Source organism: Lathyrus oleraceus, chromosome 7 (genome assembly GCF_024323335.1).
Source record: "Lathyrus oleraceus cultivar Zhongwan6 chromosome 7, CAAS_Psat_ZW6_1.0, whole genome shotgun sequence".
Classification (NCBI taxonomy): Eukaryota; Viridiplantae; Streptophyta; class Magnoliopsida; order Fabales; family Fabaceae; genus Lathyrus; species Lathyrus oleraceus.
In genome coordinates, this window is record NC_066585.1 from 498,332,813 (window position 1) to 498,394,472 (window position 61,660).

At 38.1% G+C, this 61,660-nt stretch overlaps 4 protein-coding genes across 4 annotated transcripts; 3 read left to right on the plus strand and 1 right to left on the minus strand.

Annotated features, from left to right (window-relative positions):
• The first annotated feature begins 17,256 nt into the window (after nucleotides 1-17,256).
• LOC127104571 (uncharacterized mitochondrial protein AtMg00810-like) lies at nucleotides 17,257-17,673 on the plus strand. Its single transcript, XM_051041752.1, has one exon. It carries the CDS (start codon nucleotides 17,257-17,259, stop codon nucleotides 17,671-17,673), a length of 417 nt encoding a protein of 138 aa, XP_050897709.1.
• Nucleotides 17,674-18,753: 1,080 nt separating this feature from the next.
• Nucleotides 18,754-20,165, plus strand: LOC127104572 (uncharacterized). The gene is made up of 4 exons (XM_051041753.1): nucleotides 18,754-19,080; nucleotides 19,131-19,360; nucleotides 19,502-19,620; nucleotides 19,735-20,165. The coding sequence occupies exons 1-4, from the start codon at nucleotides 18,754-18,756 to the stop codon at nucleotides 20,163-20,165; spliced, it is 1,107 nt and encodes a 368-aa protein (XP_050897710.1).
• A 22,999-nt stretch (nucleotides 20,166-43,164) lies between these two features.
• Nucleotides 43,165-47,040, plus strand: LOC127107468 (isovaleryl-CoA dehydrogenase, mitochondrial). Its single transcript, XM_051044754.1, has 14 exons — nucleotides 43,165-43,584; nucleotides 44,060-44,143; nucleotides 44,254-44,311; nucleotides 44,418-44,542; nucleotides 44,632-44,676; nucleotides 45,226-45,274; nucleotides 45,358-45,467; nucleotides 45,602-45,678; nucleotides 45,794-45,844; nucleotides 45,940-46,004; nucleotides 46,091-46,245; nucleotides 46,346-46,386; nucleotides 46,458-46,512; nucleotides 46,606-47,040. The coding sequence occupies exons 1-14, from the start codon at nucleotides 43,477-43,479 to the stop codon at nucleotides 46,807-46,809; spliced, it is 1,227 nt and encodes a 408-aa protein (XP_050900711.1). The 5' UTR covers nucleotides 43,165-43,476; the 3' UTR covers nucleotides 46,810-47,040.
• A 52-nt stretch (nucleotides 47,041-47,092) lies between these two features.
• Nucleotides 47,093-52,225, minus strand: LOC127107467 (auxin response factor 4). Its single transcript, XM_051044753.1, has 12 exons — nucleotides 51,417-52,225; nucleotides 51,253-51,309; nucleotides 50,781-50,966; nucleotides 50,323-50,407; nucleotides 50,147-50,237; nucleotides 49,837-50,001; nucleotides 49,606-49,725; nucleotides 49,437-49,515; nucleotides 49,158-49,320; nucleotides 48,301-49,022; nucleotides 48,012-48,202; nucleotides 47,093-47,424 (listed from the first exon to the last, which is right to left on the minus strand). The coding sequence occupies exons 1-12, from the start codon at nucleotides 51,759-51,761 to the stop codon at nucleotides 47,241-47,243; spliced, it is 2,388 nt and encodes a 795-aa protein (XP_050900710.1). The 5' UTR covers nucleotides 51,762-52,225; the 3' UTR covers nucleotides 47,093-47,240.
• Between the last annotated feature and the right edge of the window lie 9,435 nt (nucleotides 52,226-61,660).

Genomic DNA, 61,660 nt, shown 5'->3' on the forward strand with positions numbered 1-61,660 from the left:
AATATCTTAAGTTTTGCGTGTGAATTTAAGTATCATGAATATCTTGAATGTTTAACCATGTAATCTCTGTAATGGATGCCATAGGGTGTGAAGCTTGCTGAAATTATACTGTTATCAAAACCAGAACCCGCAGCCGCTCGCTAGCCCATCGCTAAGCGAGCATGTAGCGAGTATTCGCTAAGCCTTCGCTAGGCGAGGCAGGAGCGAACGTGACAGTCGCTGACTTTTCTGTTCTGATTTTTGCTCATCTGACCCGTTTTATCATAGCCATGCATCGTTTACCTGACCCTATTACTGTTGTGATTTCTTTTGTGGTGTAATTCTCGATTGCATCCTGATTTGGTATTCTGACCTGTTTGCTGAATTTTTTAAGGGTTCATATACTCCCGGAAAAGGGTAGCTTGCTAGGTATTCCACTTTATTTGTGGGATACCCTTGTGGAGATTCATCCTAATTACTTAATCGATTTTAATGTGGAGATTCATCCTAATTATTTAATTGATTATAATATGGACCTAATTACCTAATTGATTACAACTACCTAATTGATTGCAAAATATTGTCTTTGAATATGTGATCTTGGACCTCTCTTTGTTGCCTTACGATATTACGGTATTACGGTCATGTCCCGCGAATGTGGGGATACACTTAGCAAAGACCCTTCGATTAAATCATCATGTCCCTATAAAATAAATCATAGTCCCTCGGATGTTGCCTTCGAATATATGATTTTGTCCCTCGATGACCCTTCGTTGTAGCCTACGGTTAAATGATGATCGTCCCTTCGAATGCTAAGGTATCCTTACAAATGTTGCCTTTAATGACCAATCGATGACCCTACGATGACCCTTTTACATCCAAGGGATAAAACTACTTACTTCTCAATAGTAAGGACAGTTTTACCCTCATAAGGATAGGAAACGCCCATAAAGACCTCGGGTAGGCATAACTCTCAATTGCTGGCTCACAACCTAAAATATTTTTCATACTTCACACTTTGCAATCACTAGAAAATCACCACTTGGTATACATCCGTACTAGAACCATTGCCAAGTTATATTTTTCTAAACCGCTTTCAAAATTAAACGAGATAAATACTTTGTATACATTCGTACAAGAATCATTACAAAGTTAAACTCTCTTTTCAAAACATTTTTTAAGCAATTCACAACCACTTTTTCAGACAAACATAAGTGATCAAGCAATTAAGAGCCCATGGATAACCATGGATACAAAGGGTGCTAACACCTTCCCTTTGTATAATGTACCTCCCGAACCCAAAATCTAATTAAGGTTTTTCCTGTTCTTTTCCACCTTTCCTTATTGGATAAAATAAAAGTCGGTGGCGACTCTTGCTATCCGCGACATTTGCTTTCCAAAGCAAAACACATAAAGTCAGTTCACCGTATGACAGAACTGGCGACTCTGCTGGGGAATTAAAAAGAGAGGTTATCTTAAAAAACAAGATCACTTATTCAAATTGTCTGATTTACTTTTAAGGGATTGCTTGGGTATTTTATGCTTGAGTGAAAGATCCTACACCCGGATCTAGTGTACCTTAGGTAAGTAGCAATAGATCATCGCGACTATCCGGCGTATACTGGAATGGTCAAAATGATGGCTACGGTTAATGTGACACTTTGGATATCCTGATGTTCCTCATGTTTACTTGAGGAAAAATTTGGCTTCCGCGTGGTGTCATCAAAGCATTAACCAGACCTTTAGAACCCTAATTGACTCATCCTAGCCATTAGAAAGTAGTGAGATAACTCACTTCGGTTCCGACTGGGGTTGGTTGAGACTCGATACTACACTCTTTGAGATTGGACTTTAGGGAAGCTTCGGTCAACCACTTGGTGTTGCACTGAGGTGGACTTAAAGGAAGGTCAATGATTTGAGATCCTTCTAGAACCCGGTTACTATTCTAGGACAGGTTGAACCAACCAAACTTCAGTGGGGAGGGTACTTACCTATGGAACGCATGCAAGCCTTAAAACCTAAGAATGATTGTTGTGTGACTTGTTTGTGCTTGTTACTTATTTAACATCATAACATCATAACATCATAACATCATGGCATTGTACTAACCATTTCAAGGACTTAGGGATTTAACGTTGCTCTATTTTGTAAGGCTATGACTCCCAAAAAGACCATCCGGATCAATTTGGTAGCCGTCTCTCCTCAACTCAAGGATTTAGTGTCAGAACTTCCCGATCAGGCTCAGTTCCTCAAGAAACATGGTTCTCTCCTCAATTTGGTTACCACTGGTTTCAAAGAAGATATGATGAGAGTCCTATTCCAGCTCTTCGATCCTAAACATCATTGCTTCACATTCCCAGATTATCAGTTGGTACCCACATTAGAAGAATTTTCCAGGCTGCTTGGGATACCTATTCTTGATCAAACACCTTTCAGTGGTTTAGAAAAGATTCCGAAGTCTGAAGAAGTTGCCGCAGCTTTACACATGACAAAATCAGACATTGAAACCAATTGGGTAACAAGAAGTGGAATTAAGGGTTTACTTGCCAAATTGCTGATAAATAAGGCCGGAGAATTCCTAAAAGTTATGAATATCCATGCTTTCGAAGATGTTTTAGCATTACTAATCTATGGTTTGGTGTTATTTCCTAACCCAGACCAATTCATAGATATGAATGCTATTAAGATATTTCTCACTCATAACCCTGTGCCTACCTTGCTTGGAGACATTTTGCATTCCCTTCACACTCGCACTATGAAGAGGCAAGGGACTCTCATGTGTTGCATACCTTTATTATCTAGGTGGTTTATTTCGCACCTTCCTCAATCAGTCTTGAAGAATGAGCAGAATTTGAAATGGTCTCAAAGGATAATGTCGCTCTCCCATTCAGACATCCGTTGGTGTCCTCATCTCGAAGAAAATGTTATCCTCATCGACCGTTGTGGAGAATTCTCTAATGTACCACTCATGGGGATAAGAGGAGGTATTACTTATAATCCTGCTTTAGCCCTACGTCAGTTTGGTTGTGCTCGAAGAGATGGTCCACATGAAATGATTATCCAAGGCACGGTGTTTGACTATGACAACGATTCCCAAGGTCTCCGTCAAAGGTTTGTACGAGCTTGGGGCATGGTGAAAAGAAGCACTTTAGGACAGAAAAACTCTATTCCTATGGAACCTTATCTCAGATGGGTACGCGCAAGAGCTCGTGAACATGGCATGCCATATCTTGCAGTCGGACCGCTGATTGTTGAACCAGAAGTTGAAGGAGGTACTTCTCAGATCATTCCTTATCCAGATATGCCTACCGAGGTTGAAGAGTTGAAGAGATCCTGGATCCAGTTGAGGGAGGAAAGGGATACTTTTGAAGCTCAGTTCTGTGCTGAAAGGAAGAAAGTATTAGAGCTCACCGGCCAGCTTAATGAGGAACGAAGACTCAACGCATATCTTCGCCCGAAAAGAAGCCGCCCCTGGGAGACTTGAGTTTTTATTGTATTTTATTATTTATTGTAATGAACATTGATTAAAAACTATTAATAAAAGTCCTTTCTGGGTGGTTCACGCAAAGTTAAATTCCAAAAGTCCTTGAAAACATTTCATACATTGCATAGCATGACATAACATTGCATAACAGGTATTCTAAAGGATCTATGTTCTCACGGTCTTCCTATTGCAAACAGAAAAATGGCCCTCGAACAAACTGTCAAAGATCTCCAAGCTCAGAATGCTCAATTCCAGGAGATGATGCTGAGCTTATCCAAGGGGCAGGAAGAACTGAAGGCTCTCTTGCTCGAGAAGAAGAAAGACAAGAAACCTGTGAGTTACATTAACCCGGGAAGAAGGCTTAAAGGACAGGCTGCAGGAGTCAAGATTAGACTTCCGAAGGATCAAGAAGAGGAGACAGAAAATGATTCGGAAGATGAGAATGCTGATCCTCTCAACCAGGAGGACGACGATGAAGATTATGAAGATGAACAGTACTCTCCAAAAGAGGATAAGTATAAGTTGTTGGAAGAACGCATGCTAGCTATGGAGGGCCAGAAGGCGCCCGGTCTGGATTTCGAAAGCTTGGGACTGGTCTCTGATATGGTCATTCCTCGCAAATTCAAGATCCCCACTTTCACTAAGTATGATGGTGCGTCTTGTCCTCAGATGCATCTGAGAGCTTATGTGAGAAAGATTCAGCCGTATACCACTGATAGGAAACTATGGATCCATTTCTTCCAGGAGAGCCTGTCTGGCACACAGTTGGAGTGGTATTATCAGCTCGAGAGCTCTAACATCCGCACCTGGACTGATTTAGCGACAGCTTTCTACAAGCACTACCAGTACAATTCTGAATTGGCGCCTACTCGGCTACAGTTGCAGAATATGACTATGGGCTCTAAAGAAAGCTTCAAAGAATATGCTCAAAAATGGAGAGATTTGGCTGGCAGAGTCAAACCCCCTATGACTGATCGAGAATTAGTGGACATGTTCATGAGTACACTGACTGGTCCATTCTACAGCCATCTACTGGGAAGTTCTTCATCAGGTTTCACTGACCTTATATTGACGGGTGAACGTGTTGAAAGCGGTATTCGAAGTGGAAAGATACAGGCAGCTACCTCCGCAAGCACCAGAAAGCCCCATCAGGGAAAGAATGAGTCAAATGCTGTGTATGGTGAAAGGGGTCATAACAAGAAAAGTCGTGACCATACCGTCGGAGCAGTTACAATTGCAGCCCCGCCAGCTCAAAACTTCCAGCACAGACAAGACAGGCCAAGAAGGCAGTTTACCAAGATCAATATGACTTTAGCACAAGCACTGCAGGGTATGCTAAAGGCAAATTTAATTACCCTCAGAGGCCCTCCCGCAAATCTCAACACTACTTCGCCTCGTTATAATCCCAATGCCAGGTGTGCATATCACTCCGATAGCCCCGGGCATGATACAAACGATTGCTGGTTGTTGAAGAATAAGATTCAGGATATGATCGATGCTGGGGAAATTGAATTTGATCCTCCGGAGACTCCTAATGTCATCACTGCTCCTATGCCTAACCATGACAAGACTGTTAATTCTGTGGATGACAATTCTCACATTGCTAATGTAGCCGACTTAGTGTCTCCTCTCCTGACCATCAAGAAGAATTTATTGCAAGCTGGTTTATTTCCAGGTTGTGCTGAAAGTTGCGATCTTTGTGTACTCCGACCCAATGGTTGCCTGAAATTGAGGAATGGTATTCAACGGCTGATGGATGATCGTACAATTCTCTTTGAAAGGATTCCTAAGGTGGAAAACGCTGTTGAAGAAATATCTGTGATTGCTAGGTCCAAAGTTCCAGTGAAGATTACCGCCACTAGAGCACCTGTGAAGATTACTGCTGAGCCCAAGGTAGCTCCCCTAATCATTACTGCACCTGGCCCAGTACCGTATTCCTCAAGCAAAGCCATTCCGTGGAATTATGGAGGTGATGTTTACATCCATGGCGTGAAGCAAGTTGGTAATTCTGCTAATCCTAATGACATTGTTGGGACTAGTAAAGTTACTCGAAGTGAAAGGATCTTCTCTCCAGAAATCTCACCTCCCGCCCCTGAAATTCGAGGAAAGAAACCAGCGATCAACCCTGCTCAGTCGAAGACACCGGTCGAAGTTACTACCGAAGATGTTGCCAAGCAGGAAGTGGAGGAAATGTTGAAAATCATCCGTAAGAGTGATTTTGATGTGGTAGAACAGCTGGGGCATACTCCGTCTAAGATCTCGATGTTATCCTTGTTATTATCTTCTGAATCTCATGCCAAAGCGTTGATAAAATTCTTGAAGACTGCTCATGTACCTCAGGAGACCTCCGTCGATCAGTTCGAAAATTATGTTGCCAATCTGACTGTTGACAATGGCCTAGGCTTTTCCGATGCCGACCTGACACCAGCAGGAAAGAATCACAATAGAGCGCTGCATATCTCCATCGAGTGTGAGGGGATCACCTTATCTCACATATTGATCGACAATGGCTCTTCTTTGAATGTGCTGCCGACAGCTGTGCTCGATAAACTTGATTGTAAGAGCATCGAATTGAAACCTAGTGATACTGTGGTACGTGCGTATGACGGTGCGAAAAGTGTTGTCCATGGTGAAGTGGTTCTCCCTATCAAGATAGGACCTCAAGTCTTCAACACTACCTTTCACGTGATGAACATCCGTCCTGCCTATTCCTGCTTGCTGGGACGCCCTTGGATTCATGGGGCAAGTGTCGTAGCTTCATCTCTCCATCAAAAGCTGAAGTATCCAATAGAGGGTAAGATTGTCACTGTGTGCGGAGAAGAAGAGTATATTGTTAGTAGTGTGCAGGCCTTCAGATACGTCGAGATGGATGGCGAATTCTTTGAGACTCCCTCTCAGTCATTTGAAATGGTTCATCCGACCAGTCCTGTCCTTAAGCCAACTTCCCTTGTGCCCGAGGTTATTCATGCCCCTCCTGCTATAATTTCTCTGAAAGATGCTCAAGCCGTGGTTGAAAACGTTGGTCGTACTGGTTGGGGTCAACTGATCAACGTATCGTACAAATCTGACAAGTCTGGTCTGGGGTTTAACCCTGAAAAGATGGCCAAAGATCAAATTAATGTTGTAGAAGATGCTGATAGTGATTGTGACTTGGATAGCTGGATTTTCCCAACGATTACTGACGGACTCAATAATTGGAAGGCTGAAGACACTATCCCGATCTCCTTTAGTCAGGAGTAATTGTTATTGCCTATTTTAATGTTGCAATTTTTTTTTTATAAATTGAACTCCTTAAAAGCATTGTGTCTATGCCCGGGACACAATAGCTAATTTGTTAAGGGCTTTGTCATTTTCATATGCATATTCATATTCAATAAATCAATGGACCTTTTTGCATTCAAATATTGCACTCTTTATCTTTCCTGTCATCTTTCGAACAAGCTATGTTTTCTTACACACACTCACGTAACGAATTGCAGATCCACACCCGCTCTGGATCCTGTTGGTAATAGTTCTGCTACTGTTAATTATGACTTCGAAAATCCGATCTACCAAACCGAAGATGGAAGTGAGGAAGATTGTGAAGTTCCTGAAGAGCTTGCCAGACTGGTACTGCAAGAAGAGAAGACTATACAGCCGCATGAAGAGTCAATCGAAATTGTGAATCTGGGTACTGAAGTGGACAAGAAAGAAGTCAAAATAGGAGCAGGCTTGGGAAACAGTGTCAAGGAAAGATTGATTCAGATGTTACATGACTATATTGAGATTTTTGCTTGGTCGTACGAAGACATGCCAGGACTGGATACTGATATAGTAGTGCATCGTTTGCCAATGAAGGAAGATTGTCGTCCTGTTAAGCAAAAGGTTCGCCGCATGCGTCCTGAAATGTCTGAGAAAATCAAAGCCGAGGTTATGAAACAATTTGATGCAGGTTTTCTGGCTGTTACTTCTTATCCTCAATGGGTTGCTAATGTGGTACCAGTGCCAAAGAAGGATGGTAAGGTGCGAATGTGTGTAGATTACAGAGATTTGAATAAAGCGAGTCCCAAAGATGACTTTCCACTTCCGCACATCGATGTTCTGGTAGATAACACCGCTCAACATAAGGTGTTCTCATTCATGGATGGATTCTCGGGTTATAATCAGATTAAGATGGTACCTGAAGACATGGAGAAAACCACATTCGTGACGCAATAGGGCACTTTCTGTTACAAAGTAATGCCATTCGGTTTAAAGAACGCCGGGGCAACGTACCAGCGTGCTATGGTGGTTTTGTTCCATGATATGATTCATCATGAAATAGAAGTATATGTGGATGACATGATAGCCAGATCTCATACTGAAGAAGAACATCTTGACCATTTGTACAAATTGTTTGAGAGGTTGAAGAAATACAAGCTGAGATTGAACCCGAACAAATGCACCTTTGGAGTAAGATCCGGTAAACTCTTGGGATTTATTGTCAGCGGTAAAGGAATTGAGGTTGACCCGGCTAAGGTGAGAGCTATTCAAGAAATGCCAGTTCCCCGTACAGATAAAGAAGTCAGAGGTTTCTTGGGACGTCTGAATTACATTGCCCGGTTTATCTCCCATTTGACCGCTACCTGCAAACCCATCTTCAAGTTACTGAGGAAAAATCAAGAGATGATATGGAATGATGAATGTCAAGAAGCTTTTGACAAAATCAAGAAGTACCTCCAAGAACCTCCAATTCTGATGCCACCACTTGAAGGAAGACCTCTAATTATGTATTTGACCGTGTTAGAAAATTCAATGGGGTGTGTGTTGGGGAAACATGACGAGTCTGGTCAAAAAGAGCATGCCATATACTACCTTAGCAAAAAGTTTACCGACTGTGAAACAAGATACTCACTGCTCGAGAGAACTTGTTGTGCTCTGGCCTGGGCTGCTCGCCGACTAAGACAGTATATGTTGAATCATACCACTTTGTTGATTTCTAAGATGGATCCCATCAAATACATATTTGAGAAACCTGCCCTCTCCGGAAGAATAGCAAGATGGCAGGTGATTTTAACAGAGTATGATATCGAGTACACTACTTAGAAAGCAATCAAAGGGAGCGTGCTAGCTGATCATCTGGCTCATCAAGCAGTGGATGATTACCAATCTATGAATTTTGAGTTCCCAGATGAGGATGTCATGCTTGTTGCTGATTATGAAGAACCTGGGCCGAATGAAGGACCCGAAAGGGAATCCCGATGGACTATGGTTTTTGACGGATCTTCTAATGCGTTGGGCAACGGTGTGGGCGTTGTAATTATTTCCCCCAAGGGTTGCCATACGCCCTTCACCGCTAGACTATGTTTTGATTGTACCAATAATATGGCCGAGTACGAAGCATGTATTTTGGGACTCAGAGCTGCTATAGACCTGAGAATCAAGTTTTTGAGTGTGTATGGAGACTCAGCTTTGGTAATCAGTCAGATCAAAGGAGCATGGGACACTAAACATCCGAATCTCATCCCTTATCGAGAACGGGTGTTGACATTAATCCCATATTTTAAAGAGATTACATTCGAACATATTCCACGAGAGGAGAATCAGTTGGCAGACGCATTGGCTACCATGTCATCTATGTTCAGAGTCAGATGGGACAATGAAGCTCCCACGATCACCATTGAGCGATTAGATGAACCAGCATATTGTTATGAACTTAATGCTGATGAAGTAGAAGAGAAACCTTGGTTCCATGAAGTGAAAAGATATTTAGAAACTCAGGAATACCCTGAAGGGGCATCCATCAATGACAGAAAATTTCTGAGGAAGTTTTCCGCTAAATTCTTTTTGAGTAATGGAATATTATACAAACGTAATCATGATTCGACTTTGCTTCGCTGTGTGGATAAAAAAGAAGCAGAAAAGATTATGGAAGACATGCATGACGGTATTTTTGGGACTCACTCTAGTGGACATACAATGGCCAAGAAGATTATGAGATCAGGGTATTATTGGTCTACCATGGAAGCTGATTGCCACCATCACTCCAGAACTTGTCACAAGTGCCAGATCTATGCGGATAAAGTACATGTGCCTCCTGCTCCATTGAACGTGTTGACAGCCCCTTGGCCCTTTGCAATGTGGGGCATTGATATGATCGGAGAGATTAAACCTACTGCCTCTAATGGACATCGTTTCATCCTTGTTGCTATTGATTACTTTACAAAGTGGGTAGAGGCAGCCTCATTTGCTTCTGTCACCAAGAATGTGGTGGCACGGTTCATCAAGAATAGTCTTATTTGTCGATATGGCGTCCCTGAAAGAGTTATCACTGATAATGGTACCAATTTGAACAACAAGCTGATTACTGAACTCTGCACACAGTTCAAAATAAAACACCATAACTCTTCTCTGTATCGGCCAAAGATGAACGGCGCCGTGGTGGCTGCTAATAAGAATATTAAGAAGATTATACAAAAGATGACAGTGACGTACAAAGACTGGCATGAAATGTTACCATTTGCTCTTCATGGTTATCGCACTTCAGTACGAACTTCGACAGGGGCAACTCCCTTCTCTTTAGTCTACGGAATGGAAGCCGTCTTACCTGTGGAAGTTCAGATTCCCTCGCTAAGAATCATGAAGAGGCAGGTTTAGACGAGGATGAATGGATTCAGACTCGACTTGATCAGATAAATTTGATTGATGAAAAGAGACTTGCGGCTGTTTGTCATGGGCAGATATATCAGAAGCGCATGACCCAGGCATTTAACAAAAAGGTCAAGAGACAGGTGTATCAAATTGGCGACTTGGTAATAAAGCGTATCATTCTACCACAAGGTGATCCTAGAGGCAAATGGACTCCCACATACGAAGGGCCATTTGTAGTTAAGAAGGTATTCTCTGGTGGAGCCATGATACTTGCTACGATGGATGGCAAAGACTTCCCACATCCCGTGAATGCAGACATAGTTAAAAAATACTACGCATAAAAGAGACCCGCTAGGTCGACGTATCTAGGCAAAAGTAAGGGCATCCCGGCGAACCAAAAGAGTTCGAGCAAAAATTAGAGATAAACATATAAAAATGTACACCCGGCAAGTCGAAAACCTGAAAAGGCGGCTTGGGCAAAAAAGGGTATCCTGGTGGACTGAAAACCTGAAAAGGCGGTCCAGGCAAAAATTAGGGATTAAAAGCGTATGACTATGTCCCGTTCTCAGACAGCTTCATCCAAGTCAAAGGGACTGAACAAGCCAATCACTTCTATCCGACAGTAGGAGATGAGACGCTTGAAGACATAATGACAGTGGCAGGATTAAAACCAATAGGACTTTTTCTTCATAGCTTTTCTTTGTTGTCTCGACGATTTCCTCTTGCTAGGATTTCTGTCTCCTTGTACACAAATTGCCTGTTTATAGGCCCTCTTTCAAAATCAATATAATTTTATTTCCAAAAAGATGATTTTGTTTTACTTTTTCTGTTTTGTTTGCGTAAACGTCCATTGATTTAATTTGAATTAATATATGCATTTGAATATGATCGATGTTTATCAAAATACATGCATAAAACGGAAATAGCAATTACTAAGAGACTTCAGGATCGAGGAGAAGGTCTAACCATGCTTTCCAACGAATCCGGTTGCTAATTCTATTCCCCAGCATAAACCAGTTACTCCCCAGAAGGAATTGGCATCGCTGGACAGACGAATCATCTCTTCCATCCCCCAGCCAGGCTTCTGGTGGATATTTCTACCATTAGACATAAATCAAATACCCCCAGCTGAGAAAGGGTCATCAACACAAACATCTCCGACCGGAATCTCGGGATTTATTTTCCCCTGGCAGAACTTCCCGGACGCATAATTCATTCATTACATCATTTCACAGCATACGCATGCATACAATGTTCGCATTTACTTTCGAAAGCATAAAACATCTCATGCATCATGACATAGCATGAAGCTAACTTTATTTTTCAGGTTAATTATCCTCCTGATACAGTCAAAACAAAGGTCCATTCAGACGGACATCTTTATCGATTACATTCAAGATTCAACTACATCTCTCAGATATAGTCTATATGAACATTCATTCTGACAAGCACTCTGATATCCTCCCGATGGTGGCACCTTTCAGCCCACCCCAGATATTCATTGCAAATACAACATATACTATCAGATATAGCCTAACGTACGGCTCATTCTGCAACTCCAATACGGTCTAGCGTACGACCCATTTGGACCTTCAAATCCTCATATACTTCCTAGCGCACGGTACATTCCGGGGTGTAGTCTAGCGTATGACTACTTTCTTCTTCAGATACAGCCTAACGTACGGCTCATTCTGCAACTCCAATACGGTCTAACGTACGACCCATTTGGACCTTCAAATCCTCAGATACTGCCTAGCGTACGGTACATTCCGGGGTGTAGTCTAGCGTACGACTACTTTCTTCTTCAGATACAGCCTAACGTATGGCTCATTCTGCAACTCCAATACGGTCTAGCGTACGACCCATTTGGACCTTCAAATCCTCAGATACTGCCTAGCGTACGGTACATTCCGGGGTGTAGTCTAGCGTACGACTACTTTCTTCTTCAGATACAGCCTAACGTACGGCTCATTCTGCAACTCCAATACGGTCTAGCGTACGACCCATTTGGACCTTCAAATCCTCAGATACTGCCTAGCGCACGGTACATTCCGGGGTGTAGTCTAGCGTACAACTACTTTCTTCTTCAGATACAGCCTAACGTACGGCTCATTCTGCAACTCCAATACGGTCTAGCGTACGACCCATTTGGACCTTCAAATCCTCAGATACTGCCTAGCGCACGGTACATTCCGGGGTGTAGTCTAGCGTACGACTACTTTCTTCTTCAGATACAGCCTAACGTACGGCTCATTCTGCAACTCCAATACGGTCTAACGTACGACCCATTTGGATCTTCAAACCCTCAGATACGATCTAGCGTACGATCCATTCTGATTCTACCTTCGTCAGATACAACCTAACGTACGGCTCATTCTGCAACTCAGATACGATCTAGCGTACGATCCATTCTGATCTTTCATCCCCAGCGAAGTCACCCGCCTAATGGATAACTCATTCTGCTACTCAGATACGATCTAGCATATGGTCCATTCTGACCCTTTATCCCCAGCAGCGTATGATCCATTCTGATCTTTCATCATCAAACTTCCTGGATGGCATCTTTAAGCCCATCTCCATCAAGACTAACCTTTGATTAACAAGTGCAAATTTTTGGGGCATTCTAGTGTTCAATAATCTTCCACCTCCAGACCACGAATGGCATACACACCATTCTAACTCTCTCGGTTCAAGAATATTGAACAGGGGCAGCTGTCATACCCCAAAATTTGCCCGTTAATATTACAAGGCATTTCTAAGGCACTCCAACTTATTTTTCAAGGCGTTGATCTTAAAAGAACAAAGACCCAACACACAGATGGCCAAATCCAGAAAATGGCCTAAACTGGCTTGCTCGCTAGACGAGCTACTCCTTCGCCTAGCGAACCCTTTGCTACGCCATTCGCCTAGCGAAGCTTGCGAATACCAGAAAATTCTGGGCTTCATTCTGAGCCCATTAGGTCATAAAAAGAGCATTATAAATACCACAACTTCAGTCAGAAAAAGGAGAACGAAAAGGGAACGAAAACAGGAGATAGAAAGAAGGCACAGCAAACCCTGGAGGCTAACCCAAAGAATTCAGAGCAACCCTAAAGGAAACCCTGAGGGAAACTCATCTGCACCAAGGTTACCTCCGCCCAACTCAATCCGACTTGCCAATTCAAGGTTGCAATTCAATTGCAAACAGGTTTGCATTACTATTACCGCTTTATGTTCTTAATATGCATGTGGCATCATGATTGAATTTATAAAAATATCTTAAGTTTTGCGTGTGAATTTAAGTATCATGAATATCTTGAATGTTTAACCATGTAATCTCTGTAATGGATGTCATAGGGTGTGAAGCTTGCTGAAATTATACTGTTATCAAAACCAGAACCCGCAGCCGCTCGCTAGCCCATCTCTAAGCGAGCATGTAGCAAGTATTCGCTAAGCCTTCGCTAGGCGAGGCAGGAGCGAAAGTGACAGTCGCTGACTTTTCTGTTCTGATTTTTGCTCATCTGACCTGTTTTATCATAGCCATGCATCGTTTACCTGACCCTATTACTGTTGTGATTTCTTTTGTGGTGTAATTCTCGATTGCACCCTGATTTGGTATTCTGACCTGTTTGCTGAATTTTTTAAGGGTTCATATACTCCCGGAAAAGGGTAGCTTGCTAGGTATTCCACTTTATTTGTGGGATACCCTTGTGGAGATTCATCCTAATTACTTAATCGATTTTAATGTGGAGATTCATCCTAATTATTTAATTGATTATAATATGGACCTAATTACCTAATTGATTACAACTACCTAATTGATTGCAAAATATTGTCTTTGAATATGTGATCTTGGACCTCTCTTTGTTGCCTTACGATATTACGGTATTACGGTCATGTCCCGCGAATGTGGGGATACACTTAGCAAAGACCCTTCGATTAAATCATCATGTCCCTATAAAATAAATCATAGTCCCTCGGATGTTGCCTTCGAATATATGATTTTGTCCCTCGATGACCCTTCGTTGTAGCCTACGGTTAAATGATGATCGTCCCTTCGAATGCTAAGGTATCCTTACAAATGTTGCCTTTAATGACCAATCGATGACCCTACGATGACCCTTTTACATCCAAGGGATAAAACTACTTACTTCTCAATAGTAAGGACAATTTTACCCTCATAAGGATAGGAAACGCCCATAAAGACCTCGGGTAGGCATAACTCTCAATTGCTGGCTCACAACCTAAAATATTTTTCATACTTCACACTTTGCAATCACTAGAAAATCACCACTTGGTATACATCCGTACTAGAATCATTGCCAAGTTATATTTTTCTAAACCGCTTTCAAAATTAAACGAGATAAATACTTTGTATACATTCGTACAAGAATCATTACAAAGTTAAACTCTCTTTTTAAAACAATTTTTAAGCAATTCACAACCACTTTTTCAGACAAACATAAGTGATCAAGCAATTAAGAGCCCATGGATAACCATGGATACAAAGGGTGCTAACACCTTCCCTTTGTATAATGTACCTCCCGAACCCAAAATCTAATTAAGGTTTTTCCTGTTCTTTTCCACCTTTCCTTATTGGATAAAAGAAAAGTCGGTGGCGACTCTTGCTATCCGCGACATTTGCTTTCCAAAGCAAAACACATAAAGTCAGTTCACTGTATGACAGGGGGGGATTGACTTTAATTATCAATCTTTGGACAAACAAGGAGAAAACTCGATGACTAACCTTGTTCTTCCTAAAAGGGAGCCTAAGCATGTAATGTCTAAACATCTGATTCAACATCGTGCCAGACATCAGAGCTCTTAAACTGAAGGCAAGTTATTACGCTGGAGATGTCATTACTGTGGAAAATATGGTCATATAAAACCTTTCTTCTTTAAACTGTATGGTTATCCCAAGTATCCAACATAGCCCAACGTTAATCAAATGGTAACTAACACTAGGAAAGAGTGGATACCTAAGCCTGTCAACTCTAGTCTCATAGCTCACACCTCTCTTAGAGCTTCAGCTCGAGAAGACTGGTATTTTGACAGTGGATGTTCTAGACACATGACAGGTGTCAAGAAGTTCTTGGAGAACATCAAGTCCTACTCAACCGGTTATGTCACGTTTGGAGATAGGGCTAAAGGTGAAATTAAAGGAGTTGGAAGACTAGCCTGTATAGGACTCTTGAGTCTTGATAATGTCCTATTGGTAAAAGGCTTGACTGCTAATTTGATTAGTATCAGTTAGCAATGTGATGAGGGTCTTAAATTCAACTTCACAAAATCCGAGCGTTTGGTCATTGATGAGAAAAATGAAGTACCGATGAAGGGAGTCAGGTCTAAGGACAACTGTTACTCATGGACATCTCAAGAAATTAACTACTCTTCCACATGCTTGATATCCAAAGAAGACGAAGTCAACCAGTGGCACCAAAAACTTGGACATCTACATCTGAAAGGCATGAAAAAGATATGCATATGTATTATTGATGATTTTTCAAGATTCACTTGGGTGAACTTCATCAAAGAAAAATAAGATGTCTTTGAGGTGTTCAAAGATTTATGTCAAAGGCTTCAAAGAGAGAAGGAATATGGAATTATCAGGATTCAAAGTGACCATGGAAAGGAACTTGAAAATAAAAAATTTGCTGAATTTTTCTCCTCTGAAGGTATTGGTCATGTGTTCTCTTCACCCATCACCCCTCAGTAAAACGGTGTTGTTGAACGCAAGACCATGACTCTACAAGAACCATCTAGAGTCATGATTCATGCCAAGCAACTACCCTACCATTTTTAAGCTGAAGCAATGAATACTGCTTGCTATATTCATAATAGAGTCACTCTAAGAACTGATACTTCAGCTACTCTTTATGAACTATGGAAATGAAGGAAGCCTACTGTCAAATACTTTTATTTATTTGGAAGAAAATGCTACATTTTGGCTGATCATGAACAAAGAAGAAAGATGGATCCCTAGAGTGATGAAGGAATATTTCTGGGGTACTCTATAAACAGCAGAGCCTATAGAGTTTTTAATTCCAGAACCAAAGTCATGATGGAATCCATCAAGGTTGTAATGGATGATAATATCGCAGAAAATGGGACTGATGTTGATGAAGATGTTGGCACATCATCTTAGCAGATTGACACTTCTGAAAATGAGGAAGTTATTGAGTCAGACAGTGAACCAGGAGGCACTGAATCAGACAATCATCAAGTCAACAAAGGTCCCTCTATCAGAATTCAGAAACATCATCCAACAAAAATCATTATTGGAAATCTCAATGAAAGAGTCACCACAAGATCTAGAGATGTGATTTCTAATGCTTGTTTTGTATCTAAGTTTGAACCTAAAAATGTGAAGGAAACCTTGACTGATAAATTTTGGATCAATGATATACAAGAAGAATTAGGACAGTTTATAAGAAATGAAGTATGGGACTAAGTTCCTAGGCCTAAAGGAATCAATGTTATTTGGGACAAAACGGATCTACAAGAACAAATCTGACAAAAAAGGAATTGTGACTAGAAACAAAGGTAGACTTGTTTCTCAAGGATACACTCAAATTGAAGGGGTTGATTTTGATGAGAATTTTGCCCCTGTTGCTCGTCTTGAGTCAATAAGACTATTGTTAGGAGTGGCTTATTTGCTTAAATTTAAGCTATTTCAAATGAATGTGAACAATGCCTTCTTAAATGGGTACTTGAATGAAGAAGTCTATGTTGAACAACCCAAGGGGTTTGTAGATCCTAACTTTCCAGATCATGTTTACAACCTAAGGAAAACTCTCCATGGACTAAAGCAAGCACCTAGGGCCTAGTATGAAAGGCTCACTGAGTTCCTTGTCAATAATGGATATAGGAAAAGAGGAACAAACAAGACATTATTTGTTAAAGAAGAGCATGGTAAACTCATGATAGCTCAAATATATGTTGATGACACCATGTTTGGAGGGATGTCAGACCAGATGGACCAATATTTTGTCAGGCATATGCAATATGAATTTGAAATGAGTCTTGTTGGTGAATTGACTTACTTTCTTGGGCTCCAAGTCAAACAAATGGATGGCACTATCTTTATCTCTCAAAGCAAGTATGATAAAAGTATAATAAAGAAGTTTGGCATGGAAAATGCTAGTCATAAGAGGACATATGCACCAACCGACTTGAAACTGACTTAAGATGAAAAAGGTGTAAATATGGATCAAAGTCTGTACAAGAGTATGATTGGTAGTTTGATGTATCTTACAACTAGAAGACCTGACATTGAATTTGTTGTAGGAGTATGTGTAAGGTATCAGTCTGAACCCAAAATGAGTCATATTACTCAAGTGAAAAGGATCTTGAAGTATATCAATGGAACTAGTGACTATGGAATGTTGTCTTCTCATAATGCAAATCCCTTGCTTATAGGATACTGTGATGCAGATTGGGCAGGCAATGTTAATGATAAAAAGAGCATTTCTGGAGGATGTTTCTTCTTGGGAAATAATCTTATATCTTGGTTCAACAATAAGCAAAATAATGTGTCTTTATCTACGGTTAAGGCTGAATATTGCAATAGGAAGCAATTGTTCTCAATTAATTTGGATGAAACAACTATTAGAAGAATATAATGTCCATCAAGATTCCATGACATTATATTGTGACAACCTAAGTGCTATTAATATTTCCAAGAATCATATTCAACACAACAGAACTAAACATATTGATATCCGTCATCATTTTATTAGGGATCTTGTTGAATAAAAAATTGTTACTCTTGAGCATGTAACCACTAAGAAGCAACTGGCAGACATTTTTACTAAAGCCTTAGATGCAAATCAGTTTGAAAAATTAAGGGGCGAATTGGGTATTTACATGCTTGAAGAATTATCGCAATTACTGATATGGATATATGGAAATAAATTTTTCTCTTCCCTCCCCTTAATGGTGCACAAAACTCAAGGAATATCATTATAACTTTTCCTTATCTTCCTAACGCGCCATCCTAGCTATTATATAAACATCATTCACACCACCTTCTTTATTCTCTCTCTCAACCTTACTCTTAATCACTCTCATCTCTTTATCTTCTATTTGCAGTCCATACCTAAAATCTCCAAAATGTCTCAACTTTATGTGTTAACTCCTAGCAAGCACACCAAGGAGCAATCGAACCCTAAAAATGTCGATACTGAGATAGATCTCTCTGATGTCATGACTGATGTTGTTCCCCTATCGATAGTTCCTATCCATGCAACCCCTATAAGGAAGGCTAAAACATCTACTTCGAGGAAAAGAAAACCCTCTAAAGCAAGTACCTCTTCCTTTCCATCCATGATTGTTAAAAATGTAAAAACTCTTGAACCCTTTATTGCTGTAAAGAAACCTCATCCTATGACTAGTCTGTATCTTGATCCCATTAGTGTTGAACCTAATGTTACTATTTCTAAAGAATTTCATGTTATACCAAATGTTATGGAAAATGTTGAAGCCTCTGAAACCAATAATAAACCTAGGTATATTACTACTTTGAGTAAATCCAGCATGATCGTTGCGGACATATATGACGTAGATAAGAATATTCGCATGTTAATCTCTTAGTTGTTGGGTATTGAACCCAAGACTAATGTTGTGCCGAATGTCTCCACATCCTTGGCCCAACCTGATAACACTACTGAAAACCCCTAGATAAATTTGATGTGAATGTGTCTATGCTGTCTCTTGAAAAATCGAAAGACAAAGAGGGGTCTGAAGGGATGACTGATGATCTGGCTAACAAAGATGAAAACTCTATTGAGAAAAAGGATCAATCCACTGACATAGTAAATATAGAGGATCTGGACTCTGGTGATGTACCCATCGGTCAAAGACTGCCTCTAGGAATAACTAAAAGATTGAAGAATAGAAAAGGTCAAGCTATTGAATCCTCCAACACACCCTCAAAATATCTCAAGAAAAGAGCTAGTGTTGGCCCTATAAATAGATGGAAAAAGGTAGTTACTCCTGTTTCTAAGAAGAAATCTCTTAAGAGGAAGGAGGTTCCTCCGAGTCTAGTGATTCTGACGATGATGTCGAACACAATGTTCAGGACATCGTTTCTACTGCCAGAAAGCAAGCATCTGGGAAGAAGATTCCAACAAATATTCATGAAGTTCCAATTGATATCATTTCCTTTCACTATGTGGAGAATGTTGAAAAATGGAAATTTGTTTATCAAAGAAGATTAACACTGGAAAGGGAACTGAGCAAAGATGCTTTTGAATGCAAAGAGGTGATGAGTCTGATTCAAGAGGCTGGATTAATGAAAACTGTGACTGGGTTTTGAAAGTGTTATGAAAAGATTGTTAAAGAATTTATTGTAAACATATCTTGGGAATATGATAATAAGAGGGGCAAGGAGTTTAGAAAAGTGTATGTCAGAGGAAGATGTGTGGATTTTTCTCCTGAAATAATAAATAGGTTTTGGGGCAGAAATGAAGAAGAACAAGCTGAAGTTGAAGTATCTGACAATTTTATCTGTAGAGAGATTACTGCTAAACAAGTAAAGGAATGGCCAAGGAAAGGGAAGTTGTTCGCAAGTGCCTTGAGTGTGAAGTATGTTGTACTTCACAAAATTGGAGCTACTAATTGGGTACCAACTAATCACACCTCCAACATTGCTACATGATTAGGTAAGTTTATTTATATTGTAGGGACCAAGTCAAGCTTTGATTTTGGATCCTATGTCTTTGATCAAACTATGAAGCATGTTGCCTCTTATGATGTGAAAATGCCAATAACTTTTCCCTCATTGATCTGTGGTGTTATTCTGAGTCAACACCCAAGTATCTTTATCAGTTCTGATAGTATCTGCAAAAGGGACCCTCCTCTCTCATTACATTATAGGTTGTTCACTGGGAAACATGTTCCAAACATTGTTATGACATCTGGACATACATCTTCCCGGCCTACAACTAGAACATGGATCCTTGCTGAGCTAAAAGATACCTGCAAAACCTTGGATGAGACTATCAAAAGTTGTACTGAGAGGAAAATCAAGATTGAAATTTTGATAAAGGCCTTGTCTGAAGAAGGAGGAATTTTGAAAGGTGATGGAATAGGTGAAGAAGAGGCAAATGAATAAGGTTCTGATTAAAGTGATGATGAAGACACTACCAACAGTGATGAGGACTGAAACACTTTGGTTCTTCTGTGTGTTGTTTGTTCTTTTGTTTTTTATGTGGGCTATGCCCTGGATATTTTTTCATTTTAAAATGCTCTTGATTGTGTTTGGTTTGTAAACTCTCTTTTGATCGATCTGCTAACTCTAATGGTTGGTTATAATTGTCAACTTTTTGGCTAAAAAGGGGGAGTAGATAGTTGTGTGATTGTGATTGATTGTTCTAATTAGTTATTTGTATTTGTTAGCCCGCCATGACTCTTGCTTACTAAGGGGGAACATTTATGGAGGGGGAATAACTCTTGGGGTAGCTCTTGCCCTTAGATCTGCTACTCAGGGGGAGCATTTTTTTCTGTTTGTTGTTATGGATGGGCTGTTGATGTTAATAATTTCAGAAACAACGTCTTGACGTCATGACTAAAGAGAATTGGTTTTTCTCTTAGGCAGGTTCCTCGTGTGAGAGTTTATTCTCTAGTATGAGGTAATGTTTTTTTCGTTGCGACTGCCTCTGGTGTTCTTGGGGGGAAAATGATTTTGGTTGTTTGCATGATGGTTTGTTACTATGATCCTTGTCCTCATTCCTGTTGGTCTATGCAAATGTTGTTTTAGCTAAAATTTGCCAAAGGGGAGATTGTTAGGTCTGTTATGTAGTGATTGGCTGCATGTTGGAAAAATAAGTATTATTGTTAGATATTGAATAAGATATCCTGACATGTTGGTTCAATATTGGAGTGTGACCTATTTTAGTATCCTGTGAGATTTGTTTCCTTTTATGGTATATTTGAAGATACTCTGAAGATTTAGTTCACAAAATATGTAAAGTGTTTTCTAAAATGAAAAAGACTATTTTGCCTTGACTTGTTTACGAAGTAAATATGTCAAAACATTTTAGGAAACATCTGATTTGATTGAAATCAAATCTGCAGAAGATTGTGCAAATTCCTTGGATCTACTGTGAATCAAGCCCGAAGCCCATGTCTTTGTACTACTATTTATAGATTGTTTCTAAACCCAAGAATGCATCGAAGTAGTGTTGAATATAGTCTAAATTAGGGTTTTGTGTCTTTGTATTGTGTGAGCCATTCGAGTATCTCCTCGATACTTGAATTAGACCTGGTTTATTGAGTTGTAATTGTCAATCCCTCAGAAGCTTTTAAGCAAGGGTGAATTGTATTTTTCTATTATAAGTTGTTGTATGGTTGAAGGGAAGTGAGAGGGGTCTCATATCTAGGAGAGTCTTAGTTAGAAACATCCATGGGTAGAGATTAGGTGAGAAGTCTGTAAAACTCCGAGGTTGTTAAGAACTTCAAACTAATTTTGTAATAGTGGATATCCTCCTGGCTTGGTAGCCCCTAGATGTAGGTGATGTTGCACCGAACTGGATTAACAACTACTTGTGTTATTTCCTATTGTGCTGTTAAATCCTAACATTGTTTGTGGTGTGATAATATGCTGACCCTGGTGTCGTGACATCGTGTACGACATCCAAGATCTGCTTACTAGAATTTCAGTTTTCTTATAAATATCATACTAGTCTCTCATCATTGCATAATACAAATCCTAATTAGGGTGGGAGAGGTTATTTGCTATTCTATAACACTTGTAATCTTGTTTCAAATAGAAAGTAAAGAATAATAGTTTATAACTAATTTCATTGTGTTCTTATTGTTTTCTTCTTTTCCACCCTTCTGGGTTTCTTACCGATCAAGAAACCAATTATACTTTATAATTTTGACATCGTTTTCACAACAAATTGGTGCAGTGAGCATGGAGAAGATGCCGTCACCAAAAGTATGAGATTGAAAAGTTCACCGGAGTGAACGATTTCGGTTTGTGGTGCTTGAAGATGAAAGCCCTACTTTTTTAGGAGAGTTGTTTAGAAGCGTTGAAGGGAGCCGCAACCATGGGCGTTGTGTTAAAGGATAAATAAAAAATGACTATGGCCGAGAAAGCCCACAACGCCATCTTATTGAGCCTTGGTGATAAGGTTCTTTGACAAGTTTCAAAAGAGACGACGACGTCGGGTCTTTAGGAGAAACTCGAAAGTTTGTACATGACCAAATCATTTGTCAATCGCCTTTACCTGAAGCAAGCTCTGTATACATTCAAGATAAGTGAAGACAAAGTTTTGTCTAAGCAGTTGGATATGTTCAACAAGCTGATTCTTGATCTTGAAAATATCGAGAATGAAGATCAATCACTATTAGTATTGTGTGCTTTGCCCATAACACATGCTCACTTCAAAGAAACTCTCCTGTATGGAAGAGAGTCTTTGACCTTTGAAGAAGTTCAATCAACCTTTTGATCTAAGGATTTGAACAAACGAAAGGAGCACATGCCATCTTCGACTGGTGAAGGTCTGTCGGTTAAGGTGAAATTCACAAAGAGAGATGGCAAGTTCGACAAGAAGAAGGGTAAAAGTAAGCAAAAGTCTTATAGTGGTGATGCATCTGGTATTCAATTTTATCATTGTAAGAAGGAGGTTCATATAAGAAAAGTGTGCCTTGAGCGCCTGAAAGATCATGGAGGTAAGGATAGTAGCAACATAACCATTATCCAAGATGATTTGGACCCATCTGATGTTCTTGTGGTTTCAAGCGACGGTACAAGTAAATAGTGGATTATGGATTCAGGTTGCACTTGGCACATGACCCCAAACAAATACTTGTTTGAGGAACTATGTGATCAAGATGATGGATATGTATTGCCTGGAAATAATAAATCTTGCAAGATTGTAGGTGTTGGACCTGTGAGATTCAAGCTCCCTGATAAGTCAATAAGGTTGTTGACTGAAGTCAGGTATATACCTGATTTGAAAAGAAATTTGATTTATCTTGGTGAATTCAACAAGAAAGGATATGTTTTCCAAGGAGAGAAAAGTATTCTAAAAGTCATGAAGAGGTAGAAGGAAGTCTTAAGAGGCGTGAAAAAATAAGGATTATATACCATTGAGGCTGAAGTTGTCAGTGGTTCTGTATATGTTGCATCCACAAAACCTTTGTCGAAGATATAAATTTGGCACATGAGATTCGACCATGTCAGTGAAAGGGGTCTGTTCAAATTAGGGAAACAAAATCTACTTCGTGGAAACAAAATCGAAAAGCTGAAGTTTTGTGAACCCTGTGTACTTGGAAAATCCTACAGTGTGAAGTTCAATAAAGGCAAATAAAGAACATATGGATCCCTTAATTATATCCATGCTGATCTTTGGGGCCTGCGAGGTGTCCATCATATTCAGGAGCAAGGTTATTTCTATCCATAGTTGATGATTATTCCAGAAAGTTATGGGTATTCATCCAGAAGACTAAGTATGAAACTTTTGAGTACTTCAAAAGTTGGAAGACTCTGTTCGAAAAATCAGACTAACAAGAAGGTCAAGAGGTTGAGAACCGACAATGACCTTGAATTTTACAATGAGACGTTCAATAGTTTTTGCGCAGCCTCTAGTATTACAAGGCACATAACTACTGCAGGTACTCCCCAACAAAATATTTTGGCTGAAAGGTTCAATCGAACCATTTTAGAAAGAGTTAGATGCATGTTAACTAGTGATGGGTTAAATAAGGTGTTTTTGGGCTGAGGCTGTTTTGACAGCAACATATCTGATAAACAGATGTCCTTAGACTGTGTTACATATGAAGACACCTGAAGAAATTTGGTTGGGACATCCACCGGATCTCGAAAAACTTAGAGTGTTTGGCTGCATAGCCTATGCTCACACTAGGCAGAACAAGGTCGAACCTAGAGCTCTGAGATGCATGTTCATGGGATACCCTGAAGAAGTCAAAGCTTATAGGCTATGGTGCCTAGATCTAGGTCACATGAGGTGTATCATCAATCAATATGTAGTTTTCGATGAAGTTGAGATGGCTTTCAAGAAAACTGATGACGTTAGTCAAAATGCACAAATATCTGAAGAAGAGATGGAACAAGAAGAGATTCTTGTTAAGGTGGAGCATGTCGATGCTGAATTGTGTATCCCATATCAAGTTGAAGAAGAAGCACAAGATACTGGAGATACTAAGGAAGATAAGGAAACTGTCGACGACTACCTGTTGGAAAAATATAGGTCGAGAAGAGCCATCAAGCCACCTCAAAGACTTGGGTATGCAAATCTCGTAGCTTATGCCTTAATCTTTGTAAGTGAGGTTCTAGATGAAGAACTTATAAACTATAAGGAAGTTATGAGGAGTCAAAATAAGACTGAATGGCTGAAGGCCATGGATGATGAGATGAAGTCTCTTCATGATAACCACACTTAAGAACTAATCAAGAAACCTCATGGAGCCAGGTTAGTTAGCTGTCAGTGGGTTTTTAAAGTTAAGGAAGGAATAGAAGGAGTAACGTCGAAGAGATACAAGGCAATACTGGTCGCAAGGGGTTTCACTCAGAAAAAAGGTGCCGACTTTAATGATGCGTTCTCTCCTATTGTGAAGCACATGTACATTCGAATGTTACTTGCAATAGTAGCATAGTTTGACCTAGAACTGGAACAAATGAATGTGAAGACTAATTTCTTGTATGGAGATCTAGATGAAATAATCCTAACGAGGCAACTTGAAGGGTATGCAGAAAAGGGTGAGGAAGATTATGTGTGCAAGATGAATAAATCTTTATATGGATTAAAACAATCTCCTCGATAGTGGAATAAGAGATTCGACAAGTTCATGGCACACATAAATTTCATTAGAAGTCAGTTCGACCATTGTGTTTACTTCAGATTTCGACCTGGACATTCATTTGTTATTTTGTTGCTTTATGTGAATGATATTCTCATAGCAAGCAACACTGTCGAAGATGTAATGAAGGTGAAGGCTGAACTCAATAAGGAGTTCAATATGAAGGATATGAGAGTAGTTGTTGATTGTATTTTTAAGTGTCGGGTTTTTGTTATCGTATCCACAGGGATTGTGAGATATCACCGCCTTTCGACAGTTGTATTAATTCTTAGCTTAAGGTAACAATGGGGTTTTGGTATTTGTCACAGTATCTTGCATAAAAGTATAATAAAATGCGGTAAAAGTTTTGGTTTGAATATTTGAGAAATATTGCCAAAGTTAAGGTTCGACGATCACTTTGCATGTATATGTCCGATCAACAAAACTTATAAACTCCTTTAGATGATAAACTATTTCACAAAGTCCTCCCAATGTGTTTATCTCTAACACACATTGTGAGTTTTCCCATTTTGATCCATTGTTTATCTCTAACACAATCTATCAAAATGACAACTTTTTGGTTCAACCTTATGGTGAACAAAATCATTCATTACTATCTCTAGCTAACAAACAAGATTGGATGAAAACCTAGGTTAAGAGTTGGTAAACATCTCTCGATCATAAACCAACACAAAGAGTTTTCAATAAGAACAAAGTTTTCACCATATATTCACCATTAAAGAGTTTACAAATGAAGATCCTTACATTTACGCACAAAGCTAATGATCATCTACATCTAACCTTGACAAAATGAAGGACTTAGCTACTCATTTTCATGGTAGCTTGGTCAACAAGTTTCGGAAGAAGGTTGATCAACATCCGAGTCGAATAATCGAGATTGGATGGGAATCCACCTTCTTTTTGTGAAAGATGGTTAAGAGATGAAGAGAAATGGTTTTTAGGTCACAAAAGATCCTTGGAACAATGCTGTAAAAATATCTAGAAAAAGTACAAAAGTATGGAAAAATAATATGTGGCTCCAAAAAGTGGCACTTGCTACTTATAAAGCTGCTACTGGGCTGTCATGCTCGCTAGGCGAGCAGAATGGCTCGCCTAGCGAGCCCCTAATTGAGGCACCTGAGGCACCTGCGCCCAGAGAAACAGCCTTTCCCAGACTGTCATGTTCGCTGAGCGAACAAAACCTTCGCCTAGCGAAGGGCACGCTTCAACCTTCGCTCCAGCGAGGTTGAGAGGTTTTGCTACTGGAATGCTCGCTGGGAGCTCGCTAATGGCTCGCCTAGCGAGTGAGTGCTGGCTGCGTTTTTCACCAAGTCTGGACGTGTTCGCCACACTCCTCGCTGGAAGCTCGCCTAGCGAGTGTGGTGATGTTTGCCTCTGTTAAATACTGAAGCTTTTCGCTGGACGCTCGCCTAGCGAGTCCTTCGCCACAGCCCTCGCCTAGCGAGGAAGCTGATGAATGCTTGTTTTATTTGATTCCTTTGCCACATTTCTTGTGTCTTCATTTTCTATTATTTCATGCCTACTTCCTGCATAATAACACACAAATCAAAGGTACCAAGATAGATTATCATTGTATTGCATTTCATCTGAAACAAAGGTGATTTCGACATTTTAGCAAGGAAATGGAGTGAAAGATGCCCACATTTGATAGCTCAAATAAGCACTTTTGGGCATCTAACAACTCTCCCCACCTAGATTCTTGCTTGTCCTCAAGCAAAGTATGCCCCTTGAAGGACAAGAGGATTTGCTTTAAGAAAAATGTATCTCCGAAGTCGGATAAAACGGCTCAAACACAAGCGAATCAGCAGATACAAATTTCCAACGGTTCGAATAAAATAATACACAAGAACTAAAACTTAATAGTAATGTGAAATATGTATCTATCTACAACAATATTATTTTGAATGAATCACCCTATCTCTCCTCTTCGAATAAGGATTGAAGAATTTACGCGTTTGCAACCGCGGGAATAATCTCACTCTCTAACAAATAATGAAGAAATCAATTCGATTCATACAATGTCTAACAATTATAAATGGTAATGTGGAAGCACGAAGATCACGAAGGGCTTTTCGGTTGAAGCTTGGTTAGGTTAACAAACAAGGGTCATTTCTAAGGCCATTGAAAACGAGATTGCCGATGCAAAAGAGACATTCACTGTACATTATTTACACATCTCAACTTCGTTCCATTTATTTCTCATTTGAAACCTTCACAACTCTTATTTCACAACTCAATTTTTGTTTTTCACTATTTTTCTTCCAAGCAAGCATTCATTTTTATTTTCTCTATATTATATATTTTTTTTTCTTTTCTTTCACATCATATTTACAAAACAGATGTTTTTCTTTTCTAATTTTTATTTTCAATGCTTGCTCGATTTTTCAAGAGTTGTGTCACTTACTGCTTCTCATTTTCGTTCTCCCCAACTGATTTCTTACTCACCCTAAGTGAATGCTCTTAACTTTTTACGGCAAAAGAACAATAATAAAGATTTTCTGGGTTGTAAAAAAAAAGATTTTTGAAATCTCGCTTTATTTCAAGCTGAGATTCAACTGTTTAAGCTCAAAGGGGTTAACGAATACTCTCTCTGCTCACGTGTAAGTTGTATTTGGAACTGGTTGTGCTCGATAGAAAACAAGTGCCTTGATCATTTCTAATTGCTTCCACATATTCACAATAATAAAAGACAAAGCATGAATCAAATGAATCAACAAAACTTATTAAAATCCAGCATTTAAGTGTACAATGGAGGTTTCCTCACAATTTGTGGTTTTAAGTCCTAGATGAAACATTCATTCAATTATGTTGCAAAAAGACAATACTCAATTACAAAAAAGAGTAAAGTTCTAAGTGCATTCTAAAATTCTAGCCGGAGGTAACCATGTACCTTAGCCTTATTCACTTGTTTATTCTTATCATTGCCATCCAAGCTCGGATGCACCTTCATTGGATACTTCTTTGAGGAGCAACCAATCTAGAAGGTTTGCCACTTAACCAACCAAAAATTTATTAAAACACACAAAATTTAAAACATAAATAATAATATTAACTCAAAATTTAAATTTGTTCATGGGGGACAAAACACCCCAAAAGTACAAAGCCAAAATCAAAATACAGAATTCTGGAAATACAGTAGAAATAAAACATAAAAAATAAAATAAAATAACTTAGCCCTCCACGGACTCATAACCCTCCTCACTACCGGCCTCAGAACCGGTAGCCTCATCATCATCATCATCACCATCAGCAGCACCACCAGAAGACGCACCAGCACCCGCCCCCTCACCAAACACAGGCCTGTCCACAGGCCAAGTTAGCGTTAAGCACAAACTGCTCACGCGTTATCAATGAGTGATCACCGGTGGGGTCACTTCCCTGCAGCTGTAACCGCTGCATAGAATCGTGCATGTCGAGCATGGCACGCTGAGTAGCCGCCATCCAGTCCCAATTGTAATTGCAGACAACCTGCTGGTAAGGATCTGGTCCGAGAGTAGAAGTACCAGGACCATCAGAAGCCCGGGTACCCTCAGCAGCTGCACTACCTCTAACATTCTTCGCCCTGCAATACTTGGCCACATAACGGTCATCGATGTGAGAGAGATGAAAATGAGAGAGTGAGGTGAGTGTTCGTGCAAATGCCTCAGCAGAGTTGTCAAACAGAAAATTGTGTTTGGGCCCCAAATGAGAGGCCTGCTGAGAATTTAAATAAGTGTTGTCTGTAGCACCTCAAATTTGCACCTACTTTTTGTATATACATTCTCATATTAGGTCATTAACATAACATAGTCCATAGCATAGCACTGCATTGTCCTTTGCCCAAGTGCAAGTCCTCTGACAAAATTAGGTCAAACTGGTCAGGAGATCAGTCAATCAAGCAAGTAAGTGCATCTCTCAAGGAGGCAAGGCCTTAGGGTTGGTCCCAACATGTTCACATGACCTAGGGGTCCTTTTGAAGTGTTTTGGTCAAGGATTGGGTGCTCATAAGTCATCAGTCATTGTTCAGTCCACCAGAAACCCTAGAAAGTCAACTATGGTCAACTGCGGTCAACTGTGCCTGATTTTATGGATTTGAAGGTGGGAGATGGTTTGAAAGGCTTCATTCATGTTCATATAAGTCTCATTTGTCATTTCAAAGATCAAGATTGGAGAATTTGAAGTCAGACAAAGAGTTTCCTAAAATAGTAAGTTGACCTGTAATTGGAAACTGCCAAAAATGGAAAGTTTTTCTCCTCAAATTTACATCATCATACAAGCTTCAAATGAAATTTTGTCCAACATGAAAGTTGAAGATCTTGTTCTCACCTTTCCAAAAAGTCCAAGAACACTCATTTCTCATTTATGGTTGGCAAGTTATGATCAAATCATTCTCAAGAATTTTTGAACTTCAAAGTGGCATAATTCACAAACCATTTGGCCAAATTGAGTGAGGTTTTTTGCTACAAGTCATATTTGATGTGCTCTATCCAAATTCTTCATCACATTTCACCAAAAATCATCCAATCAAAATGGCCTTTTTCAAGTGGTTTGAATTAAAAAGGGGAGAGTTGAAAAATGGACTTTCAAATTAACCATTTCCTACACTTTTTACCAATTGCCAATGTTCAGAAACTACATTTGGGGTAGGCCTAAGCCCATTTTCGTGCAGTAGCAGGCACCCCCCATGCATAATGATTGGATTTAGCAATTTGCACATATTGGTCATTTTCACTAATTGGAAAAGTTTGGCTTAAGGTTGATTAGTGGAATGGATTAACAGTGGGTACATATACATAATCAAAACAGAAAACACTAAGCATTCACCAAAAAAACTCAGATCTAGATCTGAAAAAGAGACACTCTCACTTTTCATCATCTCAATTTTTCTGAAAAAATCCCCAAAGAGTTTGTGCCATTGCTCATAGATTCATCATTTACTATCATTTTGGAAGCTTTTGCAAGCATAGTTTCGCAGCTGTTGAACCATTTTCAAGCACTGTTCCATTGAACCCCTTCCATGGCAGTTCGAATTTGGAGCATCACCAAGCAAGTTTGAGCTTTCAATACTCCTCCATTCATCATCTAGAACATCACTAAGCATCTGTTTCAGCTTGTTGTGACCAAAGAACCCACGAATTCCATACTGCTCTTCAAATCAGGTAAGATTCGAATCACATCTTTGTCCAAATCATGCTATGCTTATTAAAGATCTCTCCATGCTGATTGTAATGAAACTTGAATCGTGAGAAATGGTTGAATATTGAGAGAGAAACATCGATTTAAAGTTTGTTGGTCAAGTGTTGTTGTGCTTAGTTCTTTCATGTTAGCTCGAATTAGTGAAAATCAAGGTTGGATTATTGATGAGCATTAGGAGATGAACACATTGGTGTATCGATTATTTATTTTGGTTACAGTTCATTCATGGCTGGAAATCTGGAAAAAATGTTGAAGAAAACGTTTAAAACCCTAATTTTCTAAACCCAACATCGTGTTTGATCCATCGAAAATGATTTCTGCATGTGTTTCCCGTTTTCCTGGCCATGAAACGAATGGTAGCGCGCCACCTCACTAAGTGAAACGCGGCGTTTCACTTAGTGAGTCCCATAATTACCATTGTGCCACTGCCGTGTTGTTTATTTAATTAAATCATTTTCTTTTTTCAATTATTATTTCACTTGGCATAGCAAACTTAGAAAACTCATAAGTCACTCATTTTTAATCCAAATTTGATGGGATTTTTTGTGAATTGCTCCTCATGACCTCTAGTTTATTTTGATGTTTTTTCCAGATTTTTTGCACGTGTAGATTTTAAAAATGCCTAGGGTTTGTTCATGTGTGTCCATTTTGTGTATGCCTTGCCAATTTGCTTGTGAAATGATGATACATAATCCAATGCCTCTCAAACTTTTTGTGCTTAAACTAGACATGTTCATGGTGATTTTGGTATAGAGTTTGTAATTTTATCGTTGCTGGTTGTGGAGATATGATTTTTTGAATAGGGGTGTGACAATTTGTGTCACACCATGCATGTCCAACTTCATGATTTTAATTACCATGCTTATTGAACTCAAAATGGTCTGGATTTTTGCATGAAGATACTTGTGCATGTTGAGAATGTGTGTGAATTGTTCTGGAATTTTTGAATTCATTTCCTATTTGTTTGATAATTTCTCCCCTTTTTGACCAAATTGTTGACCTCTTGTGACGCATGATGTTATTTGATTTGTGAAATTCTAATGCTTAATTGGATGGACTTGAAATTTGACATGTGAATTGTAGACATCTTAAAGTTTGTCATGGTTTTAGTCCCATTCATTTATCATGTGTTGTTTCTGTTTTATGATTAATTGAAGTTGGTGCATGTTTTGATGCTTTGTATGAGTATGCTTGAACTTGCTTTGACTTTCTGATTTTCATTGACCTACTTCCCTTGATCCAAATGAGCTGAAATTGGGTATGCTTATCATGTTATGGATGATGATTGAACATGAATTATTTGAATATTTTTTGAAATGTTTGTGATTGGATTTGAGTTGAAGCATTCTGTTGACTTCTATGAGCTCCTATATGACATGCTTTGACCTATTTTGATCATGAAATGATATTGATGAATGATATGAACATGGGACCAATTGGGTTTGATTTCTAATTGCTTGATCTTGATTTTGGATAAGTTTCATGTTCTGTTTTGATGATTTGATCTCCTTTTGACCCTAGTCTTGGACTAGTGGTTTGTGCTCTCACTCTTGAGTTGTGTTTCAGGTTGATAGCACAAATGCTTATGCTTGATGGTGTGCCTCATTTGGAGTTGCTTTCTTGATTGTTTATGACTAATCATTGGTTTGTTTTGTAGATTTTAAAACTTGGTCTTGTGCCTTAAAGCTTGCACCTTTGTGCATTGACTTGTGTTTGACTGTGTATAATTAACTGTTAACCATTTGATGTTTAATGTTGGTTTGTCTGAGTACTGATGGTATTTGATTGATTTCAGGTACATTAGTTGCTTTAGTTCTATTGAGAACTTGCTTTGCTTTGCTTAAGAGCATTTGCATTGAGGTATAATATTCTAACTCCATGTAGTCTGGAAGACCTGGCCTATTACTTGGCCAGGCACCTGTCTGAAGTCCTCCCTAAGAGGCAATGTTTATGTTTGTTTACATTTGTCCTTGTACATATTCAAAGACCTCCTAAGTGAAGAGGCATTGGCAGATATAAGGGATGTGCAATCCATCCCCTGCTATTCTGTGTGTCATCTGCTTTGCTCACACCACTGTGTTGAGGCATTGCAGATATTAACCCAAGATCATTGTACATTGAGTCAGTGTCATATGTGTAGAAGGGTTCCCACTTTCTGAACCCACACATTCTTGTCTTAAGCTCTCCCAGGCCAGGGATAAGAGCTGTGAAGTCTCATCTTCACTCACCTTTCATCAGCTTCACCCTAACTCTCAATGTTAGGGTTAAGAGCTAACATTACCCTGTTACAGTGGTTTGTTTGTTGAGGTTGATATGACCCCTCGACTAAAACCTAACCTTGATTGAGCCCATTGATTGCATATAGTGTGTGATATTTGTGCTTGTGTGTTTGCTTTAGCTTGCTTCCTGTGCAAGTTAGGTTTGGTCTGGCTTGCTCCCTGTGCAAGTCATGTTTAGGATAGCTTGCTCCCTGTGTAAGTTAGCTAGAAACCTTAACTTAGGGATGAATTTGCATGATAACATCTAGGCTCGAGTCGTAGTCTCCCTAGTTGTGTCTCCCTCTGTTATCTGGTTAGGCTAGTCCTGTGTCCCTCCGTAGGGGAACTACGTCGCCCTGATCCTCATACCAGATGAGGTACGTAGGCAGGAGATGAGCAGATCTCTCCGGGCGCCTGTGTCTTTGTTTTGTCTTTGCGTGTGTCAGGAGATGGATGTAAGCCCAGCGATTGGCATTATGTATCCTAGTGTTTGTTGTGTGCTTGGAGTCCGGTATAAGTCCATCAAGTGGCATCTGGTTTCCAGTGTGGGTGTGTTTTGGTTCGGATGCTGATGTAAGTCCAGTGATTGGCATTCGGGCTCTACATTTGCCTTTGCCTGTGTTTGTTTGTGTGCGTGTCAGCCGAGCTACGGATGCTCTGATTCTCTTTTGTCCAAGGAGATACGTATGCATAGGATGCGACATCCTAGTGAGCATGTGTCGTTTCCCCAGTCCGAACTACTTTGACTCTGATGTCTATGCCTGATAGGCTAAGTAGGCCCAGGATGCGATATCCTGCCGAGTCAGTCTTGTTTGTTTTCTTGTGTCTCTTTCAGCCAGTGTGCGTGTGTTTGAGCAGTGTTTGAGCAACCATTTTCCTTCCTTCTGTGCGTGGATCCCGTCGAGTACGACGGATGCGTAGGGGTACTAATACCTTCCCTTCGCATAACCGACTTCCGATCCCATTCTCTTTGGTCGCGAGACCATGCTCTTTCCAGGTTTACTCTGAGCGTTTCCTTTCCCTCTTTTTGGGATAAATAACGCACGGTGGCGGCTCTGTTGTTCTTGTTTTCCCGCCGATTTTTCGCGTAATGCGACACTGTCACGCAGCGCTCGCTGCTGCTTCGCCTAGCGAGCAGCTAGCGAATCTGTTCGCTACTGCTTCGCCTAGCGAGCATCAAGCGAGCATGACAACATTTGCCTTTTCAAAGGCAGCATTCCAGGTACATTCAGCATGGTTTTAACAATTGGAAACCCAATACAACAGAACAGGAAAACAGTAAATACTTACAATGTTAGGGTGCCTCCCAAGAAGCGCTTGTTTAACGTCGGCTAAGCTCGACGGTGTGATGCTCACAGAGAAGCATCCAACGGAATAGCACGACTCTCGCGATCCACATGACCGCCAAGATAAACCTTCAAACGTTGGCCATTAACGGTCCAACTGTCCTTCTTTTCCAGGTCCTCAATGACAATAGCTCCGTACTCCTTAACTTCTTTGACCCGAAATGGCCCGGACCATTTTGATTTCAACTTTCCGGGGAACAACTTCAACCTGGAATTGAACAAGAGGACCAATTATCTGGGAACAAATTCTTTCTTTCGGAGCTTTTTGTCATGGTATTTTTTTACCTTCTCTTTGTACAACCAGCTTGAGTGGTATGCGGCATTGCGCATCTCTTCCAACTCAAGCAGTTGCGCCTTCCTTTTCTCACCGGCCAAATCATTTTCAAAATTTAAGAATTTTAGAGCCCACAAGGCTTTGTGCTCCAATTCAACCGGCAAATGGCAAGTTTTACCAAACACCAATTGAAAAGGAGTTAGGCCAATTGGAGCTTTGAAGGCGGTACGGTATGCCCATAACGCTTCATCCAATTTTTGTGACCACTCTTTTTTCGAATTTGACACAGTTTTTTCGAGGATTTTCTTAATCTCACGATTAGAGACCTCAGCTTGCCCATTAGCCTGCGGGTGATACGGAGTTGCCACTCTATGTGATACACCGTAATGTTTTAAAATGCTTTCCAACGGTGCATTACAAAAGTGCGACCCTCCGTCACTTATCAACACTCGGGGGGTTCCGAAACGGGAAAATATGTTTTTCTTCAAAAAATTTATCACCGTTTTCGCATCCGCCCGAGGTGAGGCAATCGCCTCAACCCACTTAGAAATGTAATCAACTGCGACAAGCATATACTCGTTCCCATAAGAGGGTGGGAATGGTCCTACAAAATCGATGCCCCAACAATCAAATACTTCGACCTCTTGGATGTTTTGGAGAGGCATCTCGTCTCTCTTACCAATCCCACCGCTTCTTTGGCAACTATCACAACTTTGCGCATGGGTATGTGCGTCTTTGAAAATAGTGGGCCAATAAAATCCCGATTGAAGGATTTTAGTGGCCGTTCTCACCCCATTATAGTGTCCGTCGTAAGGCGAGTTGTGACAATGCCAAAGGATGCTCTGCACTTCATCGCCAGTAACGCATCTCCTTAAAAGGTTATCACTACCCAACTTAAACAAGTACGGGTCATCCCATATGTAATACTTGGCATCCGAAAGAAACTTCCTTTTTTGGTTCGAAGTTAGGTCGGGAGGCACAAAACCACTAGCCTTGTGGTTCGCAAAGTCTGCAAACCACGACCTAACTTGAACTTTGAACAGTTTTTCATCAGGAAATTCTTCCCGGATTTCCTTCTCCGACGCGGTAACCTCCACATTCACCAAGCGGGATAAATGATCCGCCGCCAAATTTTCCGATCCTTTCTTGTCTTTGATTTCAACATCAAATTCTTGCAACAAGAGGATCCAACAGATGAGCCTTTGCTTCGAATCCAGTTTGGTGAGCAAATATTTAATCGCCGCGTGGTCGGTATACACTACGACTTTAGACCCTATAAGATAAGATCTAAACTTTTCAAGCGCATACACTATCGCAAGTAATTCTTTTTCAGTTGTGGCATAGTTAATTTGAGCCTCATTAAGAACTTTACTTGCGTAATGTATCGCATGAAATTTTTTCTCTTTTCTTTGGCCAAGTACCGCTCCAATTGCATAGTCGCTTGCATCACACATTAGTTCAAAATTTGAATTCCAATTTGGAGCGACTATAATCGGAGCGGTAACCAATTTTTCTTTTAAAGTTTCAAAAGCTTGCAAACATTCATCGGTTAAGAGAAATACCTGGTCCTTAGCTAGCAAATTACTCAAAGGCTTAGCCACCTTTGAGAAGTCCTTGATAAAGCACCGATAGAACCCGGCGTGCCCCAAAAAGCTTCGGATTCCCTTCACATTCACCGGAGGAGGTAACTTTTCAATCACTTCAACCTTAGCTCGATCAACTTCAAGCCCCCTTGAAGAGACTTTATGGCCAAGCACGGTCCCCTCGGTCACCATGAAGTGACACTTCTCCCAATTAAGCACAAGATTGGTCTTTACACATCATTCAAGCACCGTTTTCAAGTTTGCCAAGCATAGACTAAAGGATCCACCAAATACCGAGAAGTCATCCATGAAGACTTCCATTGTTTTATCAATAAGGTCGGCAAAAATGGCTTGCACACATCGTTGGAAAGTCGCCGGTGCATTGCACAACCCAAAGGGCATTTTTCGGTATACGAACACTCCAAACGGACAAGTGAAAGCCGTCTTTTCATGATCGGCCGGGTCAACCGCAATTTGGTTATACCCGGAGTAGCCATCCAAGAAACAATAGTATTGTTGGCCCGAGAGTCTTTCGAGCATTTGATCCATGAACGGGAGTGGAAAATGGTCCTTTCGAGTTGCGGTATTCAACCGCCTATAATCAATACACATTCGCCACCTCGTTGCAACTTTAGTAGGGATCAATTCATCCTTGTCATTCCGGATCACGGTAATTCCACCTTTCTTCGGAACCACATGCACGGGACTAACCCATGGACTATCCGAGATCGGGTAAATCATTCCCGCATCCAAGAGCTTCACAACTTCCTTTCGAACAACCTCCTTCATGGTAGGATTTAAGCGGCGTTGAGGTTGAGCTACCGGCTTAAAATCCTCTTCCATCAAGATCTTGTGCATGCAATAGGAAGGGCTAATTCCTTTTAGATCGGAAAGAGTCCAACCCATGGCTTCTTGATTTTTTTTTAGCACATGGATCAAGCGGGCTTCTTCATCATTTGTCAAAAGGTTGCTTATGATGACCGGCTTTGCTTCGGTCTCATCTAGGAATACATACTTCAAAGTAGAAGGTAGTATTTTCAATTCAATAGGCGCTTTTTCGTCAATAACCTGCTTCTTCAAGTCTTCTTCCGCAACTTCCCACGGTTGTAGTTCGTCTAAACTATCAAGTTCCTTTAAGCATTCCTCAAGAGCTTGCTCTTCTTCAACGGTGAAAACCTCCAATGAGTCGTCAAGAGCTAACTCCATAGGAGATATCTCATGAATATGCTTAGAAACCTCAAAAACTGCTTCTTCGATCACATCGATGCGAAAGCTATCATTTCTATCTTTTGAATGCTTAATTGCTTCGAATAGATCGAATGTTACTTCCTCATTTTGGACTCTCACCTTCATTAAACCGTCATCAACGTCTATCATCATTCGCGCGGTTTTCATGAACGGTCGGCCCAAGATGAGCGGAGCATCATCATCTTCCTCCATATCAATAACAATAAAATCGACCGGGAAAAAGAATTTGTCGACTTTAACCAAAACATCTTGGGCTACGCCATGAGGATGGGTTGTCGACTTATCCGCCAATTGCAACGTCATTCGGATGGACTTAATTTCAATGTTGCCAAGCCTCTTTATAATAGACAAAGGTATAAGATTAATGCTTGACCCCAAGTCAATTAGTCCCTTCCCGACATAGATATCACCAATTTTAACTGGCAAAGTAACTCTTCCCGGATCAACCTCTTTTTTTGGAAGTGTCCTTTGAATAATGGCACTACAGCTCGCATCTAGGACGATGGTCTCCGGTTCCGTATACCTCCGCTTTTTTGTAAGTATGTCCTTCATGAATTTGGCATACTTGGGCATTTGCTCCAAGGCTTCGGCAAACGGAATGTTTATTTGTAGTTGTTTAAAAATATCTATGAACCGGGCGTAATGCCGTTCATTCTCCCTTTTGGACGGGGCATGAGGATAAGGGAGGTTTTGGATTGGAGTAGTGCTCACTACCTCCTTTCCCTTTGCAACTCTAGAACTCCTCCATCTAGGCTTTTTCACTTCCTCCCCCACTACTTCATCACTCGTATTTTTCTCAATCTCCACACTTTTTTCTTTTCAACTTCACCATTCTTTTCGTTATTTTCAACTTCTTCCTCCTCACTCCACTCCCCCACTTCACCATCAATATTTTCCTCCACTATTTCCTCCTCATTTTCTTTCTTTTTCTTTCTTAGTTCACTCTCAACTCTTTTGTTATTCTCACTCATCAACTCCTTCCCACTTCTCGTCATGATCGCTTTACAATGTTCCTTAGGATTTATTTGCGTGTTTGCCGAAAAGGAAGGATCGGTTTATTGTTCCGCGAGTTGCTTAACAAGTTGCCCAACTTGAGTCTCGAGATTTTTTATAGCCGCGTCGTTACTTTTTTGATTTGCCATTGACATTTGCATGAATTGCGTCAATGTCTCTTCCAACTTAGAAGTTACGACCGGCGGTTGTTGAGATTGATAAGGATTTTGGGGAGGGTTTTGACGGCTAGAAGAACCACCTTCATAACCTTGGTTATGGTAATAGTTACTTCTAGGTTGGAACCCTTGGTTCCCTTGGAAATGTGGTTGTTGATTTTGAGGGTTTGGTTGATAAGGTTGTTGTTGTTGTTGTCTCGGTTGGTAGTCCCTTTGGTTTGCCATGTAGTTTACATCTTCGAACCCCGGAGGTGGACAGAATCCGGTGTCATGCTCACCTTTGCAAAGCTCACAACAAGCTATTTGTTTAGCTTTAGAAGGTTCTCTCAACTCTTTTATTTGTTGCGTTAAGAGTTCCACTTGTTGTGAGATGAGCTTGTTTTGGGCAAGGATGGAATCGTTCGTTCCTAGTTCAAGCACTCCCGGCTTTTTCAAAGAGTTGCCTCGACTTTGACTCTGAAGATCATTTAGAGCCATTCGATTTATGATATTTGTAGCTTCTTCGGCACTTTTAGACAATAAAGAGCCACCCGAGGTAGCATCCAACAACGTCTTGCAATTTGGTTGAAGTCCATTTTTGAAAATATGGATTTGAGTCATCTCATCAAATCCATGCCCTTTACATTTCCGAAGCATGGATTTGAATCTTTCCCACGCTTCATTTAAAGATTCATTGATTCCTTGTGCAAACACTAAGATGGCCGTCTTGGATTCCATGAACCGGTTATGGGAGAAGAATCTTTCGATGAATTTCTCTTCTAACACGTTCCAGTCTGTCATGACGGCTGGTGTTTGATCTAAGTACCAATCTTTTGCTTTGCCGAGCAAAGCGTGGGGAAATAATCTTCTGAATAACGGTAGCTCCTGAGCCTGATCCACTCCGGCCGCCAATGCTATCTCATAAAATTTCGTGAGAAAAGCAAAGGGATCTTCATGGTCCATTCCGGTGAATGGACTTCCATATAATAAATTGAGAGTTCCCGTTTTCATCTCAGCTTGCCTTCCCGTGTGGTTGGCAAACTGAGCAGTGTTTCTTGGACTGTTTATGCATGGAGTAGAAATAGGTGGTGGTGGTGGCTCCATGTTAGGTATGAATGGTGGTGGATTTGTGGTAGAAGAACTTTCTCCTTGCTCTTGACGTTGTCTAGCCTGTTGCCTCCTACGTCTCGTTTTGCTATTGAGCCTCCTTGCGGTTCTCTCGATCTCAGGATCAAAAAGAAGTTCGTCCACAGGGATTTGCCCTCGCATAAAACGTAAGCTGCACACTAAACCAAACAAATTACAAGCACAAGTCAAAAATCCGAAAGCTAAAATTTAAACAACTATTGCGATGCTCGCAATATCAATTCACAATCCCCGGCAACTGCGCCATTTTGTTGATTGTATTTTTAAGTGTCAGGTTTTTGTTATCGTATCCACAGGGATTGTGAGATATCACCGCCTTTCGACAGTTGTATTAATTCTTAGCTTAAGGTAACAATGGGGTTTTGGTATTTGTCACAATATCTTGCATAAAAGCATAATAAAATGCGGTAAAAGTTTTGGTTTGAATATTTGAGAAATATTGCCAAAGTTAGGGTTCGACGATCACTTTGCATGTATATGTCTGATCAACAAAACTTATAAACTCCTTTAGATGATAAACTATTTCACAAAGTCCTCCCAATGTGTTTATCTCTAACACACATTGTGAGTTTTCCCATTTTGATCCATTGTTTATCTCTAACACAATCTATCAAAATGACAACTTTTTGGTTCAACCTTATGGTGAACAAAATCATTCATTACTATCTCTAGCTAACAAACAAGATTGGATGAAAACCTAGGTTAAGAGTTGGTAAACATCTCTCGATCATAAACCAACACAAAGAGTTTTCAATAAGAACAAAGTTTTCACCATATATTCACCATTAAAGAGTTTACAAATGAAGATCCTTACATTTACACACAAAGCTAATGATCATCTACATCTAACCTTGATAAAATGAAGGACTTAGCTACTCATTTTCATGGTAGCTTGGTCAACAAGTTTCGGAAGAAGGTTGATCAACATCCGAGTCGAATAATCGAGATTGGATGGGAATCCACCTTCTTTTTGTGAAAGATGGTTAAGAGATGAAGAGAAATGGTTTTTAGGTCACAAAAGATCCTTGGAACAATGCTGTAAAAATATCTAGAAAAAGTACAAAAGTATGGAAAAATAATCTGTGGCTCCAAAAAGTGGCACTTGCTACTTATAGAGCTGCTACTGGGCTGTCATGCTCGCTAGGCGAGCAGAATGGCTCGCCTAGCGAGCCCCTAATTGAGGCACCTGAGGCACCTGCGCCCAGAGAAACAGCCTTTCCCAGACTGTCATGTTCGCTGAGCGAACAAAACCTTCGCCTAGCGAAGGGCACGCTTCAACCTTCGCTCCAGCGAGGTTGAGAGGTTTTGCTACTGGAATGCTCGCTGGGAGCTCGCTAATGGCTTGCCTAGCGAGTGAGTGTTGGCTGCGCTTTTCACCAAGTCTGGACGTGTTCGCCACACTCCTCGCTGGAAGCTCGCCTAGCGAGTGTGGTGATGTTTGCCTCTGTTAAATACTGGAGCTTTTCGCTGGACGCTCGCCTAGCGAGTCCTTCGCCACAGCCCTCGCCTAGCGAGGAAGCTGATGAATGCTTGTTTTATTTGATTCCTTTGCCACATTTCTTGTGTCTTCATTTTCTATTATTTCATGCCTACTTCCTGCATAATAACACACAAATCAAAGGTACCAAAATAGATTATCATTGTATTGCATTTCATCTGAAACAAAGGTGGTTTCGACATTTTAGCAAGGAAATGAAGTGAAAGATGCCCATATTTGATAGCTCAAATAAGCACTTTTGGGCATCTAACAGTAGTATCCAGGATTCTTGGGATTGACATCCGAAGAAATAGAAAGCATTCAAAATTATGCTTATCTCAAGAGACATACCTACAGAAGATTCTCAACAAGTTTGGTATGTTGAATTCAAAGCCCGTTGTGACTCCGAAAAAACCTCAATTCAAGTTGAGTACAAATCAGTATCCCAATACTGAGGTCGAAAGAGCTTATATGAATATCATCACATATGCTAACATAGTAGGTTATTTAATGTATGCTATGGTCTGTACTAGACCCGACATAACATATGCAGTAAGTCTTGTAAGCAGGTACATGGAAAATCCTGGAAAGGCTCAATGGAAAGTATTGAAGTGGATTCTAAGGTATATAAATGGGTCTCTGTACAGACTAATTTATGATGGAGCATGTGATAAAAATAGTAAATCAGAAATCGAAGGGTATGTCGACTCTGATTATGCAGGTTGTATGGATTCCAAAAAATCTATTTCTGGATATGTGTTCACTATGTTTGGCACAACAATCAGTTGGAAAGCAACACTTCAGAAGGTTGTTGCCTTATCAACCACTGAGGCGGAATATGTCGCCCTCACTGAAGCTGTGAAAGAAGCATTGTGGCTTGAAGGTTTTGCTAAGGAACTAAAACTTCAAGGTCGAGTTATCACTATTAAATGTGATAGTCAAAGTTCTATACACCCGTCGAAGAACTCAACCTATCATGAGCGAACCAAACACATCGATGTGAGGCTGTATTTCGTCAAAGGGGTAATCGAGCGTGGAGAGATCCAAATGCTGAAGGTTTTGACAGATCATAATCCTACCGATATGATCACCAAGACATTACCAATTTGCAAGTTTTTCCACTATATGCAGTTGATAAAGCTGCATGAAGAAAGTTAGTTTGTTCCCTTGATGTTATAGAGTTTGTTCCAAGGTGGAGATTTGTGAGATATTGGATTGGACTCTAGTATGATCGAAGGGTAGCTTCTGGATTTGACAATCCGATAGGACCTTAGCATGTCGTGGAAGTCTGTTCACATGCTGTAGTCGAAATATGCTAGGATTGTTAGCATGTCGAATTGGCCCTGTTTGTTATTCCTAATTGTTTAAGTTAGCTTGTTCTCTAAGTTAGCTTGTGTAATGGACCTGTGTGTAAAAGTCCATTGGGTTAGTATGTTAGTTTTCTTATAAATAGCATACTAGTATCTCATCATTGCATAATGCAAATCCTAATTAGGATGAGAGAGATTATTTGCTATTCTGTAATACTTGTAATCTTGTTTGAAAGAGAAAGTAAAAAATAGTAGTTTATAACCAATTTCATTGTGTTCTTATTGTTTTCTTCTTTTCTATCCTTATGGATTTCTTACCGATCAAGAAATTAATTATACTTTGTAATTTCAACATTATTTTCACAACAACACTGATATAACACGTTGATCTTGGACGTATCTAATTACCCTACTGCAAAGAGAGCATTTTTAGCTTACCTTGCGGTTCATTTCAAAACTTATGTCATAATTACTTTGTTCACCTTACATCCAACAAAGACCGTGTAGTTTCATACGTGACTCCTCTTTTATATTTACCACATTTTTATTCTCTGTTGTTTTAATATATTGCAAGTTAACTAGTCATTTGATGTATATCTAAATATATCTCTTTTCTTTGTTGATTGATTTAAAACATTTAACTAAATTGTTTTGGACATGTTTTATATTTTAAAATTTACTCCATCATATATATATATATATATATATATATATATATATATATATATATATATATATATATATATATATATATATATATATATATATATATATATATATATATATATATATATATATATATATATATATATATATATATATATATATATATATATATATATATATATATATATATATATATATATATAAAACATGTGGATTTAGTGATCTCTTTGAATGTATATATTTTCTTCTCCACCTTAAAATGCTCGAGTTGTTATTTTCACTATTGAACGAGGATTTGACCTCAATAATTCATATTTATAATCATATATCGTTATACATTGTTCCCTAGACGAACCATCCACAATATTAGCAAAGTCAAGCGACTTTGCGCCATACGCCATCATCATGTTGATTCCAATGGTTTGTGAATTTGTGTAAACATTCATATGAAAGGAAAATAATTTTATGAGTCATAACATTGTCAAAATAAAACAAAGTCATATCATATTAAAAATCCCACCTATAGGATGTCAAATAAGCATCATTTAATGTTTTTGACAAAATTTAAGGTCCACATCGAGATCCAAACTCATGGTCTGGCCATGTGTTTGCCCAAGTAGTGAGTGTGCATTGGCATGGCTTAATGGGACCACACATCCCTAATATTGTATACTATATACACAATTATTTCTGAACGTGCATAGTCTCAAAGAGGAAAGGTTTCGTGAACAAGATCACTATCCTACTACTATCCGATTCATTCCTGATAACTCTTGTCTACCTCCATCCTTATCTCAACCCCCAAAACACCACCATTCTATATTCATTCATAGTTATATTATTACTATATCATAAGATTGCCATAGCGATATAAAACAAGAACAACAACAACTACTACTAAAGCTAACTAACCAATCATATCAATAACACACACACACACACGGTTTTATTTATTGTTGTTAAACATGCTTAGAACAAGAATCAACACAGCACGTTCCATTTTTTCATCTATTTTCAGAATCAATTCTTCTTCTTATTCCACTTCCTTCCTCTTTGACGACACACAGATTCAGGTTTCACCCTTTACTGTTTGTACTTGTTTTTCTCATGTTTTGGTCTAAATCATTGCCCCATTTTGTGTGTTTTGTAAAAATTTGATCTTTTCTCATCTGGGTTTTTTAGCTTGGTCAAAAATGATTGATCCCATTTTTCTGTATTTGTAAAAATTTGAACTTTTTCATTTGGGTTGGTAAAAAATGATGATCCCATTTTTCTGTATTTATAAAAATTTGAACTTTTTTATCTGGGTTGGTCAAAAATGATGATCTTATTTTTCTGTATTTATAAAAATTTGAACTTTTTCATTTGGGTTGGTAAAAAATGATGATCTTATTTTTCTGTATTTATAAAAATTTGAACTTTTTCATTTGGGTTTTGTTCAATTCTCTATTAGGAATAATTTGCATAGAGGTTCCAAAAGACTGCTGTGATTACTTGGTTTGTTTCATTTCATGTCATGTCTTTAATGGTTTCAAATTCCTGTTGCAGTTTAAAGAGAGTGTTGCTCAATTTGCTAATGAAAATATTGCCCCTCATGCTTCCAAAATTGACCACACTAACTATTTCCCACAGGTATGTTTCATGATATGATGATCTATTTTTGTTTTTTTAATCATCTCAATGAACAATATATAGCTCAAAGTGTGATTGAACATTGTGGTTGTGTTTCGATCTAATTTTAGGAGGTTAACTTGTGGAAAAGTATGGGAGAATTTAATCTCCATGGGATTACTGCACCGGGTAATCTCTTTTTATGAACTTATATCAGTATACTCGGCGTCTTTAGTATATGATCATGATTTTGTTGCGACAAACGTTTTCCAACTATATTTCTGCTTATTTGCAGAGGAGTATGGAGGGCTTGGTCTAGGTTACTTGTATCATTGTATAGCAATGGAAGAGATTAGCCGCGCTTCAGGATCCGTTGGTCTTTCTTATGGTGCTCATTCTAACCTATGTATCAATCAACTGGTAATTGAAGGGAACTTAAGTCTCTTTCATTGTATGCTTGACGATTTTCAAACGGAGTATTCAGAATCGCTACCTTGTGTTTGTTTTAGGTGAGGAATGGAAGCCATGCTCAGAAACAGAAATACTTGCCAAAGGTTCTAGATTCTAGTTCCCCCTAGTTTAATCTTATTTGATTCTACTTTTTCCATGAAATATTGGTTGTCTTGCCCTATTTCCATCATGTGTAATGTTTGACTTATCGGGTAAAAATGCTCTTAATAACTAGTTGCTGCGTTCGGGAGGGTTGGTTTGCTCACCTGGTTTGAGCTAAAGAGTTAAACGAGTTGAAAGAATTAGCACCTATTGTAGAAAAGATGGTGGAAAATAGATTTAGGTGGTTTGGGCATGTAGAGAGAATATCTGTAGATTTTGTGGTAAAGAAAGTATATCTGATGAAGAGAAGACAAACAATAAAAGTAGAGGAAGACTTAAAAAGACTACAAGAGAAGTTATTAAGAAATATCTCGAGATTAACGATTTGGATTGAAGCATGGTCCTGGATAGAACATTATGGAAAAAGTTGATCCATGTAACAGACCACACTTAGTGGAATAAGGCTTGGTTGTTGTTGTTGCGTATTTGTTTGTTTATTCGTTTAAAGTTAAGGCTGACTTGTTATATATTTTTGCTCTTCAATTTTGAAGCTTATCTCCGGGGATCACGTGGGAGCTTTGGCGATGAGTGAACCCAATTGTAAGATATGTGAAATTGAATAGAGTATCTTTGTCATTTAGATATTCTAAGGACTTTGCTGAGTGAATTTGTGTCTTCTGCAGCTGGGTCTGATGTTGTCAGCATGAAATGCAAGGCTGATCGTGTAGACGGAGGATATGTACTTAATGGTAACAAGATGTGGTGTACTAATGGGACCGTTGCTCAAACATTAGTAAGTTTCTTTAAATTTATCGCTTTTTTTCTTTTTCATGCTGATTGCGTTGCTGTCTGTGTTATTTTCATGATCTAGATGTATCGCATATGCTGAAATGCATAGCACACATTTGATTGTGTTGAATCGAACAGGTTGTCTATGCAAAAACAGACATAACAGCAGGGTCAAAAGGAATCACTGCATTCATCATCGAGAAGGGAATGCCTGGGTAATTTTACCGAATGACACCAATAGAATCGTGATTATTGATAAATCATTTTATTACAGTGAGAAAACTAGACGTGAAAGATGAAAACCTGACAATCGTTGCTGTTTGACTACAGATTCAGTACTGCGCAGAAATTGGATAAACTAGGGATGCGAGGAAGTGATACGTATGTATGCATGTTCCATGTTGTAATTTCGATACTGAATCCATTTCCAATTCCAACGACATGGTTTTACTGATAAAACGGAATTTTCTCGGCAGATGTGAGCTTGTCTTCGAGAATTGCTTTGTTCCAGACGAAAATGTTCTTGGGAAAGAAGGAAAAGGTCTGAAAATTTCTTTTATAATCTTTGTTTGGATAGACTTAAAGAGAAATGAGCTTATAAATAAGAGATATTTTCTTTTTGTTCAGGAGTCTATGTCATGATGTCGGGGTTGGATTTGGAAAGGCTTGTTTTATCAGGTGGTCCCCTTGGTATTATGCAGGCATGTCTCGATGTTGTCCTTCCTTATACTCGACAACGAGAGCAGTTTGGTCATCCTATTGGAGAGTTTCAGTTCATCCAGGTTCATTTCAGCAGTGGCATAATTTTTTTATTTTTCGTTATCGTGTCCTCCGTGTTGTATGTGAATCTTAGTTCAGTTTCAATTGATCTTTTGGTTACAGGGAAAAGTTGCAGACATGTATACGTCTTTACAGTCCTCAAGGTAGAAGATTTTAATGTCACTCTTCTGAATAAGTTTGCAACGAAGTCGATTGGTAACATTCTTTATTCCAGGTCTTACGTGTATTCTGTAGCTCGGGACTGTGATAACGGAAAAGTTGACCCGAAGGTGCCTCCACTTAATACAATAACTATAATATTTTCCTGTTTGCAACAAAGAAAACATTGTAAAACAAACTCTCTTGTGGTTTACTAATTTCAGGATTGTGCTGGAGTTATACTCTGTGCAGCTGAAAGAGCAACGCAGGTTGCTTTGCAGGCGATACAATGTTTAGGCGGGAACGGTTATGTGAATGAATATCCAACCGGTCGTTTCCTTAGAGATGCTAAACTCTACGAGATCGGAGCCGGAACTAGTGAGATCAGAAGAATGATTATAGGACGCGAGCTCTTCAAGGAGCAATGACATGCTAGTCCTTTGGATTTTGACTGGAACTGAGCCTCTTGGAGATGATTCTTTGTAAAAGAATTTTTCATTAATCAAATGAGAATTGTGTTAACCAAAATTGATCAACAATACAAGAAACAAAAAACTGCCATGTCATATTTGTATGTGCTCTTTTGCTGTGAAAATCTTGTAAGCAATTCAAACAATATTTTCAATTTTCTGTTAGAAATTAGTATCTATATTGATAAATTTAGAAGACAAACAACATATTTATAACAATATGAGTAATATTACACCACCATGACATGAAATCTGAAAACCATCACCATTATTCAAGAGTACACAATTCTCAAGAGGGTAGTAATCAAACATGCAGGATTAAATTTTACATGGATAATGAAATTTGTACAGAAGCAAGGACAACACAAAGTCAAGAGAGCCATGAATTTTTAAACTCTAACTACTGTTGGAGAATAATCTGGCTGACCAACTGAGGAAGACTTAGAAGGTTCAATAAGCACTGGTGCCTGTTCCAAACAGCTATGAGTATCATCATTGTTCATCCCAAATGTCATCTTCTCCACTTCTTCTTTGGTATATATATGGATCTTGGATACCACATCACAAAACTCACTGCAGCCAAAGCAAAAAAAACTTAAATAGAATAAAACAAATGGTATCAATTCAAGTCTTTCTATCGTATCAGTATATGTTGGAACAGTTGATATTCATTGATAATCTGTTTGGATATTCGTTGAATTACAAACACGACACTGACACATGTGATTACATTCAATTAATTATTTGTATCAAATCATTTCTGATGTTGTTGTGTTAGTGTCATGTCTGCGTATTTGTCTGTGTCAATGCTTCGTATCAATCATTTCTGGTGTCGTTGTGTTAGTGTCATGTTTGCGTATTTGTCTGTGTCAGTGCTTCATAGCTTATAGCATAAATGCTTATTATATAAGTTCTTATGTATAAACCATTTTTATATCAAAAGATAAAATAGTCATAGTATTTTGATATAAGTTATAAGCTATCTAGAGAGTTTGTGGAAATAAGTTGAAAATAGATTATGGACATGTCATAAGTTGTTTTCATGAGCTCTCTCAAATAGTTTCAGAGGTGTTTATGCCAGCAGATAAACTCAAATAATACAAACCATAGAGGCTCTACAAAACTGAAAAGCAGCATCCATGAGGAAGAAGAATACTTACTGCCATGGATCATCCCCCACAACCATTATGTCATTCTCACTGTCAGTGTAGAGGATTCTCCATCCCTTATCAGAGTCTCTAAGAAGGCCATCCATTCCAAATAGTTTCTCTAGTTCACTCAGAAGATCAATGTAGCCGCTCAACCTCGAGAGATCAACGGCTCTTCCAACTAAACTTCCTTGCTTGTGAACCTTCATTTAGTGTATGTTACATAGGTTTTTAAAACATCAAACATTAAAAAAGAATCAGCATATCATAATATCTTTCTGTGGTTATCATCATCTCTCACCTTTGTGCAGCTCCTTTTTGCAGTGTTCTGTAAATTTTGAGTACTAGTTTCCGCAGACAAAGGAAACCCGAATATTTTGCAGGAGTTTACCTTTCCGGTGACATTGTTATCATTCGGAACCTTTATATCAGCAGTCCCTAATGAAGCAGAAACAGAAATATTGTCCTGCAGCTTATGCTCAATTGGGAGATTAGATTCAGATCTTCTGACATCATTTCTAATGTTCCCTGCAATTGTCGACGGCGCGTTAAACCCCACATTATGTTTTGAGCTAAAGATGTTAGCTTGATCAGCTTTTTGAATATCTCCATAAGGAAAATATGCAGATTGAAAGTTGTGTTTGGTTCCTTGATGAAGGCTGAAATTTGTGCAACTTGCAATGGATTTTCCCCAAGCACCGACGTTGAAATCGACTTTTCCTGTTAGGGATTTCAGTTTACATATTTCTTGACCTTGCAAGACCCTTGGAAAGTTGTTACTTTCCATAAAGCCTGCGTAACCGAAAGGGTGAACACTCATAAGCTCAGAAGAGGTAACTACTTTTCCTATTCCAGTTGATGCAAGATTTTGATAATGACTTGAAGAGCTCAAATCAAAACCTGGCTGGTTGGTTCCTTTGTCACATCCGTAGTATAGCGACATAAAACCTGAATTTTCTTGACCTTGCAAGACCTTTGGTGATCTTACCGACTCCTCAAAGCCCATCATTCCACTGCTTCTTTCTACCAGAAATGAAACAATGAAAGAATATGATTAGGATTGAAACCATTTCTAGAAATTTCCTTAATGCCAGCCATGGCCCTGATACGTTAAGTTAAGCATCATTAAGGATTTCATATCGCCATTAGGATTCGTACCAGTGGTAAGGTGACTGGGCGAGGCAACCTGCAGACTGGTCCGCGGTTTCTTCAGTCTTGGAGAAGACTGAATGCTTAGAGGAGGCAGAGGAGTCGAAGGATCAATCTCCCATGGAGATATTCGGTCTTGATGATTAGTCTCCATATCCTCATCCCATCGGACCTGTTCGATGCCATAAAAAGCTTACATATTATAACTGTTTGATAATTAAAAACATTCGACTTTAATCCTATTTACGCTAAAAGACGTATAAATGTAAAGCAAAATTTCAAATGTACCATCAAGCACCTCCATTTGGATTTAGGCCATCTATAGGGATCCACATCATTCATTCCAATCAACATACCACTACTACACCTTCAAGATAAGAAGATAAAATCATGTCAATATATTTTTCTGAGAGAAGAAATCACAGTAAAAAGTTATAATAGTCATACTCTACATTACCTTCTTTCGGGCGATTCGTCCATTTCAAATCTCATTTTGAATCTTGTCCCTATGGTCACTGGATTCTTGATGCTTTTAACATATTTTTGGAAGGGAACCACAAATTCGGCATGACTTGCTCTGTATTGATTTATATTTCCACAACAAAATCAAAATTATAGGATAAGTAATTGCAGTGTAAACTTCATGCATCTTGCAAAGTAAAAAGAAGTGATTATTTAGTACTAGTACCTTGGACTATAGAAAACATGAAACATGCTTTTGGTGGAAATAGCATTTGCCACAGAAGAAAGGAAATTAGGATAACAGTTCTTGTTACCAATAACTGATTCAGGAAGACCATTTCTAGGCCTAACAGCTCTTCTGATTCCCAATCTCAACTCTCCATTTTCACCCCTAGAAAGACATTCATAAGCAGCAATGATTTGAAAGACACTGTAAATGGTCGGTTTCTCGATAGAAATTAGTCATTGCGAGGCCGGTAGATACTTCGCACCAATAACATAGTTGAAGTTCACTGGAGTGATGAATAGATATGTACCTTAGAAAGAGCACAGCATCACCAGAAACAAGATTCTTTTGGTTCACGAAAATGCTCCAGCCAGTAGTGAGTAGATGCCGCCTCGGCTGACCTGACAAATTACCACAATATTTTGTGTATCAATTAATCATTTTATGAAACAACACCTTTTTCTTTTTCAAATCAAATTACACTACCTCTATAAATATGACGAAATTTCCACTCCACACCATGCAAGTCTTTAGCAACAAGCTCTTGAGAGGGTCTCTGCAGCTTATAATCCTATTTAACGTAAAGAGTAATCCATAAGCGTATAGCTTATAAGTGTTTCATGTATAAACTTCCTGAAGAGCTTACGAAAATAAGCTGAAAACAACTTACGGACATGTCACAAGTAGTTTCTATAACAAAAGATACGATAAAATCAAACTGTTGTCATAAGCTATTCTGAAGAGCTTATGAAAACATCCTGATAACAGCTTATGGATATGTCATAAACTGTTTTCACAAACTCTCTCAAGCACTTTCAGAAAGTTCTTATGTCAGTAGAGAAACTCAAATAATTCAATCCAAACAGAAGGAATCAAACTTCAATGTCTCATGGAAACGTAGGCTAATCAAACTTCAAAGAGACCGTCGTTGAACGATTTCATACCAAAGGAGGAAAACAGTCTTCAGCAGCTCTACGAGGCACAGAGAAGCCACCATGAGTGCTGGTATCAGAAACTGTTAGTGTCTTGCAGAACATGTGAGGAGTAGATTTTGTAGGTGACCCTCCATCTCCCTCTTCATCTCCTTCTAATTCCTCAACTTCGTTTCCCTCCATATGCATACCTGCCAACTGAAAAGCCAAAGCAATCCATCTAACCAAACTCTCTATTTGGATGAACAACTTAATTAAGCTCTTATAATATAAGCGTTCATCATATAAGTGCTTATGCATAAGCTATTTTTAATTTTTTATGAAATATTAAATAAAAGTAGACTATTTTCATATACAATATAAGCTGTTTTCATAAGCTATCCCGAAGCCCTTTTAAAAATAAGCCGAAAACAAATAGATAAGTTCAAATAAGTCTCAATTTGGAAACACACACCAAACATAAAGAACTTGAATAAAAACAAACCTCAGCCTGAGGAAGCAAAGTAACTTGTGTATAAACCTCATCATTCTCCTTGTTGGCCTGTTAGAGGAAACAACAACTTAAGCAAAACTAAAAGAGTAACACAGAGAATGTTACATGAATTAAGTATACACTAGTTAATCCAAAGAGTAAAATTGAGTACTCACAAGTAGCTGTATATTGACAACCCTGCAAAAGATCTGTGGCTGAAGATCATAGGTCGGTATCTCCAATTGTTTAAAAGGAGAGAAAGAAGCAAATTGTTCTAAGTGACCTTGTGGAAGATAAACCACAACATTTCCTTTCTTAGGAAGAGAAATTAGAGGTCCAGCACAAGCATGCCAAAGCTCAAGATAAGAAGAAGAAGCAAGTGGTGAAGTGGAACTAGAAGATGAACAAGTGGAAGGGGACAAACAACAAACACATGAAGTGCAACCTTTTTCACAATCCTTAATGCATAATGCATCATTCTTCTCAATTTCAGTCACTTCATGGTTCAGATCAATTTCCATGAACACTTAGTTTGTTTCTTAAGAGAGTCAAATGGAATTAAGAACACCCCAAGAGAAAAAATCACAAGTTTATTTAAAGACAGTAAAGAGGGTGGCACCAAAAGTGAAATTAAGAAAAGTGGAAGCTACAGTGTTATGGAAATGAGGTTATTTTTTAATCATGAAAAGAAATTCATGTTCCAAACAAGGGTTAAAGAAAGAAAGAGAGAAAGAGTATTTATTTATCAAATGATAACAAGAAATTCAAAGTATGATTCCATTATCTCCATTTGAAGGTACACAGAGGAGGGAGCAGAAGACAGAGACAATTGCATAGGAAGCACAGAAACAAAAGGAAAGAAAAGGCAATGTGGTTGTGACTTTTGGAATTAAACTGTTAGAGTCTTAGAGATAGAGTGAGAAATAGTGTATGTGTGTTGGGTGGAGGGGACATGCTAAGACAGTACAGGACCAATCCTTCCCCACACACACTTTCCTTTGCCTTTTTTTATTTTATTTGTTCATGATCTATGATTAAACACATATACTAGATACCACATTGATATTGTATTTGAGTTAGAGAATGTTCATGATCTATGATTAAACACATTTACTACATACCACATTCCACATTTATATTGTATTAGATTGAGTCTTGAAAGTGTTTATATAAAGCCATATCTATAATTTATAAATTAGTTTTGTAAAAATGAGTTAGTTTAAACTCTAATATATATGAAGTTGTTTTCTTATAATATACTACGCAATGATGTATCTACTAGATGATATTAGGTGAATCATAAAAGTGTGCAGGAGAGACTATTATACAATATCTATAATTTAGCCACGATTAAACAATAATTAACTAAGGTTTTATTATATATTTATCAAAGTTAAATCATAATTAAATAAGATTATATACCATTTTTGTCATAATTGAACATTGTCATAATTAAATAAGATTATATACTTAGACCTCTCATATGACAACAATTATGTTTTTAAGTAAAGACTATTATTTTATTTTATTTGAAGTGTGGAGAATTATTATATTATTAAGAGCAATTATATTTTATTAATTATGTAGCTTTATATTTAGAATAAATAGGAGAAGATTTAGGGGAGTTGATTATCTTGGAACTTGATTGGAAAATGTCATTTTGGCTCTGGGGAGATGAACACTTTTGAAATTTTGCAAGATTACTTTGTAATTTAAAAGGATTTTTTCTATTTTCTTTTGTATATCAGTTGGTTTTTATCAACCGATATCCAAATAGTTATGATCTGAGATAATAAACTCACAATAGGAAAAAAAATGGACATGTTATATTGACGACAACAGTGATGCCTATTGATGGCTGAATAATATTAAGAGGCATTTTGATGTTGTGGGAACATCGAAGAGTGAGAAAATTGCTATCAGCGGTGAAAGCCTTGAGAGATTGTGCTCTCGTATTCTGGAAGTGGTGAAGTTAATGTCATCTACGTGTAAATTGGAGAATGTTTCATGTTGCATTACTTTGGCATTTTAACCCAGAGTGTAGACACCTTCTATATATATATATATATATATATTATATATATATATATATATATATATATATATATATATATATATATATATATATAAGGAAGATGGTGAATTTGAATTGGAAATTGATTCTTTGATGTCTCATATATTCAACCTTTAACAAGAAGAAACAAATAAAGGATATTTCATTTTCATTCAGATAATGGAAGAGAGAGATGAGGAAAAGGTAGACATCACAAAAGTAGAAGATGCTAGAAATCCTCCAGAGAATGTCATTGTGGAAAAGCAACAAGAAACAAGAGCATATTTTTGCAAATTTACTATTATCAACAAATACTTTAATGGACATGGTGCAAATATGACGTTTGAATTGAGGATCAAAATATCTTCGGGGTCTTTGGTAAAGTGTGGATTATATTCTGCTTTGATCGAAATGGCGCTATTAATGCCTATTGTTGTCATATATGTTTTTTAATCAAACATGCTTCGATCGAAATGGCGCTAATGCCCATTGTTGTCATATATGTTTTTGGATCAAACATACCATCCAAAATAGTGATTATGATCTAGACATTAGTTATCATGTTTCCCGCTTGTTATATCCCTCTACTTCAAATTGTGGAACTCTAACAAACACTTGGGTAACCTTACACCTTGAGGAGAAGGTAAATTTTTAGGGTGGATTATTGTTAGACATCTTATTGAAATAATGTATAATATGAAGAGGCAACATTATTTATATCAATCATGGGAAAGTTACCGCGGAACATAAGGCAATTATTTTATGGGATATTTACTGCTAGTTATTATTGGAAATTTAATAAAACCTATGGAGAACTTCACTGCACAATCGATAATTGAAAGAAGAATAGAAAAGATGAAAATTGGGGAAGAAATGGAATTAGGGTTTTGACAAGAGAAAGAATAAGAATATATTGTTTCTGCAGAGTTTCTCTGTGGTCTCAAACAAATTTTATTCAACTCTGCAACTTCACTTCTTCAATGTGTTATAATCAATAATAAGGGTTACTCTCTATTTATAGGTTGAGTTTGATTGCTTCCTAAGCAAAACTCCAACTAACCTAATTCAGCTAAAGTTACAAAATAAGCCTAAGTCAAAAATATCTGTCGAGTAACCTGCTTCGACATTTCGACCTAAACCTTTTCTACCTTTTCTTGCCTATGTCGAGCAACCTGCTTCGACACAAGAAATTACAATTCAACACACCACTTAACTCATTGTGTCTAAGTTATATATATTCATCATAGATCTTAGCTTTTTGGACACTTTGACCTAGACTCCTTTCGTCATGATGTCTGCAATCTGATTCTCAAATATGCAGTTTTCCAAGTTCAACTTCCCTTTTGCAACTTGCTTTCAAAGATAATGAAACCTCATTTTGATGTGTTTGCTTCGTCCATGCGTTATTGTATTCTTCTCTAGATTGATAACATACATGTTATCAATTTTCATGGTAATCGCTTCATGATTCTTCCCTATAATTTCTTAGACCAAATTCACCATCCATGTTGCTTGACATGCACAGAGAGAAACAACTAAGTATTCTGCTTCACATAACGATAATGCCATTAATGGTTCCTTTCTTGAACTCCAAGCAACTGGTGCACCACCTAGCATAAACACATAGCCAACTGTGGATTTTATATCCTCAACACCACTACACCAACTTGAGTAAGTGTATCCCACTAAATTGCATTCTTTTCCTTCATAAATTGTAGGAAACAAAACGACATAGTTGAGAGTTTCTTTCAGATACCTTAGTATCCTCTTCGTCACTACTAGGTGTGATACCTTTGACTTCTACATGAATCTACTCACCATACCTACACTGTATGCTAGATCAGACTTTGTGTGACAAAGGTATTTAAGTGATCCAATGAGTCTTCTATTTTGTGTTGGATTGACATCATCTTCATATGTGTCTTTCTACAGTTGCAATTTGGGCTCAACTGGAGTCGAAGTTGGGTTCAATCTTGCATCTTAAATCTCTTGAGTGTTTCACCCGAATATATTCTTTGATGCATCATTAATCCTCTACTACTATTCTAGAATTAGATACCAAGGAAGTATGAGAGATTTCCCAAGTCTGACATTTCAAACTCCTCACTTAGGTCATGTTTGAAGTCTTCGATCTCCTTCTTGAAACTTTTTGTTATTAACAGATCATCGACATTAAGACATAGTATAAGCAACTAAATATTACTTCTTCTTAGATATACTTCATGCTTAGTTGTGCACTTCATAAATTCCTCCTCCCTTAGGAAACTGTATATCTTCTTATTCCAAGATCTTTGAGCTTTCTTAAGTCCATACAAGGCTTTATGCAGCATGTATACCTTTCTTTCTTTGCCATATTTCACAAATCTAGCTGGTTGTGCAACATAAAATTCTTCATCTTAGGGCCATTCAGGAATTCACATTTCACATCCATCTAACATATGTGGCAGTTGTTCATGTTTGCTAGACAAACAACCAACCTGATTGTTACGATCCTAACAACAGGTGCAAATACTTCATCGAAGTCGATTCCTTCCTTATGAAGAAATCCTTTCGCCACAAGTCTTGCCTTGTATCGAGTTACTTCACCTTTGGGATTCAACTTCACCTTGTATATCCACTTCACATCGATTTACTTATTTCCTTTAGGAAATTTGACAAGTGACCAAGTGTTTTTGACTTCGGTGGACTTCAGTTCCTCATTCATTGCTTTCACCCACTTTGAATCCTTCAATGCTTTAGCAGCATTTACTGGTTCGACATTTGCATAGAAAACATAGTGTACCAGATCACCTTCATCATCGACCACATCATCTGATGTAATCGCACATTCATGCAACCTTGCATGCACGTGTATTATCCTTTGAGGTCTGCTTGCGCTTGCTTGTCCTCTGACTTCTTCTTGTCGAACTCCTCGTTTGACTTCACTTTCTAGTTCTTCACATAAGATTCTCACTGAATCTTTCTTGACATTTTCAGTAAAATCCCATTCCCTAAGCTCATTTATGATCACGTCCATGGTGATCACTACTTGCTTGTTCACTGGGTTGAACAACTTGTAACCTCTATTCGAATGATATCCTATTAGAATCATTTGATTTGACTTGTCATAAAGTTTTCTTCTCAACTGATCTAGCACATGTCTATAGGCTATAGATCCAAATACTTTCAGATGACTCAAGCTAGGATTGACACCAGAGCAACATTCTTTTGGCGTAATTCCTTATATCCTTTTCATAATCTTGAGCTTTAAACCACTTTGTCTTTCAAACATATATTTAAACTTTGCAAACACCTCGATCACTTCACTTTTCTTCTTGACCAGGTAAGCCCATAGTTTTCGACTGATATCATCTATGGATGTGACAAAGTATTTGTTATCTCCAATCGAGTCCACCTAGATAGGACCACATACATCAGAGAATATGATTTCAAGAATTGCCTTCTACTTGCTTCCTGCATCCTTGCTGAAGTTGTTATTGTGTTACTTTGCCTGCACACATTTCTCACATACTTCATTTGGAATGTCAATTTCTGGTAACCTAGAAACGATATTTCTTCTTTTCAAATATATGATGTCTTTGAAATTGAGATGACCAAGTTTATAGTGTCATATCCATTCATCCCTGGTAGCTGCAGTTGCAAGGCACTTGTGCTCCATCATATTAAGTTCAACCTTGAAGGTTCTATTATGAGACATTGGAGCCTTCAAGATAAACCTTCCACCTGAGGAGATAACTCTTATCATCTTGTCTTTGATCGATACTTTGTAGTCTTTTCGACCAACTGCCTTATGCTGAGAAAATTACTTTTCATGACTGGTATATATAGTACATTTGAAATTACTGACCTCTTGCCATCTTTTCTCATAATCAGAACATCACCAACATCTTCAGCTGCTAGAGTATTGTCATTTGAATTTTTTACCATGTTCTTCATTTAGGGTTTTATGTTGAGAAACCAATATTTCCTACCAGTCATGTATGATGAACATCCTGAGTCAAAGTACTATTGATGCTGGAATATTTCTTCATCTCTTGTTATGACCATCAACAACATCTATTATTCTTCATGCTTTGCAAACTTTGCATCAGTTTTCTAATTCTTCTATTTTTCAGCACAATCACTTGAGTAATGACTATACTTCTGACAATTGAAATACTAAATGTGACTTTTGTCAGGTTTTGGACCATTACGTCTTCCTCTATTTGCAACACCACCTCTTTAGTTGTTTTGGTATGAGGACTTTCTCTGATTTGACCATCCTCTTTCTTGCTAATTTTGACCAGTCGAATTGTTGTAGCCTCATCTACCTTTGTTGTTGAACCACTTCCCTTTACCTCTCTTTTCTCTTGCTGATTGTCCTGCAAAGCCACATCACTTTTCGACTTGCTTGCACCTCTTTCATCCATTCTTTGTTCGTGAGATTCAAGCGTCCCTTGAAGCTATTCCTTTGTCAATGTTGACAAATATTTTAACTCTTTTATGGCTACTACCACATGGTCGAATTTTGGAGCAAATGACCTCAAGATCTTTGCAACAACTGATCTTGATGTCAACACTTCTTCGTATACCTTGATTTGATTCACCAGTTTTGTAACCCTAGTGAAAAAATAAGGTATGCTTTCATTGTCTTCCATCTAAATCAATTTATACGTTCTTTTGTGAGTTTGTAACCTTACCTCTTTCACCTTTTTTGCGCCTCCAAGCAATTTCTCAAAAAAAATTCCATGTTTCTTTCGCTGAATCAACACCACTCATCTTTTCTAAATTACTCTAATCAACACATTGATGAATTATAAAGAGAGCTTTATAATCTTTCTTCTTCAATTCTTTGTGTGCATCCTTTTTTTCATCCGTTGTGTTTTCTTCGAGCGGCGTCACTCCCTCCTTCATAAGATCTCAAATATGTTGACAAAAGAAAATAACCTTCACCTGTTTACACCAATTCTCAAAATTTTAACCATTTAGAATTTGGAGACTCGCTGGAAAATGTCCATTCGGATGATTCAACGCCATTGTTTTTTCTTCCCACGAATCGCTCAGTCAGTGCTCTAGATACTAGATGTTGGAAATTCACCAAAAACTATGGAGAACCTCACTGCACAATCGATAATTTAAAGAAGAATAGAAAAGATAAAAATTGGGGAAGAAAGAGAATTAGGGTTTTGACGAGAGAAAGAAGAAGAAGAAATTATTTTTACAGAGTTTCTCTCTACTCTCAAACAAATTTTATTCAATTGTGCAATTGCACTTCTTCAATGTGTTACAATCAATAATAAGGGTTACTCCCTATTTATAGGTTGAGTTTGCTTGCTCCATAAGCAAAACTCCAACTAACCTAATTCAGCTAAAATTACAAAATAAGCCTAAGTCAAAAATCTCTGTCGAGCAACCTGCTTCGACATTTCGACCTAAACCCTTTCGACATTTTCTTGCCTCTGTCGAGCAACTTGCTTCGACAAAAGGTATTACAATTCAATAGTTATGAGGTGGTACTGTTGTGAGAAATAATTAATTATAAAATTATCAATGTCTATTTAGTTCTAGGTGGTGTATAATTATAAAAGGGAAAGACACATTGGGTAAACATTTTTCTTATCGGAGGAATTATTAAGTAGTTAATGGTAGAGACCCAAATCTCAACATTTGGGAAAGAGAGATGACAAACTCTCAAGTCCTGGTGTGTTTGTGTCCTATAATTTTGTATTATATCCTATAATTATTGTAATGTGTTTATATGTAATATTTTGATTTTGAATCATTCCACGAAGTTAATAGCAATAAAGTATTAGTATTGTGAAATTACTTTTCTATTGGGAACTGGTTTCTATCAAGTGATATTAAAGCAATTCTGATGTAGGAAGATTCTCTAGGTGTTATGAAAATTTTGGCACGAAGATGATTGCATATTTGATTCCAAGATTTTGATGGTATGGATGTTTGTTGGTGGTTGATCCAAGCAGATAAACATTTTGGGTCAAGAAAGATGAGTGAAAAGATGAAACTTTGTTGGGTTATTTCATTTGGATTGAAAGGCGGTGCTCTAATTGATGACTTTCTTGAAAGAAGAGAAATTCAAATACTTGGTGATATTTTTCAAAGGTCGTTCTCTAAAAATTCCAACCAGAAGTTTGAGATTATCTTATGGATTCGTATAATGAAGAACATGAAAGCAAAGATGACTATGGAATTAAGATGAGAATCAAGAACCAATAGCATTTCAAGCTGAAGAAAATATTTGTAGCGAAGTTGAAGACTCACAAATTTAAAACTACAGTGAAAAAGAAGTTTGTATAATGGATGTCGAATTCGGTTGCGAGGGCGACAAAGTGAATAATTTGTATTCATTGACGGGGGTGATTAACTTAAAGGAAAGGCGAAGATTACCATAAAAGTCGAGAATGACCCCATGAGAGGGATGGGTGAGCATAAAACAAATGTTTTGTAAATGTTGATCCCATGCATGCATGTTAGACAATCTGCTAACATCACCCGTGCAATCACACTTAAGAAATTCTACAACAGGGAAAGTTAGAGAATTATGATTCAGAGATGGACTAAATAAACTACCACAGTATGAACGGTTAGAACAACAATCACCATTATTGAAACCACCAGATGTCAAGCATCACATGATGGTGTTTGTTGATATTCCTAAGATAAAGTCTAGAAACAAAAAAGTTCTATTACGAGTGTCATTGTCGTCCCTAACACCTAATCACGAAAGGATTGACAATAACTATAAAATTTGATTATGGAAAAAAAAATTCTACTTTGTGTACAACTCAATCTTTCATCTTTAATTTATGAGATCTTGGAGGATACATTTTTATATAGTGTATTTATTTCATCCTGAGGATAACGTGAATAGTTATGACACAATATTATTGAACCTCGGATATGATTAAACAATTATATTTTTAAGTAACAATTATTATATTATTAAAAATAGTTAATAAAAAATTATTATATTATTAGAAGCAATTAAATTTAGAATAAAGAAAATAAAATAAAACGAGTTTGATTATCTTGAAATTTGACTAAAGTCATTAGGCATTAAGGAAGTTGTAGATCTTCGAAATTCTATAGTATTATTTTATAAATTAAATTAAAATTTTTAATTTTTTCTATATCAGTCGATTTCTTCTATTGACTACACAAACATTTCATTTTATTACGTAAAAAAATGGATTTTAAATATTTTCAAATATAATTATAAAATAACCATTAATATTACATAATTAAAAATTAATTTTCCATTTCTTTGATCAGTGTGATTGTGGGGTGAGTGATTAAGGTCCTACCCCAGACAACATAAGTTGATGTATAGAGATAAATAAACAATCAATCAATGACAAGTTTTCCTTTGTCTGTGCATTTCTTTTCCCTTTTGTGAATTTGCAAATCATTTCATGAAAGACTACAATTTCAAAGGAAACATAATCTGTAGACTGTCTAGGTTGAGGGATAATAATTCACAATATAAAATATCTAAATACATAGAGAGTATTATGATGATACTCCAATAAAATATAATTAAAAATTTGTATATATAAAATGAAATATAATATGTGATCATAATTTCATTCATGTAAAATTGATTTTAATATGATTAGGTAATGTCGATTGTAAATAATTCTTAACTTAATATTTAAATTTATAAAAAATAAATTATACGAGCTATTGAAAGATTAATAATTTTAATTAAACTTAAATTAAAATAAAATTGATTTAAAATCAATTTTTTAATATAGAATCAAATCCAATTTAATTTTCTTTCATTTCTTTTCATTGCACCTTTCACACACTACAATGTTTATCCTACCATGATAAATTGTCCATAAATAAATTAGTAATAGTTTTGTGTTGATTTGATATGATTTGGAGGAGTGTAATATAAATATCCGACAAACAGAACAATATATACTGTTGATAATTTAATATGTGAGACAAGTTGGAAAATGAAGCATGGTGTAGTTTTTGGCAGCAACTGTTGTGGATTTATTTTAATTTTCTCTTTTATAGATAGAGTTAAGTTCAACATTAGTTTAAAATATTAGTTTATTGTCCACTAAGTTTAATATCTAGACTTGAGTTTGAATGAAAATTAATACTTAAATTAGCAAATTATTTATATTGATTTGAGGTGAAGAAAAGAAACACACAATAAATATATATAGCTAATTTTTAGGTTTTCACGTAATTCAAAACTACTTAAATTAGCTAATTTTTAGGTTTTCACGTAATTCAAAAAAACATGAGAGAGAGAGAGAGAGAGAGAGAGAGAGAGAGAGAGAGAGAGAGAGAGAGAGAGAGAGAGAGAGAGAGAGAGAGAGAGAGAGAGAGAGAGAGAGAGAGAGAGAGAGA

Coding starts and splice junctions, on each gene's coding strand:
- LOC127104571 (XM_051041752.1), top strand. CDS start 17,257: ATGGATCAAAGTCTGTACAAGAGTATGATTGGTAGTTTGATGTATCTT.
- LOC127104572 (XM_051041753.1), top strand. CDS start 18,754: ATGCTGTCTCTTGAAAAATCGAAAGACAAAGAGGGGTCTGAAGGGATG. Junction 19,361..19,501: donor TTAATGAAAACTGTGACTGG/GTTTTGAAAGTG, acceptor AATAATAAATAG/GTTTTGGGGCAGAAATGAAG. Junction 19,621..19,734: donor GAAAGGGAAGTTGTTCGCAA/GTGCCTTGAGTG, acceptor TTTATATTGTAG/GGACCAAGTCAAGCTTTGAT.
- LOC127107468 (XM_051044754.1), top strand. CDS start 43,477: ATGCTTAGAACAAGAATCAACACAGCACGTTCCATTTTTTCATCTATT. Junction 44,144..44,253: donor ACACTAACTATTTCCCACAG/GTATGTTTCATG, acceptor ATCTAATTTTAG/GAGGTTAACTTGTGGAAAAG. Junction 45,679..45,793: donor ATCGAGAAGGGAATGCCTGG/GTAATTTTACCG, acceptor GTTTGACTACAG/ATTCAGTACTGCGCAGAAAT.
- LOC127107467 (XM_051044753.1), bottom strand. CDS start 51,761: ATGGAAATTGATCTGAACCATGAAGTGACTGAAATTGAGAAGAATGAT. Junction 49,726..49,836: donor CATGTTTTCTATAGTCCAAG/GTACTAGTACTA, acceptor AAATCAATACAG/AGCAAGTCATGCCGAATTTG. Junction 48,203..48,300: donor CAAAAAGGAGCTGCACAAAG/GTGAGAGATGAT, acceptor CACTAAATGAAG/GTTCACAAGCAAGGAAGTTT.